The sequence below is a fragment of the Benincasa hispida genome, chromosome 4 (genome assembly GCF_027475165.1).
Source record: "Benincasa hispida cultivar pf3 chromosome 4, pf3_genome.v1.1, whole genome shotgun sequence".
NCBI classification, from domain to species: Eukaryota; Viridiplantae; Streptophyta; class Magnoliopsida; order Cucurbitales; family Cucurbitaceae; genus Benincasa; species Benincasa hispida.
The window spans coordinates 4,800,745-4,872,833 of record NC_143481.1 but is presented as its reverse complement, the minus strand read 5'-3'; the positions used below and the strand labels follow the sequence as shown (position 1 = coordinate 4,872,833).

General features: G+C 33.4%; 2 protein-coding genes, 1 long non-coding RNA gene and 1 pseudogene across 5 annotated transcripts in view; 1 reads left to right on the top strand and 3 right to left on the bottom strand.

The window, feature by feature from the left end:
* Window positions 1-24,420: 24,420 nt before the first annotated feature.
* Window positions 24,421-25,632, bottom strand: LOC120075233 (thioredoxin H-type-like). Its single transcript, XM_039028446.2, has 3 exons — window positions 25,491-25,632; window positions 24,922-25,044; window positions 24,421-24,783 (listed from the first exon to the last, which is right to left on the bottom strand). Exons 1-3 carry the CDS (start codon window positions 25,575-25,577, stop codon window positions 24,622-24,624), a joined length of 372 nt encoding a protein of 123 aa, XP_038884374.1. The 5' UTR covers window positions 25,578-25,632; the 3' UTR covers window positions 24,421-24,621.
* Window positions 25,633-30,084: 4,452 nt separating this feature from the next.
* On the bottom strand, window positions 30,085-34,074 carry XBCP3 (xylem bark cysteine peptidase 3). The gene is made up of 5 exons (XM_039029670.2): window positions 33,300-34,074; window positions 32,215-32,450; window positions 31,856-31,996; window positions 31,336-31,767; window positions 30,085-30,526 (listed from the first exon to the last, which is right to left on the bottom strand). The coding sequence occupies exons 1-5, from the start codon at window positions 33,703-33,705 to the stop codon at window positions 30,446-30,448; spliced, it is 1,296 nt and encodes a 431-aa protein (XP_038885598.1). The 5' UTR covers window positions 33,706-34,074; the 3' UTR covers window positions 30,085-30,445.
* Window positions 34,075-64,575: 30,501 nt separating this feature from the next.
* On the bottom strand, window positions 64,576-67,960 carry LOC120076410 (uncharacterized). 2 transcript variants are annotated; one of them, XR_005481544.2, is made up of 3 exons: window positions 67,546-67,959; window positions 64,880-64,968; window positions 64,576-64,792 (listed from the first exon to the last, which is right to left on the bottom strand). It is a non-coding gene; the product is annotated as an uncharacterized LOC120076410 (long non-coding RNA). The 2 variants fall into 2 exon arrangements; XR_016529300.1 differs by lacking the exon at window positions 64,880-64,968 and having other exon boundaries at window positions 67,546-67,960.
* Window positions 67,961-71,569: 3,609 nt separating this feature from the next.
* LOC120075495 (dehydration-responsive element-binding protein 2D pseudogene) overlaps window positions 71,570-72,089 on the top strand; it is a 1,082-nt pseudogene continuing 562 nt past the window's right edge. The window contains exon 1 of the transcript XR_016529112.1: window positions 71,570-72,089. This exon is cut by the window's right edge and continues 562 nt beyond it. The product of XR_016529112.1 is annotated as a dehydration-responsive element-binding protein 2D pseudogene (transcript).

Below are 72,089 nucleotides of genomic sequence, written 5' to 3'. Positions count from 1 at the left end.
GTAAATGAAGCATCAAATGGTGCAAGTACCTCCCACTAAATGTTCTACCTAGGGGTTTATTAACCTAGACAATCCGGCTACTGATTATAATCTAAGTCAATTATTAAGATTGCTCAAAAACAACTTTTTTCTTTGAAATAAAACAAGTCTAAGTAGTCACATTAAACTCTTTAATAGACTGGCCTTAACTTGCATGCATGTATCAAATATGTCTAAATCACCTTTCTAGGTAAGTTCTCAGGTAGGGGTATTCCGCTGCCGTCACCTTAAATACCCCAGCCTAGACAGAACTCGCCTTAAACAAAAGGTCTATTATAGATAGATTTGCTACATATTAATCTTTTACTAAATATTTTAGTTCTAATTTAATTTTATAACCATTTATAAAATAAACAACTAAAACACACATGCCACATAATAAAGTATTTATAACATTTATAAATATTACGTTGAATAAGTAATGCATACATAAATATAACCCTTATATTATATGATGCATGAGCATGCACTTACGTAAATTAAATCATGCTTCACTAAATCATAACACCTATAATAAAGAGAATACACATGACCAATGCATGACCTAAGGTAAGATTTATCTATATGTGCATACCATATGAAATACAAAAATAAAAATACATCACAAGTATAAAACCATGGATTAATGGACCGGGATGAACAAAAAAAAAACCGGAATGAGAAAACTATCTATTTACATTATTCTGCTGAGCAAACCGTTCACAAGCGAATCGGGTCTTAAACCACCGGGCAAAGCTCCCATCGTTTAGTAAATGCCTCTAGGTAAATGATTGTGTAGCGCACACTAGACGATAGCGCAAAAGCTAAACAGTCGCACAGACAACAATGAGGTCGCAAGGCCTGATCGTCTAGATGTTCGCTTTGCACGCGAAAAGTAAATGATTTACTACGCAATTACTCTGCGATCGTATAGTCAGAAACTAAGCGATGAGGCTTGCTAAGCTATACATTCGTCTAGTGCATGCCCGTGTTAAACGACAGTCGAGCATCTGATACTCAGCGATCGTCTACCTCATCGTCTACATGAAACGACCAACACTTGATCGTCTTCTTCCACGAAGAAAAACAACTCGTGCTTCGAACTTCAACACGAACGACTCAAGACTCAAACTAACTTTGAATTTATAGACTCGATAGCAATTAATTGTGCCAAAAAACGTAGGGGCCTTACAATTAGCTAGATATTTCAACAAACCGAGGTTACATCCCAGAAAACTCCATTAATCCACACATCTACAAACGAATTAACAACTAAAATAGAGAGTAGACATGTTGCATCCACTGTGAATGTAAATGCAATTCTTTTGCAGTAATGAATTGGAATATCAGAAACCTGGTCCTCTGATACCAATTGAAGAAACTTTTATTTAAGAGTACCTACGAGCGGAAGCGGATCTTTCCAATTCATTGTGACAGAATTACCACATATACATTCAAACATACTAAAATGCATTCATAATGCTAAAGAGATCGAGAGATCATGCCAGTTGAAGACTTCTTCACAGCAAATCTAAAACTCAATCGTCTACCTCAAACAGTCTCCACACGAAGAAAAGGAAACGAAGATGATACCACCACTTGGAGCCCTCAGTATTCTTGGAGTGAGAATCCAAAGGGTAGGCTTTGTTCGGATTTTGTAGAGGGAAAGAGGAAGAGAGATCGTATACAACAATCAAACAATTGGAAGATAAACTCATCTACCGTATAGGCAAAATATAAGTATACGATTGTGTAGAAAAAAGGTAAACAATCGTCTAAACGTCGTGTAGGAAAAAAGGTAAGTGATCGTTTAAACGATCGTGTAGAAAAATTAAGCGATCGTATCGTTTATACGATCGTTTAGTAAATATCAGGCGATAAACGATCGCTTAGGAGAATGTATATGATCGTTTAGTATATAGTGCATGTGGGTGTAATCGTTAAGCAATCACTTAGCACTATCGTATAGGTAAGCGATCATGCATGCATTATCGTATAGGCACAGGTTTTCTAAGCGATGAGACACTTTTTAATACAATGTCCACGCATCTCATGCTTGACACATTGTGAGCTACTTATGCGTCTCAAAGTGATCTTTCAACTTACTCATCTATTATTAAAACAGATGAGACGCCGTCCCATTTCCCTTTTAACCGTCCAATGAATGTGATCACATCATATTCATAACTTATGAATTAATATCATATATTAATCATAGTATTTTTTCTCCACTAGTATAAATCATATTTATATCCAATTTCCTCCAAATTAATGTATCTCATACATAAAGTTAATTATATCATATATAATCGAACTCTCTCTTGTCAATTTGAACATTTCAAACTAACCCAAAAACTGACTCTCAACTTGTATCCAAGCTACCAAGGGGACCTTATGGACCTATGGCTCGAAGCTCTAACGGTACGTGAATAGCTGACTAAACTCTTTAGTCACGATATCCACCATCCGTTAATTGCTAGGCATTCCACTAAAGACCGACCGTTGAACTCTTCTTGCCATAGATATATTTCTATGTCCATTGGATGTAACCAATCATCAGTACGATGACCCTTCATAGATGCTCGTAATTATAGCAGGCCAATTTAATGTTTTGCCCTTGTAGTTACATCTTACTCTTTAAGTATCACTGATCCCTCTAATGAACAATACAACATAGTCCTACTATGTGTGAACACTTCTCAGGCCATGTGAAGGTGTGTGGCACCACATCGCTCAAGCCCTGGGATTAGCCCTTAAAAGAGCAATCTATCTATTTACCTCTACTTCAGAGAAGGAGTAAACTCCATCTTGTGAAGTTGAGTTCCCAGCTCCCAAATCAGACGAATCTTCAAAGTGGTAGGTTTGAGTCGTCGCTCTGGCCACTCATACTCATGCAAATCAAGACCACCCTCAAGGGCAGGAGTTCCCAACTCACTCAAGATTAAGGTCATGTTATCTATGGTCATCATAGTGAAGTGAAGTCTCTATCATAAACAGAGTTATATGACGAGACATTAACATTTCAAGATCAGGTCTTATATAAGATGCCCCCATTCGCATGTCCACTACACAAATGACTAGGATCAGACCATCTGTGAAAAGTTGCAACACTAATAATTCCACAAAGCGAGCCGCATCCGTAGTATTATCAGGATATGGTTTCTTTCTTATATCCATATACTACAGACTATTTTGGTTGTCACTTAAAATATGATCCACTTGTATGTCACTACATACATGCTTAAGGTACATAAGACAACCAGGGATATTAAGTTTATTGGTTTGTGGTAAAATAAAAAACATCTAAATGTGCAAAGTCAAGAAGTGAATTAAATATCATATATATTATACATCAGAAGTATTCCTACAAAGTTATTTACAAACTACAGGACACGAGACTTAAGGGCACAAACCCCAACAAAAACATGGGGATCGATCTCAATTTTTCTTTTCACGGAATTTTGAATTACATAACAGAGACAAAAATTATGCATTATCAATCTAAAATTACAGCATGCTTATTTGAGAGAAATAAGGAAGAACATGGCTTACCCTTGAAGAACACCTTCTTCGCGTAATTCCCTCGATCCATGATCACGAACGCTTCAATCTAGATCTTGAATTCAAAATCCTAAAAAAAAAGGAACCACCACTTGAGAACCCTCTGTATTCTCTTGGGATTGAGAATTCAAGCAAGAGTTGTGAGCTTTGCTTGAATTCTAGAGAGGGATGAGAGGAGGAAGAAGAAGAAGCCTCTTTTTTTCTGTGTGATTTTTTAGAATCACGGTACTAGTCCTCTGACACTCAGAGAATCGAGGAACTAAATGAAAAAACCACCACTTCTCACGTTGTGGTTTAGAGAGTTAAGGGGAAGGAGTTGTAACCCCCTCCTTAATTAAATTAAAAATAATTTAATTGATATATATATATATATATGTCACATCAAATATAACACATAATCTATAGTTTTTATATTGTATCAAATACAATATAACCTACAGTTCTATTTTCTCTCAATAAAGCATGACATTTAATATATATCATGTTTATACTAAATTCAATTATATAAATTATTGGGATTAGTGTCCTAATTCTCCTGGAGTCTCATAGTTTGTAAACATACACATTGTTATGAATAAAATAAGAGTTATTTTATTTTGCATTTACTCATATCCAATAAACAAAGATCTGTGGTTATTGTATGTAAACTTAAGCATGTATATGAGATATACAAATGGATCATGCCTTAAGCGATAACCTAAAAAGATCTGTAGTATAAGGATTAAAGGAGAGATACCTTAACCTGGTGACACTACGGATACGGCCCGCTTTGTAGAGGTTTACAAGTGTTGTGAACTACTACAGATGGTCTGATCCTGACCATTCATGTGGAGACATACGAAGGGGGGTGTCCTATACAAAGAGTTTGTATAAGACCGGACTGCGAGATGATTCGTCTTTTTATATAACATCATTGATACTAAAAACTTACATCTCACCTAAAACGACTATAGCTGACATGACCTTAATCTTGAGTGTTCTGGGAACTCCTACCTTTGAGGGCAGTCCTTTGATTAGTATGGGTGAGATTGGCCAGATTGCCAACTCAACAAGCCTACCTTTTTGGGATTTTGTCTGATTAGGGAGTTGGGAACTTAGTTACACAAGATGGAATTCACTCTTTCCCTGAAGCAGGGGTAAGTAGATAGATTGCTCCTTTAAGGGCTGTTTCTGGGTCTTGAACATAGTGGCCACATCCTTTCTTTGGAAGAGAGTACTCAGTCATAGTAGGACTATGGCTTATGTTCATTAGAGGAATTATTGGTACTTAAGGAGCTAGATGTAACTACAGAAGTGAAATGGTAAATTGGTCCAACTGTACTTACGAGCGATCTGTGAAGGGTTATCGCATTGTTGATTGGTTGATATGGACACAAAATATATCTGTAGTGAGGAGAATGCAACTATTGGTCTTTAGTGGAGTGCTCGACAATTAACAGATGGTGGATCCCGTGACTAAAGAGTTTAGTTAGTTATTCACGTACTGTTGGAGCTTCAAGCTATAGGTCCATAAGGTCTCCTTGGTAGCTCAATGGATTCAAGTTGAGAATCAGTTCTTGGAGTTGATTTGAAATGTTCAAACTGACAAGAGAAAATTCAATTATATATGATATAATTGGTGTGATGTATGAGATACATCAAGTGAAGGATTAATGTAAATATGATTTACATTAAATACCGTAAAATAGAAAAAGAACTATGGTTTATATGTTTCATGAGATGAAATATTAAAACTATAGGTTATAAATATAATATGGTAAGTTGGTTATCATATTTATTTATAATAATATTAATTATTTGATACTTATCTCTTTTTCTCTAATAACCAATTGAATGAGAGGTTATTGGTGGTTTTGTGGTAACCATGGGATAAAAGAAAAAATGTTTTCCTAAAATTAGAAGTTACTTCATTCGGAAAGTTGCTCACGGACAAGGCTATCAAGTGAAAATGTTTCACTAAGCAATAGCTTATAGAGAGACTAAATGATTGTGCACATTGACTATACGATAGTTCATTAGCTGATCGTAGTTAAACGATCGCGTGGCATTGTCTATACGATAGGTTTCCATTTACTACACGATCGAGCACATCGTCTATACAATAGACTGTGTCATCTCCTACTTGCTCGATCGTTTACATGATCGTTGTCCTTCTGTTTCTTCCTCAAGCCAAGATCATACAGAGCCCACAACTTCTGGATTCTCACACTGAGAATACCAAGGTAACTATTGTGGTAGTGTCCTCACTCAACTCGATTAATTTCGAGGATCTAGAGGCCATTAGTTGGGTTCGTGATTGTTGTGTTTGTGTTGTGCACTGATCGTTGCGTTCAAAGGTTGTGTTGTTGTGGACACTTGTAGATTGATCGAGGAAGTTTGAAGAATGAGTCTTCAAAGGTAAGCATACTCTATCCCTTGACATTCTTTGTAAGCATGTTGTAATTTCGTGTTATGCATTACCTGTTAGTTTCTGTTCTTGTACTGTAATTGTGTATGTTCAATTTTGAATGGAATTTGGAACGATCCTTCCACTGCTCATGGAAATACTCATATCTGATTTCTTTCATGAATCTCATCCATATAACTAATATTTGAATTATATTCAAATATTTAATTCCTCTCAAAATAAATTTTATATTAAAATGAATCAAATATATTATATTAATTATATCATATATAATTAATTTAATTAATTATATCACATATAATTAATTCTCTCAATTAATTTAAACAATTCAAATTAATCCAAAACTTAATTCTCAATAAGTTCTTTTGAGCTATGGAGGAGACCACATGGCCCCGTAGATTGAAACTCCAATGGTACTTAGATAATTCATTAAACTCTTTAATTAAATTACCCAACATCCATTAACTGTCGATCACTCCACTAAAGACTGATAACTGCACTCTTTGCACTACAGATATATTTCTGTGTCTATTGAATATCCCAGTCAACAGTGCGATGGCCCTTCACAAATTTTTCGTAAGTACAACTAGACCAAAATAACCGTTTCGCCCCTATAGTTACATATAATTCCTTAAGTATCATTGATCCTTCTAATAAATAATAAGTCAGTCTAACTATAATCAAGTCCCTCTTGGGCTAGAAAAAGGTGTGGCCACATTGTTCAAGCCCCGGAATCATTCTTTAAGGGAGCAATTTATTTACTTACCCCGACATCAGGGAATGAGTGAATTCTGTCTTGTATAGCTGTGTTCCCAGCTCCCCAATCAAAAGAATCTGCAAAATGGTAGGCATATTGAGTTGGCAATCTGGCCACTCTCACTCATACAAATCAAAAGACCGCTTTCATAGGTAGGAGTTCACAACTCACTCAAAATTCAAGTCATGTCACCTATGGTCATCCTAGTGAAATATAAGTTTCTACTATTAACATTGTTATATAATGAGACTAATCATTTCGTGGTCCGATCTTATACAAACTCTTTGTATAGGATACCCCCACTCACATGTCTCCACATGAATGATTAGGGTCAGATCATTTGTAGCACTTTACAATACTTGTAACATCTACAAAGCGGGTCGTATCTGTAGTGTCACCAGGATAAGGTACCCTGCTACTACAGATCGTTTAGGTTATTATTTAAACAATATTTACCTGTATATTTCTACATACTTGTTTAAATTACATAAAATAACCTAGGATCTTAGTTTATTGAATTGAGTGTATGCTCATAAAATAACAATTATTTTATTAATAACAATTTGTTTATATAATGTTTACAAATTACGAGAATACAAGAGATTTAGGACATTAATCCCAACAATCTCCCACTTGTCCTAAAGATTAGGGAGCCTAATGTACGATACAAACAAAGTACAAAATACAATAAACTAAGGCATACACTATACCCAGTAACATCTCTTACTTGTCCTAAACAATGTGTCGCATGTCCTGTAGTCCTAAACTTTCTAGATCATCCTCGAACACTTTAGCCATGAGAGCCTTTGTAAACGAATAAGCAACATTGTGCTCCGAAGAAATCTTCATGACAATCACGCCGCCTTGATGCACAATCTCCCGAATCAAGTGATATTTTCACTCAATGTGTTTGCCTCTACGATGACGCCTAGGTACCTTAGAATTTGCTAGAGCACCACTATTATCACAATAAATTGTGATGGGCAAAGACATATTTGGAACAACTTTCAAATCAGTAAAGAACTTCTTAAATCAAACAGCCTTTAGCAACTTCACAAGCAACTACGTATTCGACTACCATAGTGGATTTTGTTATGCATCCTTGCTTGATGCTTCGCCAAACTATAGCTCATCCATTCAGAGTAAACACTTACTCTGATGTGGATTTTTAGAATCCCGATCAGTCTCAAAGTCATAATTCGTGTATTCTATAAGGATTAAATCCTTATCTCCATACATAAGCATATAGTCTCTCGTTCTCCGAAGATACTTAAGGATTGTTTTAACCACTGTTTAGTGATCTAATCCTGGTTTGAAATGATATCGATCGACAATCCCTACTGCATAGTAAATGTCAGGTCTGGTATATAACATTGCATACATAAGGCTACCAACAACCGATGCATAGAAAATTCGTCTCATTGCCTCAACATCTTGAGGAGTCTTAGGAGACTGTTTCTTATACAATACAATTTCATGCCTGAAAGGTAATAAACCCTTCTTGGAATTGTGTACCGAATATCTGACAAGCATCTTGTCAATGTACGATGCTTGAGACAAGGCCAACCTTTTGTTCTTACGATCCCTGGTGATTTGGATCCTTAGAACAGACTGCGTCTTTTCTAAATCTTTCATTTATAATTGGGCGGCCAACCATTTCTTTACATCAGTCAGAAAACCTACATTATTCCCAATGAGTAGGATATCATTCACATACAATACAAGAAAAGCTAGTGAGTTGTTGATAATTTTCTTGTAAACACAAGACTCATTAACATTCTGATCGAAGGCATAAAATTTGATCGCAACATCAAATCTTATATTTCAAGATCGAGATACTTGTTTCAGTCCATAAATTGACCGATTAAGTTGCAAACCTTTTGCTCTTGATCTTGTTCAATGAATCTTTCTGGTTGATTCACGTAGATGGTCTCCTCAAGATTATCATTCAAAAAGGCAGTCTTGACGTCTGTTTGCCATATTTCATAGTCATAATATGTGGCTATGGACAAAAAATTTTTGATAGACTTTAACATGACAACAGGTGATAAAGTTTGTTCATAGTCCACTCCCTCAATCTGGGTATAACCCTTTACCACAAGTCTAGTTTTAAAGGTCTGTATCTTTCCATCTATACCTCTTTTTCTCTTGTAGATCCATTTACAACTTATAGATTTTATCCCATCAGGTTGATCTACAAGCTCCCAAACATAATTGAAGAACATAGACTTCATTTCTTGATTCATGGCTTTAACACATTTATCCTTGTCAACATCTTCCATTACTTGTTTATAAGACAATGGATCCTCATGTCTTGGACTTCTGTTAAACCCATGTAACGTACAGGTGGGTTCATAACCTCCCCACTACGTCGAAGCAATCTCAAATTTTGAGATGGATGTGAATAACTAGATGAACCAACATCAACAACTCTTGTTTATGTATCAGCCTCTTCAACAATCCTTGTTGAAGTCTTAGTAGATTCATTAGAAATTTCACTTAAAACTATCTTACTTCGCGGTTTATGGTCTCGCATGTGGTCTTCTTCCAAGAAGGTATCGTTTGTTGACACAAACACTGTATTCCCACTTGGATCAAAGAAGTACTCACCTCTTGTTTCCTTGGGGTAGCCTACAAATAGGCATACTTTTGAACGAGGTTCAAACTTTTTGGGATTTGTCATTAGCATATGGGCTGGACATCCCTAAATTTTGAAGTGGCATAAACTATCTTTATGACCTCTCCATAATTTAAAAGGTGTTTCATAAACACTCTTTGAGGAAACGTTGTTCAAAATATAAACATAATCTCTACCGCATATCCCAAAAACGAGTCAGTAAGTGAGCATAGTTTATCATAGACCGAACAATGTCCAACAGGGTTCTGGTTCTCCTTTCCAATACACCATTCTATTGAGGCGTACCTAGGGCTGAGAGTTGGGACATAATTCCATGTTCTATCATATAGTTTTGGAATCTTAAGTCCATATACTCTCCACCACGATCAGATCGTAGTGTTTTTATCTTTTTACCTAACAAGTTTTCAACTTCAGTATTGTACTCCTTGAACTTTTTAAATGATTCAGACTTATGTTGCATTAGGTATAGATATCCATATCTAGAATAATCATCTATGAAAGAGATGAAATATTCATACTGAAATATACAGTAGAAATGGATCGTCCTAATTCCCAAAATTTCACAGCACGTAAAATTTTACAGTAAATATACATTATGCATCTAAAAGTTGCAACATGCATAAACTTAACTAAAGAGAAGAAAATAGAATAGCTCAAAATCATTACCTTTGAAGATCTAATCTTTAAGTAAAATTTCCTTGAACATCACCACGAACGGCTACCTCAATATTCTCTAGATGAGAATTCAGAAGGAGTGGGGCTCTAGCTATTTTGAGTGAGAAGGAATTGATAGAGAGGAGAGGAGAAGAAAAGGGTGACCGAGAAAAACTTAGAGCTCTCTATCTTTTGTGTATATTTTCACACACCCAGAAAAAGAGAAAAAATAACCACACCCTTGAACTGCCCACTATCGTATTATTTGATAGAGAATATGGAAGGGAAGTTATTTCCCTCACATCAAAATTTTAGAAACAAAAAAAATATTTTTTAATTTACAAGTACAAACTAATATATATATATATATATATAACCATATGTTATATCATATATATATGAAACCTATAATTCAATATTGCATCATATACAATATAACCTATAGTCTTAATTCTCTCATCAAAGACATTTAATATAAACCCATTTATATTAAATTTAACTATGTGAATCAAATTCATATAATTAATATTTGAATCATATTCAAATATTTATTTCGTCTCAAATAAACTTTATATTATAATGCATCAAATACATTATAATAATTATATGATATAATTAGAATTAATTATATCAGATATAATTAACTAATTCCCTCAATTAATTTAAACAATTCAAATTAATCCAAAAACTAATTCTCATTAATTCTTGTTGAGCTACCGAGGGGACCTCATGGACCTGTAGCTTGAAGCTTCAACAATATTTGAATAATTAATTAAACTCTTTAATTAAATTCTTCACCATCCGTTAACTATCGGCCACTCCACCAAAGACCGACAACTACACTCTTCGTACTATAGATATATTTCTGTGTCTATTGAATATAACCAATCAATAGTACAATGACCATTCACAAATTTCTTGTAAGTACAGTTGGGTCAAAATTACCGTTTTGCCCATATAGTTACATTTAACTCCTTAAGTACCACCGATCCCTCTAATGAACAATAAATCATAGTCCAACTATGACCAAACCCCTCTTGGGCCAGGAGAGAATGTGGTGCCACATTGTTCAAGCCCTGGAATCAACCCTTAAGGGAGCAATTTATCTACTTTTCCCGACATTGGGAAATGAGTGAATTCTTTCTTGTGTAGTTGTGTTTCCAGCTCCCCAATCAGACAAATCTCCAAAATGGTAGGCTTATTGAGTCGGCGATCTGACCACTCTCACCTATACAAATCAAAGGACCACCTTCATGGACAAGAGTTCACAACTCACTCAGGATTCAAGTCATGTTACCTATGGTCATCCTGGTGAAATGTAAGTCTCTATTATGAACGACGTTATATAATGAGATTAAACATGTTGTGGTCTGATTTTATACAAACTCTTTTGTATATAATATCTCCACTCACATGCCTCCACATGAATGATCGTGATCAGATCATTTGTAGCATTTTACAACAATTGTAACATCTACAAAGCGAGCTATACTCGTAGTGTTACTAAGATAAGGTATCTAGCCTTATCCATCTACTACAAACCATTTAGGTTATCACTTAAACATGATCCACCTGTATGTCTTTACATACATGTTTAAGTTACAAGATAACCTTAGATGTTAGTTTATTGGTTTGTGGTTAATGCAACTAATTTTGAAATAAAACATCATATATTTTATTACATAAATAAAATGTTTGTACAATATAATTACAAACTATAAAAGCCTAGGAGATTTAGGGCATCAACCCAATACATACCCTCTTTGTGCTCTTACATTCATTGGACCACAAAGGTCTGAATGTATAATGTGCTCTTACATTCATTGGACCACAAAGGTCTGAATGTATAAGCTCCAAGGTCTCTTTGGCTCTATAAATTTTTCCAATAAAAGGTTGATTTGTCATTTTACCTTCGACGCATGACTCACATACATGCAAAGAGTTTTCTTCTTAACCATTTAGAAGTTCACTTTTCACCAATCTCTCAATCCTATTGAGATTAATGTGACATAACCTTAGATGCCAAAGATGGGCATTTTCTTTAGGAAAAACTCTCGATCTTTTAACAGTTTTTGCCATTTTGAACATTTCAGTATTTAGCACGACTTTTGTAACTAATGACCTTAGTACATATAATTTATTTTCCACTGAACCAAAGTCTAGTTCCATTCCATTTTTAAAAATAAACACTTTTGTTTAATCAGACAAGAAACTGAAATTAAGTTCCTCTTGATTTGAGGTACTACATATACGTCATCCGATAACATATATCGTTACTTGTCCAAAAATAACTTAAGCCTGTCTATAGTAACTATTAAGACGGCCTTACAAGTACTGACTTTAAGAGCCATCTCTTGTCACACCCCCTCCCAGTTATCCTTTTAATCTGGATGAGGATATGACCGTGGTAGTTACTAACCCTACTGCCAATACCCACAACTATAGCCTTCTATTCTAGATACCAACCTGTTCAACACATTAGTAATATACACATACAACAAGCCTCCCTTAAGGTTCTACAAAGATACATAAACACATGCATACAGCCATGACTTAACATCTACGAAAAAATATTCATAAATGGTCCAAAACATTTCTATCAAAACCCTAGCCCCTCTCAAAACATGTGTACATAAACAAGCCATCAACCTAAGTTCTTCTGAACAAGCCGAACTTTTCAGTGGCAAGCAGCAGCAAGATTAACCTTGAGGAATCTGACCGCTACCTGAAAAAAAAACATTTGAAAACGTGAGCTAGAAGCCCAGTGAGTGACTTAATAAAAACATAAATATCATGCTTAAACTGAAAGCTCGAAAACATAATACTGGAACTAAAATGTACCAAGAAACCGTGTATACAAAACCTTTAAAACCATCATTAAAAATCATTATTCCTTAGTTAAGCACGAGCATACATCGCTCTAGCTCCCAACGTCTGTTACCGGTCAAGAGACCCATACTTTGGCCCTCCCTTTGCTGGTATACAACCTAGGAGACCCATACTTCAACCTCCTTTTATCCTTAGTTGAGAGTGAACTACTAGATCTAACCCTCAACATCAACCTTAATTGGGGAGAACCCTTTTGCTCAATCCCTCAACGTCAACCTTAGTCGGAAAGAACCCTTTTGCTCAATCCCTCAACGTCAACCTTAGTCGGGGAGAACCCTTTTGCTCAATCCCTTGACGTCGTATTACAAACGTGCACGTGGTGTTTTCTATGTACCGTCAACATCTTCAGTACATTTATTCAGATACCTTCCATACCTTCAGTATTCGACTCATTTAAGCTATCAAGTTTTCGAAGAGCATTAAAAGAATAGTTATCAAATATAGCATAGAAACTCTTTAAGATGCCTTCCCTACCTTTAGTATCCCTTTTCATTATGTTTAGAAATACCAACGTCTGTACTTTGACAATCTTAGGTATTTAAAATGTAATACATCAAGTTTCATTCAACCTTAGCTTTAACCCTAACGCATGCTTCATACTTTGTGAAATAAGTAGGCTTAAAATACACTGAACCAACTTGTAAAAACCATTAGCATGCATTAGACATGGAAAACATACTTGGAAAACCCATAGACTAGTAAACATCATGAAAATGGAGTTACTAAAACATGCTGAAAGTATTTGAACAAGATAACATATTTAAATCGTGTCAATTTCCGTGGAAAACATGCTTTACTTAGCATGAGATATAGCTTCAAACATATGTTGCTTGGCACTTCATTTGAACACTTAATATGAGAAATATCTTCTAAGAAATCATAGTTTCTAAATCATTAAAACATTAAAGCATCACATAGTCACTCACACCTCGTTGGCCTCTTAATGGATTATATGCCTCTTCTAGCTCTTCTTGGCCTAAAAGGACATAATTCCCGGTTAACTACTTAGAATTTTTAGCAAAATACCTCAAATAGTTCATTTCTTAATGGAACTTTCATTATCAAAGATAGATTTACTAACGAGATCCTCATGAGCGAGATCAGCGAAATCCTCATGAGCGAGATCAGGCTTTTCCTGACAGACTTTCATCCTAGCGATACTAACCTTACCAACGAGATTCAACCCAATTTCTAGAGAGATTTCTTTCTAGAGCGAGATCCTCAATATAAAATTAGCGAGATTTCCTTTATAAGTGAGATCCTCATTCTCCATATCTCACTATAACTCTCCATGGTGAACTGTTTGCTTGTTCTTCTCAAGCAGCTGTCTGCTTATGCACAGATTCTCTATTACAAATTCAAAAATTCATAACTCAAAATCTAGACCTCTTTTGAAGAAACTTCCTTCTACAAACTTGTTTAGAATTGAGTAAATTTATTACTTTAACATTTCAGCCAAAAATTCCTTATAGTTTGGCCTAGAGCTTCCAGTATTCACCTTCGGGCCCTGATTAATCCATGATTTTGCCTCCTCTACACTTTCTTCACTTCTTGTTCTTCTCCTCTTGAAATCTTTCTCCGACATGACAACCTCGAAAACTAGATTCTTCTAGCTTTTAAATGGCACCGATTTGACTAAATTTGCTCAGGTAGATTGCCGAAAACCAAGCTTTCGAATTTCCTCTTCCTTTTTATCTTCCTGCCGCCTCCCGAATTTAAGGACGAACCGCCACGTACCAAACCAATAAATGAGTTTTCTTATTTTGTGTTTTTCTTTTCCTTTCTCAACAACTCTTATAAATAACATGGTTTTTCACTTATTAGATATTTAATATATCATTCCTTTGGCTAAACATGCTTGTTTAGGAAACTTAGAATTTGGGGTTTACACTTAGCTACACAAGAGCTTATTTCTTCTTGCTTCCATCATCTATCCCTCCTTAAACATGGCTTCATTTAACTCATTAGAAGACATCATATTACTTACTCCTGCTTAAAGTGATTAAGGTCCGGGTTTTACATCTCTCCAGCTACCAATTGTCTCCAGGAATTAAATCCTTGATAAGAAAAACATATGTGATTAGTAGCTCTTGAATTAACTATCCAGGCAGAATCATCATTCTCTACTAAATACGTCTTCATGACGAATAAATCAGATTTATTTTCTTCGAAGTTCTTCCTTTTCTGGAGAGTAGTGGGATCAGCTCCATAACTCATATCATAAACTCCAAGTTTCATCTCAGAGGAAAATCCTCGTTGATTAACTTCACTAGATTTAACAAAAAATTGTTTTCTCTTTTGTCCCTTGACATTCAATATGGACTGGAGTTTATTTAGGGAGCTGACTATAATAGAAAAATTTAATGCTTATGCGCTGATGATTTATGATGTGATGATTCATGTTCTTGTCCCCGGCAACAACGCCAAAAACTTGTAATAATAAATTTATATGTATGTGCTATGCGACAATGATAATATGCGATACTACATTCTAAATGTATGCAATGATGCTTAAATGCTTAGTAGTATGCATTCGTGTAGTGCGCGTGTCACAAGTTTTCTTACGCTAGAACCAAGTATAATTCCAACGCAAGTTTCTCAGAGTGATCTGAGGTCGAACATGGGGATTGTGAGAATTAATGCGATACTAATGTGGTATATGCGACCGGTTAAACATAAAGAATAATGAATTGTGTTGAAAAGTAAATTGCGGTAAAGAATAAAATGCACTGAAAAGTAAAATGTGATAAAGTAAATTGCGGTGATAAAGTAAATGAATAAACAATTAAATATAAAAGTTGAGGACTGGTTGTGAAGATGTGCAAAAGTGTCTGATAAATGCGGTGGCAAGTCTTGTGAAATGAGTCAGAAAGATAATGGGTTGAGGGAAAGGACATCGCAAGTTTGTCAATCTTATTGAGGACGCAACTAAGGTTTCGCTTTCCTTTGGCATACACCTTTCAGTGATCGGTCGTGTTCCCATATGTCTATGGTGAAATAGGGATGAACGTGATGAACACAAGGTTGTTTCCATCTCTGAAAATACTTCTCGTTTTAGTTACCGCATTCTTCCAACCTTCTTTCGAGAGGCGAAATAACATCTTCACTTCTGCTCTCACAGATGAAGATTCCGTTGAGCATGCTTTAGCTAAACTCAGTCGATTTCTTCAACAAATATTAACTCACTCGCTTAATCCTTCCCCTTACCCTGGGGATTAGTTACACATGATGAAGAAGATGGATGATGAATGTATGGAGAAGAACGGAGAAATGTTGATGAATACGATAATGATATTAAAATCTAAGGATAAGCGTTTGTTACAGATAGTGAATGAAAGTTTAGAGATGAATACAGTAGATGAATGGAAAATAAGAACAAATATGGAAAGAGTGTCAATGTCTTGACACGGATCCCGATCGGAGACGATTTTCTTGTCGGCGTGTGGTAGAAATGGAGTGGAAAGCTTCCCTCTCAGGCTTGTTTTCTAGGTAGAAGTGACCTCTTGCACAGAGCTTCTTCTTCGGGAATGAAAATAATTGCTTACTCCAGAAACTTCCATCTCGATCTTATCTCGTCTTTCTCCCCCGATTTCTATAAATTGTCTCTTCAGACCAGCCTTCTTTCTTTGAATTTAAGGTAGCTATTTATAGATCTTGGCTTCTTCTGTATCAGTGGTCCCACTCTGAAAAACTGATAATTCCTGCCATGGCTTGGTAGAAACGTCTGCTCTGCTCCACGTTCAATTGGTCAGAATCGTACAACAGAAAAGTTGTACAATGTCAAAAGTCCTTACGAATACATCACTCTTTTCATCTACGATCGATCGCCGCATGCGGTGAAATTGTTTTGATCTTTTATCGATTGTCGCATGCGGTGGAAATGCGTTGATCGTTTGCGTCCATGATCGATCGTCGCATGCGCTACAATTGCATTGTTCTTTCTTTGTTCTTGAATGATTGTCGCATGCTGTGATAATGCGTTGTTCATTTTTTTCCTCGAGCGATTGTCGCATGCGGTGACTGTTTTCTGCAAAACAAAGACTTGGACATTCCATTTTTCCATCACAATGGGGTTAGCGGGTGTGCTTACGACACTTTACAATTTTCGCGATTCTAAGCCAATTTCTATACTATCAACGCAACTTTTCCTTCTTTTTGCCGCATAATCTAAATAAAACGGTATAAATAACTTGTATTTCTACATGTTATCACTGACATTACTGGTTTCGTTGTAACCAACCCTATTTTGATTGAATTGTGAGAACTTTTGCTCAAACAGTTCTCATTGATTTCATGTTCTGATGTGCAGTGACCATGCTCTCAAATCTTTTGGCTAATGCATCAGGTATGCTTACCAAAATGTGATACCTGATCTTAGAATTAGCCTTTATCCATATTTCGTATGCATCTTGAACATTTCGTGTTGCATCAGGGGTTGGGACTTGAGGACAATCCTCAGTCATGATAATGCTGAGGTTGTTAAACACGAAAAAAGTTTTAATTGAATCTTTTCACACTGTCTAATTAAAAATGGACAAAATATTAGAGGCAACTAACGGAAAATTACAGTTTCACATTTTTGCTGATAAGAATTGATCTACATTAGATTTTAGCATAACTCTGAAACATCCAATCAATTTTAGCAGAAACTAAATGAACCCCACTTAACATCTAGTTTTACAATGATCCTTTAGTGATTTAGAACAAAAGCCACCAAAGGGTAGTTAGTTGTCCTTTCACTCAACCGAGACACTTCCAACCAATTATTACACCAAAATAACTCTTATTCCTATAATAACCGATCATCATTTATTTGGTCAATAAATCATTAACTAGCTTAACAATTTCTTGTAAGTGTGACCCTTCATTTTAGACCTTGGAGTTCCGTCCCAATGAGCCAACCGAAGTGAAAAAACCGATTAGGGTAAAAACTAAAACGATCCTATCCATTTATGGAGTTCACCTTGATATTGACCTAATGCACAAACCATCCGAAGGGAGATGCTCCCAAGGCGCCTCTAGATACAAACCATTGAAGGAGATCGTAGGACATGTTGACACACATTCCTCTCCCACTTACTATAAATACTCTCTCCATTCACCTTGATATTGACCCATGCAAACACCATCCGAAGGGGGACACTCCCAGTGCACCTCAAGGCCAAGCATGAGTCTTACAGTGTGAATATTAAGGGAGAAACGTGAGTAAAAATTGATGTATCGTATACATCTTTTTCTTCCCACTGAATATTTTAATAACCTAGGAGTTTATTTAATTTAGGAAAAATACGGCTAATTACTTTTACTAAGTGATTGTTTAAGTTTGTCCAAAAGTAACATTTACTTTAGATAGTTAAACAATTTTGATTAATGTTCGTTAAATACTTTAACAAACATTAATCAACAATTGCATGCTTGTAGTAAATCTATCTAATTCATTTTTCCAAGTCACTTCCTAGGTAGGGGTGTTCCATTTCTGTCAACTTAAATACCTAACCTAGACAGAACTAGCCTTATACAAAAGGTCCCTTATAAATACGTTTGCCAAAAGTTTAATCTTTTATTAAAACCAATTTAATCCTATTAAACTGATTAAAAAAATTAAACTAATTTATAATCTCATTAGAAATTTGTGATCTTAGGTCTATGTGAATCATATTTTAAAAAATGATTTTACCTAAGTTTGCATGCAATTTTGAATTATTGATTTAATTTCTAATTTCATTTAATTATAAATTTTATAAAATAAATGAAATAAATTAAAACCATTTATTGCATCAAATGACATACTTTATAAAATTATAACAATTTAGTGTCATATATCATGCAATTCTCATTTTATTACTAACCATATATAATATAATAAGGTAATAAAACAATTAATAACATACATCCATACTATATATTATAACTCTTATAATATAAATGATGCATGTATATGTTATTAATGCATGCAACCATATAGTATAACATTTATACTATATGATGCATGAGCATGCTATAAAATTAAATCGTGCAACTATATATAATAACATTTATAATATAAATAATACATGAATAATGCATAACCTATAGTGGAAATTTTTACTATATGACATACATTATGACATACAAAATAATTAAACCATATATCGTATGCATAATTTAAACAACAATTATGGACCAAGATTGGACTCCTAAAACCATTAATTAAATTAATATGACATTTATATTAATTAAATTAATAAAAAAGTCTAACTATTACAAATTAATAGTCAAGCGGTTCGAAACAAATGAACTGGGTTTTGAACCGCACAAATTGGACCCTCTAGCACCCAAACTGGACCCGAATTGCTCAAACCAAGTGAATCGGAGGCGAACCAAGCGAGCCATGAACCAAACCACCCCGTTCCACCTCATCACAGCGTTGCAATGCTGTGGTACAGTGTACAGATGCAGATTGCTTCGTTTCTTCTCCAATTTGGGCTCCATTTCACCAGTACGAAGCTACAAATGACTCAACACTTTAATAATGTAGACTCAATAGCAATTAATGCCAAAAAAAAGGGCCCTTACATACCAAATCATAAAATATATTTGTAGTAAGGAGAATGTAGTTGTCGGTCTTGATCTTAAGTGTTTTGGAAACTCCTGCCTTTGAGGGCGGTCCTTTGATTAGTATGGGTGAGAGTTGCCAAATTGCCAACTCAACATTTCTTACCTTTTTGGAGATTTGTCTGATCTGGGAGCTGGGAACTTAGTTACACAAGATGAAATTTACTCCCTTCCCGAAGCAGGGTAAGTAGATAGATTGCTCCCTTTAGGGCTAATTCCGGGTCTTGAACATAGTGGTCACAACTTCTCTTTGGAAGAGAGGACTCAGTCATAGTAGGACTATGACTTATGTTCATTACAGGGATCAATGGTACTTAAAGAGTTTGATACAATTACAGAGGCATAACAGTTATTGACCAAGCTGTACTTAAAAGCAATCTATGAAGGGTTATCGCACTGTTGATTGGTTGATATAGACACAAAATATATTTGTAGTAAGGAGAGTGTAGCTATCGGTATTGAGTAGAGTGTCTGGTAGTTGACAAATGGTGGATACTGTGACTAAAAAGTTTAGTCAATTATTCACATACTGTTGGAGCTTCAAGCTACAGGTCCATAAGGTCCCCTTGGTAGCTCAATGGATTCAAGTTGAGAATCAGTTCTTGGTGTTGATTTGAAATGTTTAAATTGGCAAGAGGAAAATTCGATTATATATGAGATGATCGGTGTGATGTATGAGATACATCAAATGGAGGATTAATGTAAATGAGATTTACATTAAGTACCATGAAATAGAAAAAGAACAATGGTTTATATGTTTCATGAGATGAAATATTAAAACTATAGGTTATAAATATAATATGGTAAGTTGGTTATCATGTATATTTATAATAATATTAATTATTGGATAATTATTTCTTTTTCTCTAATAACCAATTGAGTGGAAGGTTATTGGTGGTTTCATGGTAACCGTGAGATAAAAGAAAAAATGACTTCCTAATTTTAGTAATGTTGATTTGAGATTTCCACTCTCGGAAATAACTCATGGAAAGCTTGTCAAATAAATACGATTTACTAAACGACAACTTGAAGACACTAGACGATCGTAGAGAGTTTCTATACGATAGACTCTCAACTGGCCGATGAGCTAAACGATCACATAGCTTTTGTTAAACGATTGGGTATCGTCCTATACGATAGGCTTTGATATCTCCCACTTGCTCAATCATTTACATTATTGTTCTCTTCCAGTCTCTACTTCTAACCAAGTCCACACAGAGTCCACACTCTGGATTCTCACATCGATAATACCAAGGTAACCTTTTTGGTGGTGTCATACTCAACTCGATGCAGTCGAGATTCTGTGGAGGTCGTTCGTGGTGTTCGGGGTGTTCGTGACTTGGAGATTGCGGTGTTCGAGTTTGCTGTGATCGTGTAGTGTAGAGTTTGTAGTGTTCAAGCATTCGTGGTTGCCGTCTTGCTGTGAACGAGTGTTCATGATCAAGGGTGTTGAAGATGAGTCTTCAAATGTATGTGAATTCTTCCCTTGATCATTTAGTAAAGCATGTTATAGTTTCGGTTTATACATAGCCTATATGTTTTCGTTTCTTGACTGTAATTGTATTGTTCATATATGAATGAAATTTGGAACGATTCTTCCACTACTCATAGAAATCCTCATGTCCAATTTCCTTCATAGTCATAGTTGGACTATGACTTATTGTTCATTAGAGGGATTCGTGGTACTTAAGGAGTTAGATGTAACTATAGGCGCAAAATGGTAATTTTAGCCTAGATGTACTTACGAGCAATTTGTGAAGGGTCATCGCACTGTTGACTGGTTATATCTAATAGACACAGAAATATATATCTAGTACGAAGAGTGCAGCTGTCAGTTTTTAGTGGAGTGTCCGACAGTTCATGTTGAATAATTAATTAAAGGAGTTTAATTAATTAATTATTCAAGTACCATTGGAGCTCCATGAGGTCCCCTATGTAGCTCAACAATGATTAAATGAAAATCAATTTTAGATTAATTTGAATTGTCCAAATTAATTGAGGGTATTAATTATATGTGATATAATTAATTTAATTTAATTATATATCATATAATTACTATAATGTATTTGATACATTATAAAGTTTATTTGAAAAGAAATAAACATTTGAATATGATTCGAATATGAATTATGTGAATTGGATTTATATAATTAAATTTAATATAAATATAATTTATATTAAATATCTTTGTTGAGAGAATTAAAACTATAATTTATATTGTATGTGATACAATATTAAACTATAGGTTATATATTATATATGATATAACATATAATTACTTACATACATATATATATATACATATAATAAGTTGGTTATATATTAAAAGCAAAATTATTTTATTTTAATTTTGAATTTTATTTAGGGAGGGAAATTCCCCTATTCTCTCAACCAACATGTGAGTGTGGGTGGTTACATTTGAGATTTTCTTTCTTCTTCTTTGTTTGACAAAGGGGGCAATATTCTAAAAAATTCCCAATTTTTCAATCTCTCTTTTACTCCTTGGATTCTCATGGTTTTGTACTTAACCAACCATTCTTGGAGAGGAAAACGTGAAGAAAAGTTCTTTAAAGGTAAGAGTTTCTTGAAACTCTAATTCTATTCTCTTTTTTATTATAGCATGTTGTGTGATTATGTATAAAGTTTGTATTCTGTAATTTATTTTATGTGTAAAATTAAAAATTGGAATCAATCCTCACTTTCGCTCAGGATCTTCATAGATTCCTTCAAATAGCACATTATCAAAGTCCAAATATCAAAGTAGTTTCCTAGAAAAATAAATATTTTAAAAAACTTAAATATAAAGTGAAATATAATTAAATTTTTAAATATTAAAATGACTCTTTTAGTAAAAGAATTACAAAGATGGAAATCAAATCTCTAATCTCAAAAGATGAAGTGCGTCAATTACCATCGACCAGATTTACTTTTAACAAAAACATGTATCATTGCTATATCGAGTGCTATAGGATATATCAATCTGACCATAACTTAACTGATATAAATTTATATTACCAGCCTTGATGTTAGAGGTTTTTGTAATAAAAAAAAGGGTGTCACTATCCTCAACTGAAAAACGAAAGTACTAATAAATAAATAATAAGTAGGACTTGAAGAGGTCAAGGAATTGGATTCTCCGCCATGGCCCACGTCTATGGAAGCTTTCTCTCACATACACATTTGGGCCAATTAAAATCACTGGGGAAATAAGGACAAAAAACCTTGTCCACTTGAAGAAAAAGAGGATGCTGGAATTCGGCCACGATTATTTATTATTACTATTATTATTATTATTATTATTATTATTAATTTTTTTACAATTACATACGATTTTTTAAAACAAAAATGTCTAAGCTGTTAAGTTAAACTCATATGAGTACAAAATTGAAGAGTTTTCTTTGTTCTTAAGTTGGATTAGTTATATAGATTGATAGGGCTATTAATACCTAATATGGTGAATTAAGAATCCTTTATAAACAATAACAATAAAGTTCAATTTCAAATCACTCTTTCTATTCGGAATAAAGGTTTATAAATAGATTGGTACCACTTAAAAAGGAACAACCTTCTAACATTTTAAAAGATATTTCAAAGTGTTTATCTTTATAATACTTTTAGTTGCTTCATATCTTAAATGTTTAACCTATTTGTACCCATAAATACTTTGTAATAAGTTGACAATTTTTATTATAATATTGACAGCTGTCAGCTAATACCCTGTTTGATAAAAAAAAAAAAAAAAAAAAAAAAAAAAAAAAAAAAAAAAATTATTCCATTTTTTGTTTTTATTTTTTTAAAAAAATTAAACATATTTTTTCTCTATTTTTTATAATGATTTTTATATTTATTAATTATAATGGTTGAATTCTTAATCAAATTCCAAAACAAAAACAAGTTTTTAAAAAGCTACATTCGGTAATTGTTTTGTTTTTTATTTTTCATTTTTAAAAATTAAGTCTATTTTCATCCCATTTCTTACATGATTTGCATACAATGGTTGAATTCTTAATTAAATTTCAAAAACAAAAACAATTATTTAAGAACTATTTTTTTAGTTTTCAAATTTTGGCTTGTATTTTAAACCATTGGTAAAAAATAGATAACAACAAAAAGTAGTGTCGCTTAATTTTTAGAAACAAAAACAAAAAATCAAATGGTTATAAAATAAAACCTATTTCTTTAATTCTTAAAATTTGGCTTGATTTTTTAAACCATCTACAAAAAGAATATAACAAATCAAGAAAATTAGAGGTAGAATGAATGCTTGTAGGCATGCATAATACTCGAAAACTAAAAACAAAAATTCAAATAGTTACGAAACGAAGCCTAAACAATTTAGTCAACATTCCTTGAGAAGTCTCTTTTTGAAGCCTAAAAGACCCTAGGACCAAAATACATTAGAAAAATCTTAAATTTAATATGTAATGAAATAAAACTGAAATATTACTGGCTAAAAAGATTGGAACATAAAAATGAAAGGAAAAGAAACCATAATGTATATAGTCTTGGATACAAAATATGCTTAGGAATAAATTATTCCAATACCCCACCTTGAAAGACATCTAACTTTATTCCAAGAGTATGCAGACACCTATTCATTCTTTTCCTCCTTTCATCCCATTTCCTCATATCAAAGGTCCCCTAAATCTTGACCAGAAAGGGACAAGTCTCCAAAATTTCAGATCTTATCTATCCTGATCAAGCACAACACATCATGGACAACCAAGAACAAAATACGAGAATTTCAAGCAACCACAAAACTTATAAGTCTTAAGACCCTTCCCAGCATGAAGACTTTCCTAAAGCTAAGGGGAAAAAAGAGAGAGTAAAGCAAAAGTAAACTACTTTTCTTATGTCCCCACACAAAAGAAGCCATCTCTAAACTTTTAAGCCACCACTGAATTGAATTCAAAAGCTCAAACAGCTAATTTATCATATATGTTAAATCTTATTATACATTTATTGTTCTACAAACATTCATTAAACAAAGTAAACATCTCAGACACAATGTCATGAAATCCACAAGTAGAACAAACCCGAAACCAGAATCATTAATACACCATAATAATAAGAAGAGAGAGAAAGATCTTCCAAGGTGACCATTTATGCACTAGAAGTAGCAGAAGCAGCCGCTGAACGGGCTAACTCAGCTACTTTATTCCCCAGCTGCACTTTGTCAGCACCCACAATCCTGTGAATTTCATTCTCATCTTTCAGGAAAACAAAGGTCGGCATTGCATTAACCCCGTACTTCTCAGCAATTTCCTGCAAAGAGACAGGAGCCATTGTTTGTTAAAACAGGAACAACTCAACAAAACAGTCTCATTCCATTGTATCAACAATTTCCCGAAGCAACAAAGAGGGCATAATACGGTAGGCTGAAAAGGGCTTAAATTTCGTTACTTTAACTTCATCGACGTCCACTTTCAGGAAAATGACATTGACGTTCGCCTTAGCCAACTCTGCGAATATTGGAGCAATGAAACGGCATGGTGGACACCAGGAAGCAGTAAAATCCACCACAATCTAGCAAACAAAATTTTAGAAACATTAGGAATTATAGATCTGAAACTAAATATAATACAGTGAAGTTTTGCTTATGGCATCATCAAGTTCAAAGACTTGTTCTAAAACGTCACAAAACGAATAACAGAGAAAAATTAATTCAAAACATTCCATAAGTCCTTAAGTCCGAAGAAATTAAACTAATAACTAGTCAAATCTGAAGAAATTGAACTAATAACTAGACCCAGTCATATGTAACTATCAGAAACCCTAACGAATCGATGGCGAGTTTTCCCAAATCATTAAACAGAACATTCTCCAACAATAACAATGATAATGCAACAACAATCGTTGAGACATGAAAAATGTTCAGATATACCTACATACCAGATCCAAAATTTCATCGAAATCACATAGAAATGAATCAAGTAGTAGAAATGGAGGATACTAAAAAGCGAAAATCATACCAGTTTACCCGCTTCGTTTCCTAGCTTGACTAACGTATCAAATTCTTCAACCTTATGAATTCCAATCACTTGCCCTTCTTCAGCCATTGGTTCAACCAAGAATCTGTGTTCTTCTGCAAAAGTCTACGCTGTATTTGAAAAAGAAGCGATGAACAGAGACGATAAGGGGGAGGAGGGCTTATATAGAAGGGTGGGAATGCATTTTTACCAAAGTACCCTTACGTTTGACTTTTATTACGGGCTAACCGTGTGGATGAATAATGTGAATGCATTTTCTCCTTAATAATGCGTTTTCCCCAATGGAAATGGGAAAATAAATAAAGACTTTGAATAAATAAATAAATAAAGCAAAAAGAATACAAAATAAAGACTTTGAATTCAATTTTTATTTTTAAATGTCAATTTTCACATTGTCATTGGCCTACGTCGGTTGATTATTTTAATAATCTAGAATAAATCCAAACTTAATTCTAGAATTTGAGATCAACCCTATTTCATAGGGTTTAAACATGATAAAAACCATTTTCAATCTCTAACTTTTTTATAAAAGTAATCGTTTAGTTACTAAATTTTAGTCTATAATCATTTATTTCTTATGTAAGTTCAGTGACTAAATTGTTACAAAATTGAAAATATATGGACTAAATCGTTACAAACCAAAGTTTATGGACTACATTACTTCACAAAAGTTTAGAGACCAAAAATATTTTTAAATCTTTAACTATTTTAAGACGTATTTAAAAAAAAACATTTTAAGAGTGTAAAAAAAAGTTTAATTCAAGACACATATTTTCATTAAAAAAAAAAAAAAGTTAAAAGTTCCAAAGTTTTTACTCCAAATATAGTTGAGGTCAGGAAAAAATGAAATAAATAAAACAAAATAAGATGTTGAATTTAGATGAGATATTTAATATGCCATTTTATCTATTTGATTAAATTAAAACAATGACTAAAATGATTTTTTAAGCAAAATTGAGAGATTGAAATGGGACATTCAAAATTTTAGAGACTACAATGAAACAAGTATTGAAATTGTTTAGTAATAGGTAAATAAAAGGTTTAAATTATATTTTAATTTTTTATTATAAATTCATGTTCATTGTGGTTTCTAAATTACTTTCAAAAGGTTTATTATAGTCTTAATGTTTTCATTTTTTTTTTATCCATTTAAGTCTTTATATTTTCAAATATATATATTCACTGTTTTAAATTCTACAATTTTTGTTAATCTAATTTTGTATACAAAAGTGTCAATATAACACTATAATTATAATTTTTTAAATGTAGCCACAACTTTGTACTAAAACACATTATGCGTAGAATATGTGTAATTTAGATTTGAAAAAAAAGTAACTAAGGCCACAATTGGTAATCATTTTGCTTTTTGTTTTTTATTCTTGAAAATTAAACCTATTTCCTCCTATTTTTTATATTAATTTGTATATTTTTAAAATATAATAGTTGAATATTTAGCCTAATTCCAAAAATAAAACTATTTTTTTAAGTTTTCAAAATTTGGCTTGATTTTTTAAACTATTAGTAAAAACAGATAACAAAGTAATTTAGATTTGAAAAAAAAGTAACTAAGGCCACAATTGGTAATCGTTTTGCTTTTTGTTTTTTATTCTTGAAAATTAAACCTATTTCCTCCTATTTTTTATATTAATTTGTATATTTTTAAAATATAATAGTTGAATATTTAGCCTAATTCCAAAAATAAAACTATTTTTTTAAGTTTTCAAAATTTGGCTTGATTTTTTAAACTATTAGTAAAAACAGATAACAAAGTAAGAAATTTAAAGATAAAATTAGTGTCTGTATGCTTAATTAAAAAAATAATAATATAATAATTATCAAATGGAGCCTAAATTAGTCTTTTTTTTTTAGTACAACAACAAAAAAGACTTGTTCAAAATATATTATGCAAATAATAAAAATTACAAAGGAACTTCCATTAAGCTAGTTTTTAAGTCTAACTAATTCAAATTATTTCAATGTTTAATTATTATTTTTATATATCTCCCGACAATAATTTTTCGTTAAAAGAGAATTTGCTAGCAAAAAAAAGCTTCTAATGTTGTCTGATGCCCTTTGCTCAACAAAAATGGAAAATTAGACATTGTAAAGGATCGGAACAAAAATAAACTACGGCTAAAAGCATAAAATTACACCATTGACCAATTGGTAGTATATAATCTATGTTGACGTCAAATTTTGAATAGGAAAAATGCACATTACCTTCACGTGATACTAACAGTAAATTTATTTCGCACGCGTGTGATGTTTGTCACACATACTCCAATGCTTAAGTCAGAGAATAAAAGAATGTGAAAACTAAAGAGTTTGAGAGTGGAACTCAAGTTACCTAATGTGAAACTATAATTATGGATTTATAGAGGTGATCGACCGATTGATCTAGTTTTTTTTTTGCGAGGGTTCCAAAGTCACTTTAGGATGATTAAGTAACCTATCCCGTAAAAGGGCGAGCATGGTTTCATGTTTCGCTAAGGTTGATTGAGGCCGACCATCTCTCCCTAGGCCCACTTTGGTCCTATGATGAAGCTTTGGGTTTGGGCATATCAAACATGCTTATTAGCTATTTTGCTAAGGTTGATCTCAGTCGAGTACATAAATTTGAGCTTTGGTACGAACTAACCCTCTTCCCTAAGTCTATTTTAGGCTTAGGGTGCTATTTTTGGTCCAAATTTTATTATTTTCCCGACCTTCTCGATTATACTTTTTGATCCAAAATCACTCCTAATAATATATAAACTCAAATGAGTATACGAAGAGACTGGAGATAGGTTGGGAAAAAGCCAAATGCATTGGATTATGTGTTATAGCCTATAAAAAAGTTTATTTCAATACTATGCTAGTAAGTTACATCATGTCATTTAAAAGTGATATGATATATATATATATATATATAAAAAATGACAATTTTTGCTAATATTAATTAATAAAACAAAAGTGAGAGTACTGAAAATTTCTCAATGAGGACAAACGAAAGGTGTGAAAAATAGGCCGATCATTTGGTAGGTTTTGGTGTGGGCTTCTCTCACGTGTGAATTTGGGTCCATTAACGTGTAAATTTTTTAAAAGGGGAAAAATCTACTCTAAATAATTATTTATATATATATATATAAGAGCAAAATCAATTTAACCTTATAATTGACATATATTTTGTCTCCCGGGAGGTTGGATCCTCTTCCTGTGCCAAAAGAAATCGAGAATGTTCTTTTTTTTTTTTTTTTTTTTTTTTTGAGTAAAATAATTTTCGATAAATAATAAATCTAAAAAAAAAAACTAATTTTTATTTGCCACTACAATATATTCTTGGAGATAAGGACTTTATTTGAGAATATTCATTAAATAATAAGCTGAAAAAAAAACTAATTTTTAAATGCCACTAATTATATTCCGTTTGCATTCTTGGATGTGACTTTTAAATTTGTAAGAAATGAAAGATAAATGGAAAAAAAAAATCCAAAAGTCAACCTAATTGAACAACAATTCACATGCAGTACCTCTCCAGAAGCTTGAAGATCAAATCTCCTATCCCATTTATTGTATTACATCAAGAAAAAAAAACCATAAAATAAAGGGTTGTTTTCTGAAAATGAACTAAAATATTTATATATATAGTAAAATTTCAATCGCGATAAATATTATATATGTCTATCTATCATGATAAATATAAATAGTAGTCTATTACGGTCTGTTGTAGATACACGATGATATTTTGAATTATTTGTAAATATTTTCGCCATTTGCTATTTAAAATAATTTTCCTAAAACTAAATGTGGTCAAAGTACCTCAAAATTTCTCTCGTTCTAAAACTAATCTCTTGGTATTAATTTTTTGTTTCTTCTTTTTTTTTTTAAAGTAATTTTCAGCATACATATTAATGTTAAAATTAACAAGCCAATCAATTATAATTTAAAAGAAAAATACTTGAAATATTTTTAGAATAGTAAAAAAAAAAAAAAAAAGTTTTACAAAACACCAAAGACACCAATTAGTTAAATTCATATTCCAGGAGTTTGAAAATTCTGATGGAATGAGAGTGTAATAATTGTTTTGCATTAAAGACTAGTGAAATGCTTATTATACAAGGATTTCTAGAAGAAAATTAGTCAAAAAGTGTCCTTTCAATGAACTTCCAAGTGTTTTCTACCTGTATTTAGATTTTTAAAGTACTTTTCTTTGTTGAAAACTTTAAAAGTCTTTTTCCTGGAGGAAAATAAGACTTTTATCACTCAAATTTTAACTAAAGTACTCTAATGAAAGCAATCAATTAACACTATTAAAAGTACTTTTTGAAAGCATTAAAAGTGTTTTTAAGCATCTTAGAGAATCAATAGAAATGTGCCCTAAAAGCATCTCATAAGGTGTTTTTGACCTTTTCCAATAACACTTTATGTTACTACCAAATTCGAATGAACGACGGTTCACAAAAGTGCTTAAGCAGCAAGCACAAGTTCCTTCAATATTTACAGAATAAAAGAGCATCAAACTATATTGGAGCGTTTGGGACCGCAAATAAATGAACCAAAGTTCTCAAAGAGGTAACAAGCAACAACTAACCCCATAGATCCTAATCAGTCCATAATATTTAAAGATATAATCCAATACAACTTTAAGAACCTGAAAAGGTAGCAATCTGACCAGAAACCTGAAGGAAATGATAAGCCAAAACCCGATAAAACTCCGGCCTCGGCCAAGGTAAGAAGCCTCCAAAGCTAATCCATGGAAGTTCTTGGACCACAGCAGAAAGCTAATGACAAAAGAAACCTGCTCTTAAACTACAATGTGATGATAACAACTCAAGGAACCTCTCAGACTGAACCCCTTTAGACTTCAAATGTAGCTAAAAGCTTGTAGAACACAGTGGTAACAGAAATGGCAGCCTTTATTCGTTCTATAAATGAAGCCATTTCACAGAATCCAAACCTTAGAAAGAGCTCCAACTACGAGATGTTCCCGAAGAACTCCCATTCTCAAGTGCTTCTGTTCTTGTACCATTCATCGTTCGCTGCCCAGATGATATGAACTGTTAGTCTAGAATATGGACAGTATACAGAGAGAACAAAGAAAAGGAAACACTTCTGACATATAGTTACTTCAATGATACATTCATGGAAAATGTTCATTTGCTAGAAGTAACGTTGCTATGGTTTTTTTGATTCACACGTGTAAATGGGTGAGCGTTCGGTAAGTGTAACAACTGTCTATCAGGTAAAAGTGCTCTTGAGTTTGCCTTTTCATGAGAATGTAAAGTTTTGCGATAAGCTAATTCTTTTTTGCTGTTTTTTGGAGTATTTGGATGCACTTCTAGGAAATGGAGAGATCGAGTGAGGATGTACGGGAGGGAGCTAAGTTTAAGTCCTCGTCACAGGCGTTGGTTAGTAAACTCTTTTGTAACTAAGATCTTGCTTTCATTGTGAGATTGGAGCCACTTTTTGTAGTTTTTTAGGTTCTCTTTTTCCCCTTGCCTTTTGTTAGGCTCTTTTTGTCTGCCCTTTTATTCTTTCTAAATGAAAATTTGGCTTTTAAAAAAAAAAGTTCATCAGGAAATAAAGTGTCATTACTGAACTCATTATACAGGCAGCTACATCACACCCTAAGTAGGCAAGTTGTAATGTGTTCTTTCTCCTTTTTCTTCTCTAACATGTACTTATGCAAATGGATCAATTTCCAGATGATGGAACTTGTTTGAAGAGAGAAATCAACATTAAGATAATAAATCCTCGAAACGAGCTAGTTCTAACTTATGAGAGTAGAAGAATATTTTCATCTCAAGTACAGTGTACCATATCGAAAGAAGAAGAAAAAAAAACAAACCTTGAGGCATAGGTTCCTGTCAGTATCACAAATGGGATAATCGAAGGGGCAACAATGACGACCATCCTTGCAACATACAGCAGAGCTCAATCCACAGCATTTCCAAGATAAACAAAGGCCAAGGAATTTCTTTGTACAACAACAGGTCTCCCCAGCAGCACAGCTAGTAAGAATACTACATTTTGTTGGACCAGGAGGAGGGGAGGGAGGAGGGTTAGGACTGGTTTTAGTTGGATATGAAGCAAGCATATTGATTCCACAAACACCTTCCGAACTGCCGCTGTTGCGCTGCATGAGCATATAACCATCCATTCCCCAACTTTTACCCCACGAGTTCTTCACAATCCAATAATCAACTCCATTTTCCGAGCCATATCCTACAATCAACACAGCATGATCCAAAGAAGTAGAACACGGACCCGAGAAAATTCCCTACCAAGCAAGTAAATACAACTGGGGATTTTAGTTATAAATTTATATATGGTTGAATCATCAAATGGAAGTTGAGAATAGGACCAACCTTAGAGTATAATTGAAAGGCTCTTTCACTGCCACATATACCAACACTCACAGGCTGAGCTGCTACAGCTTGCAGTAATTTTCCCTCATTATTTGGAGGAATATCAGTATAGCCATCAATGGTGACAGCATTCCTCTTCAGCTGCAAGCTCAATAGACATAAAATGCAAGTCAGCAAACAACATTTTCCTATCCGCAAGGGTCCCAAGAGAGCACCCTGATAAAGAATTATAATTCACATTTCCATGCTTATTCCATGTTTAAAGTAGCATCTTTACAAATAAAACCCCCTTCCATAACATGGTTTATTAATATTGTGAATCTATTAGGAAGACATGAATGAGAGATGGATTATATTACCTTGTCCTTACGACATGATCCATCATGCCCTTGATAAGGATAATCATTCTCAGTGTCAATCCCATGGTTCTGGATCACAAATTGGTATGCATAATCCATCAATCCTCCTCCACAGCCAGAATTGTAAGATCTGTCACAATCAATTAATTCCTGTTCAGAGAGACTAATAAGAGACCCAGTCATAATCTGGTTGATCCCTTCAATGGCTCCCGTAGCTGAGAAAGACCAACAAGCACCTGAAAAGTGAAAATGAGAGGCATCAGTTTTTTCCCAATCTGATGATGATGAGCAAAGCTTCCAAATAACTAGAGGCTTTTTTTTCTTCTTCTTCTTTTTTTAAATGAAAAATAACTCGAGTCTAACATGAAGAGATGAAAATGAAGAAAGAACTTTGGAATCAACTTGGCTACCTTGGTGATCACCACCATGCTATATGATAAAATCATCGTTAGAACCAAAACTAAACAACACTAGATTAACATTAATAATTTAATACAATTTTAACACTCTAGTTTATATGTTGGCTCAAATATTAAATTTGCAACATTATCTCCTCAAACCATCTAAAAACTATCACTAAACCAAAAAAAAAAAGTTATGGGATTATAGCCAATCATCTAACACATATTCTCAAAACATTCCCACAAGAGTGAGATATGATACATGGCGGAAAAAAGTGAAGAGTGGACGGAAAAAATTCAAAAAGTTAGGCAATGGCATCTAACTAGCAAGATATATGCCAAATTCGGAAAACCCAAATGATCAAAAACGAAAAAAAGAAATCAATGCATAAAAAAAAAAGCAAATGTTTAAACGCATATGTCCAAACAATGATGTTTTGTATTAAGGAACAAAAGCAGTTTTCCCCTTCTATTGACTTCTTCGTTCCTTTTTGTGAGAGACGACCATATATTCAAAAGCTAAATGATGCCATTTCAGGAGAATCCCATTTGTACGCATCGATCGTCAAAATTGACCCTAAAGTTTTAGCCCAGATACCCACATCCGCGGCAGAAAACAGAGTAGTTCAATCGAATTCAAGATAAATCACTAAACAAAAAATAAAAAACAGAACATAAACATACCACAGCTTCCTTGATCCTTAACAGCAGTCACCGCCCCTTTCTTCCTCCAATCTAACGAATCAGGAACATCCCGTGGAAGAGAGGGTTCTTGCGGCGGAACTCGCCGCAAGTTCCGCGAAGCAGAGGAAAAACCCAAGCGAGAGACCTTAAACTCATGGTGGGTAAGATCAGCATAAGAATTGAGAGAAAGGGTATAAGAAGAATTACCCAAACTGTTATGATGAGTAACAAATTCGTAGTTATCGGCAAACACACTTAGCCGGTAAAGCTTTTCTTCGGCGGAGGAATACGATTTCCCATGCTCTGTGCACCAGATTTCGAAAAGCTCCGAAACATTAGAAGTAGCAGAAAGAGGGCGAAGAAGAAGGAGAAAGACAGTCAGAAAATGGAAGCTGAAGTTGCCCATCCCTTCCCTTGTCGAGATATGAGCGCGGCGGTGATGGGTTATCGCCGGCAAGATGGCATCCCAAAGACGGCCGCCGTAGATGGCTGCGATGAAATAGACAGAGGATTGGGTACTCGATCTTCGATGAACAGAGTCCGAACCAATCGGCAATTGACAAGAGCCCAATCTCTAACAGGAACTACATTTACATCGTGCGAATTTATTTTATTTGCAATATTTTCGAGAATGATCTTAAAATGTTTGTACTGAATTCCTAAGTATACACTATTGTCAATTATCTACAAGTTTTGTTTTTGATTAAAAATATATGACTGATTTTGTCAGAAAATTATCTTTTATGTCTTTGTAATTGAAAGAATAGATGTGTTTGATCCTCAATTTTTTAAATCTATCTTTAATCTTTGAATTTTTTAAAATAGTTTCATTTAATTCATAAGTAATTTTTAGTTCCTGAATTTTTTAAAATATCTTTAAAAAGTTTGTGCACCCATTTTTTATTTCTTATTTTTTAAAGATTACCTCCTCTTTCTAAAATTATTTTTTAAATATATTTTGGTAATTCAAAATTTCATATAATTATATAAAGTGAAAATAAAAAGTGGTTCATAAACATTTTAAACCCATTTTTAAAAATTTGGAGACTAAAAAGATACATTTGAAAAACTCATTGACTAAATGGATCTATTCTAAAAAGTCATGAACTAAAAAAATATGTTTTGAAAACTCGAAAATAGAATGCACCTATTCTTTAAAAATCGAGATTAAAAAAGTAGTTTATCTTTGATTTTAGTGTATATATATCAAGTTTTTTGAACTACTATTTATTTGATAAAAAAATTTTAAAGATCATTTTTTTATTGTCCAAAAGACTCGACAAACTATACTATAAACACTTAAAAATTCCAAAATTGTTTATAGAAAAATCAAATTTTCTCTAGTAAGAATTTCCCTCAAAGTTATTCCAACTTCAAACACAGGATCAATAAATCTTTTTATTCAATACTAAACTAGGATGAGAGTATTTAAACAAGTGAGTATAACCTTTTTATTGATAATATTTTTATATATTTAAATCGATTGAATTATGATAAGGTTGACACAATAAATCCAATAATTTTTGTTTTTATCAATGTAGTATATCGCTAGTTTATTTATCTAAAATATAGATTAAGCATTTACGAATAATAATCATGTGTAGGCTAAAACTAAAATGAAATTAATAGTTAGGATGTACTCTTTTTCTATGATCGAATCTTGAAGTTGTCTAGAATAAATTGATTGTAATAAATTTCCACCTACCATGGACGTGGCTCTCTAATCTCCAAACACCATATGTGTATATATGAGTTCACACTTGAATGGACTAATAAAGAAAGTGACATTATTTTCAAAAAAGTGACATTCTTACAAATTTCCTTGTAACAAAAGCATGAAGTGAAGTTTTTCGATTACCTCAGCTCATAAATTTCACTAAATGACATCTAGATTCGATTATTAAATTGTAAATAATTTATCTTCTAAAACAATAGTAAATTAACTACATGAATTTACATGTAGCTAAGAAATATATATGTTCGGGGTAAGAACTATCTTAAGACTATATAACTAACTCTTGCTACAATAAATACTATTTTGTATTCCTCAATTAGCTACCGTCAACACTATTTCAAAACTCTCATTTAATACAGTATTTATTATTTACTATAATTTTTACTATTTTACATTTATTGTTTTATTTATTCTTCACTAGAGTGTTTACTAGTTCATTATAAAACTAAAATAGTTTACACATCAAACACATACTATTATAGCCCAAACTAAAATAATTTACATCTCAAATATAAATTTTTATAACCCAACTATAATAACCTATAAATATAATAACCAACCTTTTGCCCCCCAAATGCCTCTTAAGAGATTAGATGTTTAGATTATCTCTCACACTTTGAAATAACAAAAAAAAAAGTCATAATTAATAATAAGTTTGTAAAAGAGTGTCATTTATTCGGTTATTTCTAATAATATTTGTTATTAGTTTATTTTAGAAAAATTATTTTAAATGACAAAACTACTTAAAATATTTATAATTAGATAGATATAGATAATAGTCTATCGTTATCTATCTTGGTCTATCATAGATAGGATGTGATCTTTTATTAGTAGTTATAAATACTTCGGTTCATTTTATTATATTTAAAAACAACTTTTTTATTATTGGGTTTAATGGGCTTCGGCCTCTAAGTCTTTGGTGAAGAAAAGAGAAATGGACTTTTGAATCTCAATGGGCCCAATAAGTCTAGGGCCTCGGCCCATCAAACAAATCCATGTTGTCTCCGAGTGAGATAAAATTACGAGGATACCATGTTCCTGATGATTTTCACCTTTTTCTTAAAAAAAAAAAAAAAAAAAAATCGACTTTAGATTGTGTTTAGTTTACCGAATTTTAAATTATTATACTTCTACTTCTTTTAAGTTTTGAGTTTAGTTTCGATTTAGTCCGTAGATTTTAAAATATTATATTTTTAATTTTTTGACTTTTATTTTTTTTTCAATTTGATTCCCTATTTCAAGATTGATACTCTTAACCTCAATTTTTTTTAACTAAACATTTTGGAGACGTTTATTAACTAATTTTTAAATATTTATGAGGTTAAATTTTAAAATTAAATTTAATAGTGATGAAAAAAAAATAGTGAAACTTAATTAATCTTAATTATTTTAAGGAGTCTTTTTCAAGTTTAGAAAACTGAGTAAACTATTTACAAATATAACAAAATATCACTATTTAGCAGAGAAATCTATCAGCGTTTGATAGATGTCTATCGCGGTCTATCACTATCAATCACTGATAGACAATGACATTTTGTTATATTTGAAAATACTTTTAGCGGTTTAAGCAATTACCCTTATTTTAATGCTTAAATTAATTAATTAATATTAAGGAAAATTCTTATAAATAGAAAAATCCCAAAAATATTTACACTTTATGGCAAAAAATTCTAATAGTGTTTTGTACTTTTAGAACTTTTTGCTACAAAGTGTAAATATTTTTAAATATTTTTTTTATATTTAAAAAGACCCCTAATATTAATACTAAAAACTAAAAGTAAGTATTTAGTGAAAATTATTAGTTAAAAGTGTAAATTTTGAATTCGACAAAATTAAAACAAAACTCAAATTTCAAGGATAAAATTGTAATATTTTAAAATTTATCGACTAATTAAAAACAAACTTAAAATTTAAAGACTAAAATTGTAACATTTTTATTAAATAAAATGATATTAAATTTATTTTCACCCATCAGCTTAAACTTTCGGGTCAGTGATTTAACACGGTATTAAAGTGAGTGATCTAGAGAAGTCCATATTTAAACCTACCCACAAGTGAGGAAGAGTGTTAGATAATATAATATTAAATTTGTCTTCATCCATCCTCCTTTAATATTTTTGAAATCTAAAGATGCAATAAAAACTAAATTCAAAATTAAAGGAGAACAAGATATTTTTCTTGATTTTATAGATTTTTTTTTGTTACTTTTATTGTTTTTTCTTTTGAAAAAAGAAAATGACCTCATATTAGACAAGTGCAGCCACACCACATCCTTTATCGATAGTGGATTGCAACTATGAGGAGAACTCTACATTATTTAAGAAAGGGGTGGATAAAATCTATTTTGAAGACTCAAAATCAAAATTTGATAAGTATTAGCCATAACTTGTTTCTTACATCTCCACAACCAAGTGGTCAGGTTCTGTGTGAATTATCTTTCAAAACATTCCTTAATGCACAATTTTTCTATATGCAATTTTGGACCTTATTATATGATGATTGCAACTTAATCTTACAAAAATTTTAGTTGTTTTTAATATAAGATTAGCTTAGTTTGACGAATATATTAACTTTTTTTGTTTACATAAGGTATTTGCGTGTTGGGTGAATTTGAGCTATTATAAAGTATTTGAATAACTCAATCTAATAAAGATTTAAATCGTTTTTACAATCAAGATATCTGTCGAGCTCAATCTAAAGATATTTTTTATCTATTTTGAGTACAAGGTTTTCTTATGAGGTAATTCCTCCTCTAACAAGAGAAAAAAGCATTGGAAAAAAACTCAAAACATAGAAACGAGAAAGTAATTGGTACTTTGTATAGTATTCGAGATGAGGGACGGAGAAAGTGCAAACTCGTTCAATCATTTGTATGAATTCAATGGGTTAAGGTGTGTTTGGGAGAGTGTATAGCTCTCTATTGACGAAAGTAGAGTTAATGCATACGATGAGATTATTGCAAAAGAATTGTGCTTGCATGTAGTGATGGATCCAAAATTTTGTTGACGATGGGCTTTATATACTTTAGTTAAAATAAATGCAATAAGTGAGTCTTGAACTTGAGTCCCAAAGAGGTTAAAAGGTAAATTTAACACTAGGCTAATTTATGATTTTGATATTAAGCCAGTTATATATATATATATAAGAGCATAAAGCTGAGAGAGACTCGATCTCCTCTAGTCCCATACTAAATTTACCTCTGCTTGTATGGTATAGGTTAAGAATTCAATGAGGATTCAATAACATCTGATTGAGCGAGATGTCATTTGATAGTTATTTAAGATACATGATATTTGTCAATCTTAATTTCCAATTTTTGATTTATTATTACAATTAAATATTATGTATGACTTTTGTAATTTCAAGAAATTACTTTTTAGTTATATTTTAGAGATACTATATTTTTGGGAAAAAGCCCGAAATTGCATGTTGAAGTTTTCATCTTACAAAACTAGTACCTTTCTTAAAAACTCGTTCAAATAGTTGTTGTTGGTACATCTCAGACAAGATCAACAATTGAGACTTAATTAAAAAGTTAACTTTTTCTAACTTATCGATTGGTTTGGGCCTTCTCGATATATCTAGGGCACATTACACATAATTTTTTTCAAATATTATGTAATCTACCCAAATCTTATATATTCTCAATTTTTCTCCAAAATTGGTTATTTTTATCAAATTATATCAAATTCTTATGTAATTTTTCAAAACTTTAGATCAATTTCTGTTTGCACAATTATATGAATTTCTAAATTTTCAAATGAATTTACCAATTAGATTTTTTTAGATGGATAATTACACTTTGATTTAAAAAAAATTTAAAGAATATTTTTTTTGAAAAAAAAAATAGATCTCATATGGAAAATATATAAAATCTTGATATTTATCTGTCCGAGAATTCATTGATCTCATTGCTAAGATTAAATCGAGATTTCATATATTTTCAATATCTATCTTCTTCTTCTTCTTCTTTTTCTTTTTCTTTTTTTTTTTTTGAGAAAAAATTTATACTTTCCCAAAATTTAATAATCAAAATGCAATAGATCCATCTAAAAAGATTCATTTGGATAATTGGTATATTCATTTGGAAATTAGAATTTGGGTTAAACATTTGCAAAATTACTTGACGTTTCAATATAATATTTAGTAAGATAACCGAATTTAGAGAAAAATTTTCCCAACGTATATCGAGATATACTAAAAAGGCCCAAAATAATCTATAAGTTAGAAAAAGTTAACTTTTTAACTAAATCTCAGTGCTCCATCTCGTCTAAGATGAACTTAGGAAAACTATTTGAACGAAAAGGTACTAGTTTTGTAAGATGAAAACTTCAATGTGCTATTTCTAACAATTTTTCTGTATTTTTACAATTAAACGAGTTAGATTGATGGGTTACTAAGGGATCGTTTGGGCTCCAGGTTGGAGTTAGAGGGACTAGGCTATAATAGCCACTCCATGTTTGGGGCTTCAACTATTTTTAGTTAGAGCTCCAAATATTATAACCTTAATTAGCAAACAATATTTACTGTTTCCCACCTCAAATTTGCTCTAGTGACTTCTTCTCCCCACTCCTCGATTTCTCTCATTCAACCCTTTTGTCACTCTCTTCCAGCTCTCTCATTCATCGATACCACTTCTCAGAGCTTTCTTGTCTCCTTCATCTCTGTCGATTCCACATCTTAAATTAGGTTTGTTGTGAAACCAAAACTCTACTTTCCCTATTTAATTATTGAGATTAGTAAAATGAGAGATTTAATATTTAAGTAAAGCGCAATATAGGGAAATGAGTAAAGGATAAGGAAATGAAGAAGGAAAATGCTTAGGTATTGAAAGCTTGACACTCGAGTGTTTATAAGTTAGCCTAGCAAGAAGAAATTTTGGCTAAATGTTGGCCGTGAAAAGGGTGGTCTAGCATCGATTAAACACTAGGCAAGTATCGAGTAAACACTAGATTAGCATCGTCGTGCATCGAGTAAAGATCATCGTGCATCGAGTAAAGGTCATCGTGCATCAAGTAAAGGCCATCGGGTATCGAGTAAAGGCCACTAGGCATCGAGTAAAGGCCATCGTGCATCAATTAAAGGCCATCATGCATCGAGTAAGGGTCAAGCACAAACAAGGAAGCACTTGGTTATTTTTAAAATTTTTGAGAAATTGAGGGATTTGAACAAAATTAGGGGGAAAAGGGGAAATTCAAGAAGGATAAAATAAAACATAGTTTTTGATAAAGCTAGAGAAATCTAAGGAATTGGGCTATTAATTTGTGATTTGAGGGACAAAAGTTGGGAGATGCATTAGTTAGGTATTGGGACTGATCAAAATTAGGAGCTATCAGCTGGAAATTAAAGGTGGAATGGTAAGAGTTAAGGTTCTCGGCCTATAAAAGGAGAAGAGGGGAAATGAGTTGAAACACACTCAATTGGAGCAATTCCTTGAGGGAAAAGTAAGTTAAACTTCTGGGGAATTAGTAGGAAAGAAAATGGAGAGTTTTGTTAAGAAATTGTGACGGAACGAGCAAGAAAACAGAGGAAAATGTTGCTAATCGGAGGTCACGTGGAATTTAAGGTGTTGTGCAACTTTTGGGTAAATTTGTGGACTTAAAGAATTATTTGAGACTCCAAATTCAAAGGTACCCGTGGAAAGTTTGGTCGATTTCAGGCGTTTTGGAGTAAATCAGATGTTCAAACTTTAAGGTAAGATAGTTTAGATGATGAGTAAGGGAATTGTATTGATTAATTAGAGTGGGTATGGCTGAATTAAGAAAATTTGGTCGCCGGAGCTCGCCGGAAAATCTGGCTGAAATCTGGAAAATTTTGGGTTGTAGGTTGAAGAAAGAGTTGACCTATTAGGCTTGACTTCTGTTTGTCATTTTTTGTCCGTCATTAAAAGCTGGAAAATTTAAATTAAGCTAATTAAGGTACTTCTAATCATAATTAAAATTCCAATTGGTATTAATAAAATGCTTTAAGTATGCAATTAGGAGAAAATGGGATCCTAAGTCAATTTTAAAGCTGATTAAGGGGTTAATTTAAAGTAAACCCCAATTAGAGTTAATAGGAAAATTTTGCAAAATTGGATAAAATTAATATTAACTAAGATGTTTCCAACCTTAATTTACGTTCTAATGGATATAAATAAAATGTTTTAATCTTGGGATTGAATTAGTTTTGAATCTTAAGTTGGTTTAAGATAATTTGAGTATGAAAGTGTAAAGTAAAACCCTAAAATTGAATAGTATTAGGGTTTGGGAAAAATTAAGTCCATTTAAGCAAAATTTATTGGTTTGTGTCTATGTGGAGAGTAATTAGGAGAATATTAACTAAATTTCAAGAATTATAAAAAACCTGTGGGAAGAGAGTTCGAAAGGAAAACAAATTGACAGTGAGTGGTTTATATTTTTGAATGGTTGGATGTATTATATATTTGTACCAGTTTGGTAAATTTGACATGATCTAAAAATATATGCTTTTTTGGATTATAATTATAGTTCTTTTGTTTGAATGATTGTTTTCTCTGTGAGTCTTGGTTTGGATGTTTGTTCCTATTGGTTTGATTGAAAATTGAAAAATTGTACCCGAATATTATTAGCATGCTTCGTGGACGTTAGACTGGAATTGTCAGTATATTTGGCTGGGGTTATCCACATGCCCGAGTATGTCTAACAGGAATTTTCGACACGTGCACATTCAACAGGTTGTTTGGGGTACTGGAAATTGTTTCTTCAAACCGATTTATGGTGATTTGCTACATAATTGGAGGATTATGTGATCATGCCAACTTCATCTCATTTATTAAACTGAATTATATTTAATGGTCATATATGCTGTGATATTTCTTTCCCAAAAATGTTTTGAAAGAAAATAATATTTTTAATATGAACTTACCGCTCACTGAGCACTCTCGCTCACGTATTCCAAATGTTTTTCTAAATTCTCCCCGAGTATCAGAAAGAGGGCGATGGATTTAGCTTAGAACCAGTCGACAGAGTGATTGCAGAAATCATCCCGTCTTGACAGCTGTATTAGGAGGATTCAGACACATGTTAGCAATGTAACTTCATAATTGATAAACAATAATGTTTTGTAATAAAAAAAAAAAATCCTAGACAGTAGAAGTTCCTAATATCTGTAGTCCTCACTCTTCCTTTTGGGTCAGAGTGGTGAGCTCGGGAGGGGGTATGACATTTGTCGTTCCCTTCGTCTCTCTCGTCTCTATCGATTCTTGGTTTTTTTTTTCGTCTCTCTCGTCTCTGTTTATAGATCTATGTTTGTTTGGTACTCCAAATGCATATTTTTCTGTAGATTTGTGAACTCCTTTCGTCCGACTTTCTCTTTCTCTTTAACGGTCTAAATGCTTCCCTTCCTTCTTCCTCTTACCACTAAACAAGGGAATTAGGGTGCTAAAATAATAACTAAAAACCAGCTTGCTTAGAGAATCAAACGACTTTTGTCTACTTTTTTTTTCTTTTATGTTTTTATCAAAATGAAATGGAAACACTTTTATTATATGCCCTATACCCCAACAATTTCTTTGGTAGATCCTAACACGAATTATGCATAAAATGAGGCAGTCGCAGCATCTCTGGTTCTTGGTCATGCCATCTGTCCTTTTTCGTAGTTGCACCTTTTGCTGCTTCATTCAATTTTGCATGGTGGGGGTTGAAGGTTCTCGTTTGGAGTTTGGTAGGGGTTGAAGGATGTAGATTGGAGTTTGGTAGGGGGAGGAGGTAAAAGGTTTGCTTCTTTTCCTTTCTCAACCGATGATGTGGTTAATTATTATTATTTTTTTTGTAAGCATTAGTTTGAACTTTCTTGCATGTTTTGGTTTTGATTGCAATATACTTGTTCTTGTATGTTCACTCTCGGCCTCTGCTTTTCATTTTACATTCTTTGTTTCACATTATCATGAAGTTCTGTGCATTTTTTGATTTTTGATTCCACATTATTGGTCTCTGATTTTTAGGAAATACGCTTGACTTCACATTACCATGAAGTTTTGTGCATCTTTTGATTTCTAATGCATATTAATGGTCTATGTATGTCCATTATAGATCTCTTATTTTCAATTCACATGCTTCATTTCACATTGCCATGAACTTTTTTGCATCTTTTGGTTTCTAATGCTCATTGTTGGTCTTCATATCTCCATTACTGGTATCTAATTTTCAATTCATTTACTTCATTACAAATTGTTCGTGTAGAGTCATCCTAGTTATAATATCCACTTTATTGTTCATGTAGAGTCATCTTGCAACAAATGGGCTTTTACACAATGTCCTTTCCATATTATGATGATTTGGTGTACTTCTTCGACAAGGATAGAGCTACGAGAGCAAGGTTAGAGACTTATCCAGACATCGAGTCTAATGTGTCAAACCATATAAATGATGGTGTCCCCATTGGTGAATCACAATATCAGAACATCCCCATGATGTCTAGTCAGGGAATGGACATGTCACTAGATGAGATGCATGGAACACGTACTGGTCGAAGCACTCAAGGAGGAAATGCTTCGAGAGGAAGTAAGAGAAAGCAAAGTGAATATCAATATGAAACGACAGAGATTGTTAGGAATGTGATGGACTTTGCAAATGACTAGTTGAAGGTGATTGCAGAATGATCGAAAGAGAAGCATGCAACAGAGCTTGAGCTGCGTACTGAAGTCATGAGCCAACTTCAAGATATTCCTGAATTGCATAGTCAATAGAGAGTGAAGCTTATGCAAATCATATTCCGCAGTTTGCAAGATACATAAAGCTCTTATCTGTTGCCACAGCCCTGAAGTTGGACTATTGCAACCTCCTCATTCAAGAGAATGTTTGATCAACCCGTGTTTTAGACTGCTTTTCGATAATAAACAATGATTACTTTGTTCCAATTGTGCATTTAAGTTGTAATAAATTTTGTATGTAATCTTGCTGGATAGTATTTTAATCATGCAATTATGAGTTAGTTATTTTGTTTTAGATTTGTTTGTACCTCCAAAAAAGAGAGCTTCGTATATGAATTGCATCCTAATATAATATACTTTTCTTTTGTCCATGTTAACTAGGGTACCTCCCAAAATAATTAAAAAAAAAAAAAAAGGTTAGCTTTTAACATAAATTCAAATCCAATTAATTTTGTATACATTGGTGGAACATATTTTTTAAAAAAAATTATTTTCAAAATATGATATTTCATATGCATAATTATATGTATTATAAAAAAATAATAGTAGAAAAAAATTACAGGTAATATAAAATAACCTACATTAAAAAAATTACAAATTGTTATAATTCAGACTATAATAACTTGCATCCCAAATATAAACTATTATAATATAGACTAAAATAATATGTATCTTAAACATAAACTAATAACATACAATTTATTATAACCTATAAATTATAATAATCACGTACTATAATAACTTAGTATGTGCCCCAAACGTCCCTAATTATTCGATTTAAATAGTAGTTTTGGATATCAATTTTCTCTTTTGGTTTACAATTCTTTCTTTTTTATATTAATTAAAAAAGTTAAAAATTTGGAAAGATGAAGAGCAGCCGAAAAGTGAGGCAAGTGGGGACAGTAAAACGTACGTCTTATCATTTCGAGAAAACCGAGGAAATAGGACCCACTAGATTCATGTGGGCCCATGTTTATCTAATTCCCAATTTTCTTGTTCTTTTCCCAGGCTTTATCCTCCCAAGTCCCAAAGGAGTTTTATGTTCTTTCCCATTCTCAAAAGCTCATTCCAATTTTAATTTATTATTATTTTTTCCAAGTTCCCATTCTTCATTTTAAATAATTACCGAAAAAAAAATATATTTTTAGTTCTAAATTTTAGATCATTTCATATGGTTGTCTATTTAGTTCTCAAATTTTAAGTTAGTCTTTAAATTTTAAAATATTACAATTTTACTTTTAACGGTTGAGATTTACTTCAATTTGATCAATATGTTTCAAAATTTACATTTTAAACTTCGATAGTTTACTAAATAATCGTTTTACATATTTAATATTAATTTACGTTGAAAAAAATTTAAAACTATTAACACTATTTTTCTTTTATCATTTTTAAAAATAAATTCAAAATTTCATCACCAATGTATTTTAAATTATTCATTTATTCTCAAATTTTAGTTTACTGTCCGCCCTTTAAATTAGGGGTCTATTCTATTCTATTAGATTATGACATTTCAAGTTTCATGATATTTTATAGAACACAGAAGATAAAAATAAGCGATAATATTTCAATAAGTCTTATGAAATTTTAAACGTCATTCTATATACAAGGTTTCTTTGATGTTTTTAGAAAATTGTTTATAATAATAGATAAAAATGATTAGATATAATAATATAAACATGATTCACTTGTTTAAGATATATATTATTATAAATATTATAGAAAATATATGTCAGTTAGATGCTTAGGCTTAGTGTCGATTGATCATGTATCATTTCCTCATTTTTTCAAAGTGTTGTCTATGTATCTTGTAAATATTCATTATTAGTGTCCATGTAATCTAGCTCTTACTTGCCAAATTGCCTATAAATAGTGATATTTGGTGGATTTTGAAAGACACACATTAGACAAATTCCAAAAAGTTTGGAGAACGTGGAGAAATCCATAATTTGTAATTTTATTTACTTTTGTTATTTATTTTTATTTATATATATTATATTTAATTTATTTTAATATTTATTTATTCCATATATTTATATTATATTTGTTTATTTTAATATTATATTATATTGGCATCCATGTTTCCATTGTGCTCCTCAAATTCACAACACGTTATCAGCATGAGCTCCTATCGTTTTTCCCTCTAAAAGTAGGTCCTAAAGGTAAGTCAGTTTTTTCCTCTTCGTTATAATTAACAAATTTAATGTTATTGTTGGGGTTGATGCCCTAAATCTCGTAGGGTCTCATAGTTTATAATTGTAATGTACAAACTTTTTATTTATGTAATAAAATATGTGATGTTTTATTTCAAAATTAGTTACTTAAGCACAAACCAATAAACTAACATCCAAGGTTATCTTGTAGTTTAAACATGTATGTAGAGACATACGGATGGATCATGTTTAAGTGATAACCTAAATGGTCTGTAGTAGATGGATAAAGCTGGATACGCGACACTATAAGTATGGCTCGCTTTATAGATGTTACAAATGTTGTAAAGTGCTACAAATGATCTGATTTTGATCATTCATGTGGAGACATATGAGCAAGGATATTCTATACAAAGGAGCACGAAATGTTTAGTCTCATTATATAACATCGTTCATAATAGAGACTTACATTTCACCAAAATGACCATAGGTAACATAACCTAAATCAAGCATCGTCTATAAGATAGACACTTAATATCTTACACTTGCTTGGTCGTGGTAAACGATCGTCTCTTCCTCATTCCCTCTACCAAATCCAACAGAGCCCACACCTTCTGGATTCTCACTTCGAGAATATCTAGAGTTCTGAGTGGTGGTGTCTTCCCTGCTGCCTTGTTTGTGAGGAGTCTGTTTGTGATTTTATGGACGGGAGCTTGGACAATCTCAACGAGAGCAAGAGGTGCAGTCCGTAGATGAGAACGAGATTTGAGGCGAATAAGGGTTCTTCAACTGGTACGTATCTTATTCTCTTTGTTGTTTAAGTTTCAAAACATGCCTGTAATTTGTTGTAAATGTATAACTAGTCTGTTTGATTGTGAATGCGGTAATTCAGTCACAATGAGTTTGGAACGATCTTGCTTCCGCTCAGGGGTACTTTTTTATAAGAGTTCCTTCAACTGGTATTAGAGTCAGGTTATGATATTCCAAATTCATTGATGCAAAGAATAACATTTACTTTCTCGGTAGGTAAAGCATGTCTACATTCTATTTAAGCATTAAACATGTGTTTGTGGATGTGGATTAATGGAGTTTTCTGGGATGAAGCCTCTGGTTATTTAAGTTCTTTTACATTTGAAGTTAATTGTAAGGGCCCTTGCGTTTTGGGCGTATTAACTTGCTATCGAGTCTGTAAATTCAAAGTGTTTGAGTCTCTGTGAGTCGTTCGTGATGAAGCTTCAAGGCAAGGAGTTTCTGTCCTATGAGGATGAAGACGACCAAGCATTGGTCGGGTCGTGTAAATGATAGGGTAAATGATCGTACAGTATCGGATACTTGGGAGCAGGTTGACGCGCGCGTACTATATGATTGTGTAGCTCAGCAAGCTTCATCGCTTAGTTCCTGACTACATGATCGTGGAGTAAAAAGTTTACTAAGCGCTTGTTATGTGATCGTCTAGACGACCGTGCTTCAAAGCAACGTCATCGTTTAAACGATCATTTAGACTCGTGTGTTTTGTCTTGTGCGCTAAACGATTGAGTACCTCATGCTTCATTGCATAGTTATTGGTACTCGATCGTAACTAAACGATCGTGTATACCCGGCCACATTTACTAAATGATGGAAGCTTCGCTTGGGCAGTTCAAGACCCAGTTCTTCTGTGAACCAATTTGCTCGATGGAAAATGTAATAAATAAAATTTTTAATTTTCTATTTTGAGGCGGTTCATCCCGGTCCATTAATCTTTGTGAATATACATAGGATGTATGTTTATTTATATGTCATATGGTATGCCATATAGAAGAAATCCCACCTTAGGTTATGCATTGGTCTTGCATCATCTCTTTATTTTAAGTGTTATGATTTAGAGAAGCATGATTTAAATTACATAAGAGCATGCTCATGCATCGTATAATATAAGAGTTATATTTATGCATGCATAAAGCATAGACATGCATCATCTTTATATTATAAGTGATAGTATAAGGGTGTATGGAAGCATGTTTGCTTGGTTCATTACTTGTATATAAAAGTTATGTATAGTAATGAATGGACATTTCATGAAGCATGACACATAGATTAAATTTATAAGTGTTATAAATACCTAGTTGTGTGGCAATGTGTATGGTTTTAGTTGTTTCTTTTATAAAGGTTATAAGGAAATTAGAACTAAAATCTATAAGAAAGACATGCATGTGGACTTAAATTTGAATCGTGGTTTTAAAAGTGTTTTAAAACTTGGTGGAGATAGACCTAAGATCACGGTTCTAATAAGATTAGCAACCTAGGCTTTAATCTTTTAGTTGGTTTAATAGGATTAAATTGACTAATAAAAGGTTAAAGTGTAGCAAATCTATATATAAGGAACCTTTTGTCTAAGGCGGGTTTTATCTAGGCTGGGGTATTTAAGGTGACGAAAAGGGAACACCCCTACCTGGGAACCTACCTGGAAAGGTGAATTAGATAGATTTGATGCATGTATGCAAATATAAAGATAGTCCATTAAAGAGTTTAATGTGACTACTTGAACTTGTTTAATTTCAAAGACAAGTGTTATTTTTTAGCAAATTAAACTGACTTAGATTAAAATTAGTAGTGGGATGGTCTAAGTTAATGAAACCTAGGTAGAACATTCAGTGGGAGGTACTTGGGGTATCTGATGCTTCATTTAAACCTCTCGCGTTTCTCCCTTTATTGTCCACACCGTGAGATTTATCATCGGCCTCGTGGCACCTTGGGAGTGTCCCCTTAAAGGATGGTGTTTGGGTAGAGAGAATTTTCATAGTAAGTGGGAGCGGGATGTGCGGCAACATGTCCCACGATCTCTCTCGTTAGGTTGGATAAAGTTTATGTGCATCGCCTTGAGGAACCTTGGGAGTGCCCCAAATAGGATGGTAGTTTTGCACGTTTCTTTATTTGATCTCTTATATAGGATAGGTCGTTTAGTCTCTTGTCTTAATCTGATTTTTTCCTACGGTGGGCGCATTAGGGCGGGACTCTAGGGCCGAAAACGAGGGGTTACACTTACGCGGAATTGTTAAGGGTTAACAGTTTTAGATCGAACGAATGGTAACTATTAGGTGTAGTTACAAGAGTTGTTTCTGCCTAATGGTTGAAAGTGTCTCATCCCAGTGAAGGGGCATCTGATCACCCCACTGGTGACATTTGTCCTGCCTCGCTAGGGCATCATTTCGAAATAGAAGTCTTTTTCACATAGGATACTTGAAAACTATTTTGCTAAAACTAAAATTGGTATTAAAATGTAGTTTTGCATAGACTTATTAAGTTTGTTCTATTTTCATCATCGTTTTAAATGGCTACTACCACATTAGCTCTACTTAGCGCCGACAAACTGACTGGCGAGAATTACGCTAGTTGGAAACACACGATCACAACAATACTGATCATCGATGATCTCAGATTCGTCCTTACGGAGAAGGTCCTCCTATTCCACCTCCTAATGTCGCTCGAAACGTTTGGGAGGCTTATGAGCGTTGGACACGGTTGAATGAGAAGGTCCGAGCTTATATCTTAGCCAGTCTTAACGATGTTTTAGCCAAGAAGTATGAGCCCATAGTTTTAGCACGTGAGATCATGGAGTCCCTGCGGGGGATGTTTAGACAACTGTCTGGATAGCTCAAACATGAGGCTCTCAAATGCATCTTCAACTCCAAAATAGGGGAAGACACCTCCGTTTGAGAACATGTGTTTAATATGATGGTCCACTTCAATATGGCGGAGATGAATGGGTCTCGGATCGATGAGAGCAGCCAGGTTAGCATAATCCTGCATTCGTTGCTGGATAGTTCCTGCACTTTGTTAGCAATGCGATTCTTAAACCCTTACAACTCTCCTCAACGAGTTGCAGACATTCCAATCCTTACTAAAAAGTAAGGAGAAGAGGGGAGGTGGAGCAAATGTTTCCTCCTCTTCAAAGACGTTCCATCGAGGTTCGACCTTAGAAACGAAGTCTGAACCTTCTACTTCTTACATTGGAAAATGGAAGAAGAAGAAGGGTGGTAAGGGGAAGGGGAAGATACCTGCTAACCCACAGCCTGTTGCCCAGCGGGGTAGGCGTCCAACGCCGGTTGACAAGGAAAAGTGTTTTCCTACAACCAGGACGGGCACCGGAAGAGGAATTGTCCTTGCTGGCTTAAGGAGAAGAAGGCGGCCAAGGTTAAGGCCAAGGCTAAAGAAAAACAAGGTAGATATGATTTACTAGTTTTGGAAACTTGTTTAGTGGAGAATGATGATTCTGCCTGGATTATTGATTCCGATGCCACTAATCATATTTGTTCTTCTCTTTAGGGGATTAGATCCTGGCAGCATCTGGAGGCTGGTGAGATGACCATGCGAGTAGGCACCGGGCACGTCGTCTCAGTTGTGGCACTGGGAGGAGTCCAGTTGACTTTACAGAAGAAATTTCTTGTTTTACATGATGTGTTTGTAGTTCCTGAGTTGAAAAGGAACTTAATTTCTGTAAAGTGCTTGTTAGAGTGTAAATATACTCTTGAATTTAAATTAATAAAGTGTTTATTCATAAAGATGGAGTTCAAATCTGTACAGCATATCAGGAAAATAACTTGTATGTGCTAAGACCGTTAGCAACCAGTTCCTTCCATAACATAGAGATGTTTAAGACTATCGTAACTCAAAATAAACTTCAATGAGTTTCTCCAAAAGAAAATGCCCAACTTTGGCACCTTCGATTAGGGCACATCAATCTCAATAGGATTGGGAGGTTTGTGAAGAATGGTCTTCTAAGTGAGTTAGAGGAAAATTCTTTACGAATGCGAATCTTGCCTTGAGGGTAAGATGACTAAAAGACCTTTTACTGAAAAAGGTTATCGAGTCAAGGAGCCTCTAGAGTTAGTACATTTTGACCTTTGTCATCTGATGAATTTGCGAGCCAGGAGAGGCTATGAGTATTTCATCACATTTACTGATGATTACTCTAGGTATGGGTATGTTTATTTGATGCAACAGAAGTCTGTTTCTTTTGAAAATTTCAGAAACTTCAAGGATGAAGTTGACGGAAGTCTGAATCTTTTGAAAAGTTCAGAGAATTCAAGGATGAAGTTGAAAATGCATTGGATAGACAGATTAAAACTCTTCGATCGGATCAAGGTGGAAAGTTTTTGGATTCGGGGTTCCAGGACTATTTGATAGAAAATGTAATCGTTTTCCCTCTTAGCACCTGGTACACCTCAGCAAAATGGTGCAGCAGAGAGTGGAAACAGAAACTTGTTGGACATGGTTCAGTTGATGATGAGTTACGCTTCCTTACCGGACTCATTTTAGGTTTTTGCAATGAAGACTGCAGTGAATGTACTCAACCGTGTTCCTTCTAAAAGTGTTGCGAGAACACCTCAGGAGTTGTGGAACGGGCGTAAAACTAGTTTACGTCACTTCTACATATGGGGTTGCCCAACACATGTGCTTGAGGCTAATCCAAAGAAATTGGAGCCATAGTCGAGGTTGTGCCTTTTTGTAGGCTACCCTAAAGGTACACGAGGAAGTTACTTTTATGATCCAATGGAAACAGTGTTTGTGTCTAGAACGCTACCTTCCTAGAGGAGGATCATATTAGGGAGCACAGTCCACGTAGTAAGATCGTGTTATGTGAGCTTTCCAATGAAACTACCGAAACTTCAACAAAAGTTTTCGAAGGGTCTACTTCATCAGCAAGAGTTGTTGATGATAGTTCATCTGGTAGGTCAGTTCCACCTCAAGAGTTAAGGGAACCTCCGTATAGTGGGAGGGTTCCAAACCCACCTGTTTGCTATCTGGGTTTCATGGAAATCCTGGCTATGGTAGCTGATCCTGACGTTAAGGATTCGTTGTCTTATCAGAAGGCAATCGAGGATGCTGACCGGGATGAATGGGTCAAAGTCATGGATCTCGAGATGGAGTCGATGTACTTCAACTCATTGTGGGATCTTGTAGATCAGCCTGATGGGGTCAGACCTATAGGTTACAAATGGATCTACAAGAGGAAACGGGGTGCTAATGGGAAGGTGAAAACCTTCAAGGCTTGACTTGTGGCAAAAGGGTTATACCAGGTGGAGGGAGTCGACTATGAGGAGACTTTCTCGCCTGTTGCCATGTTGAAGTCAATCTGCATCGTCTTGTCCATTGCCGCTTATTATGATTATGAGATTTGGAAAATGGACGTCAAGACTGTCTTTTTGAATGGTAATCTTGAGGGGACCATTTATATGGTGCAGCCTGAGGGATTCATTGCCCAAGGTCAAGAGAAAAAAGTTTGCAAACTGAACCAGTCCATTTATGGGCTAAAACAGACGTCTCGATCTTGGAATATTTGGTTTGATACTGCGATCAAATCGTACGACTTTGACCAAAATGTTGATGAGTCTTGTGTCTATAAGAAAATCATCAACAATTCAGTAGTTTTCTTAGTGTTATATGTAGACGATATCCTACTCATTGGGAATGATGTAGGACTACTGACTGCAGTTAAGAATTGGCTAGCAGCCCAATTCCAAATGAAAGATTTGGGAGAGGCTCAATTTTTTCTTAGTATATAGATCTTTCAGGATCGTAAGAACAAAGTGCTAGCACTGTCTCAGACATCGTACATTGACAAGATGTTACTCAAGTACTCGATGTAGAACTCCAAAAGGGGCCTATTGTTGTTCAATCATGGAGTTACTTTGTCTAAGGAAATGTGTCCTAAGACGCCTCAAGAAGTTGAGGAGATGAGACGGGTCTCATATGCATTTTTTGTTGGCAGTTTGATGTATGAGATGCTCTGTACTAGACCAAACATCTGCTATGTTGTGGGAATAGTCAGTAGGTATCAGTCTAACCCAGGACAGGGTCACTGGACCGCAGTCAAGAATATCCTTAAGTATCTTTGGAGAACGAGGGACTACATGCTCATGTATGGAACTAAGGATTTGATCCTTACTAAATACATGGATTCTGACTTTCAGACTAATAATGACTCTAGGAAGTCCACTTTAGGGTCAGTTTTTACTCTTAACGAATGAGCAGTAGTGTGGCGAAGCGCTAATCAGGGGTGCATCGCTGACTCTACAATGTAGGCAAAGAACGCAGCGGTTTGTGAAGCTGCTAAGAAGGCCATTTGGCTTAGAAAGTTCCTGACAGATTTGGAAGTTGTTCCAGACATGTCTAGGCCCATCACCCTCAATTGTGACAATAGTGGTGTTGTGACGAACTCCAGGGAGCCCATGAGTCATAAGCGTGGTAAACATATAGAAAGGAAGTATCATCTCATCCGCGAGATAGTGCATCGAAGGGACGTGATAGTCACGAAGATCCCTTTGGAGCACAACATTGTTAACCCGTTTACAAAGAATCTCACGACACTAGTTTTTAGGGTCACCTTCAAAGCATGGGTCTATGCGACCATCTGCGACTGGACTAGGGCAAGTGGGAGATATTTTTGTTCTGGGCCATAGTGCCCTAGTTTATTGTTTTGTACTAGTATTTTGTACACCCCACTTGCTTTAGGACAAGTGAGATATTGTTGGGGTTGATGCCCTAAACTCTCGTTGGGTCCTGTAGTTTATAAACACAGTTTTGAACAAATGCTTGTGATGTAATAATATATGATATTTTCTCCATTATTGTTATGTAACATTGGATGTTTTAATTGCTTTACCACAAACCAATAAACTAAGATCCCTGGTTGTCGTTTGTAACTTAAGTATGTATGTTGAGACATACAGGTGGATCATGTCTTAAGTGAGAACCAAAATAGTCTGTAGTATATGGATATAGGAAGGAAACCTTATCCTGGTAACGCCATGGATGCGACCTGCTTTGTATTATAGTTACAATTGTTGTGACTTGCTACAAATGGTCTGATCCTGATCATTCATGTCGAGGCATGAGAGCAGGAGCATCCTATACAAAGAAGTTTGTATAAGACCGGACCACGAAGTGTTATAGTCTTGTGACGGAGACTTCACTTCACTAGGATGACTATAGGTAACATGACCTCAATCCTGAGTGAGTTGGGAACTCCTGCCTTTGAGGGCGGTCCTTTGATTTTCATGAGTGCGAGTGGCCAAATCGTCGACTCAAACCTACCACTTTGGGGATTTGTCTGATTTTTGAGTTGGGAACTCAGATACACAAGATGGAATTCACTCATTCCCCGAAGCAAGTGTAAATAGATAGATTGCTCCCTTAAGAGCTTATTCCGAGGCTTGAACGATGTGGCGCCACACACCTTCTCATGCCTCGAGAGGTGTCCACACATAGTCAGACTATATTGTATTGTTCATTAGAGGGATGAGTGGTACTTAAGGAGTTAGATGTAACTATAGGGGCAAAACGGTAATTGGCCCAATTGTACTTACGAGCATCTATGAAGGGTTATAATACTATTGATTGGTTATATCTGTTGGACATAGAAATATATATGTGGTGAGAAGAGTGCAGCTGTCGGTCTTTAGTGGAATGCCTAACAGTTAAGGGATGATAGATCTAGTGGCTAAAGAGTTTAGTCAGCTATTCACGTACCATTGGAGCTTCGAGCCATAGGTCCACAAGGTCCCATTGGTAGCTCAATGGATTCAAGTTGAGAATTAGTTTTTGGGTCAGTTTGAAGTGTTCAAATTGACAAGAGGGAGTTCGATTATATATGATATGATTGAACAGGTCAATTATATATGATATAGTTGACATGATGTATGAGATATATTAATTAGAGGAAAATGATATAAATATGATTTATATCTAGTGAAGGAGAAAAGAACTACAGTTAATGTATTGCATATGATCTGATATTAAACAATAGGTTACTTATTATATTTATTTTTAATTTAACAATTATGGGATAATTGTGCCGGCTTTTTCTCCGTAACCGAATGAGTTAGTGGGAGGTTGCATTAAGTTTTCGTAACTGAAGGATAAAATGAAAATTGTTTTCATTTTGCAAAGGATCAGACATTTGCTCACTGAATTGTGTATACTACCTATCTCCTAGCAAATCGAGAGCATACATAACAGCTCAGTGTTTACTAAACGATTGTATACACGTATGCGGTTTACTAAACGATCGCATAAGTTTTACTAAACGACCGTCTAGCTCTTTCCTATGCGATTGCACGTCTGAGTGTTTACTAAACGATCGTCTATACGATCTCACCCCTTTTACTAAATGATCGATTACCTCTACCTAAACAATCAAGCGTCTTCTATACGATAGACACCCAATATCTTCCATTTGCTTGGCCGTGGTAAACAATCATCTCTTCCTCCTTCCCTCTACCAAATCTAACAGAGCCCACACCTCCTGGATTCTCACTTTGAGAATAGCGAGGGTTTCGAGTGGTGGTGTCTTCCCTACTGCCTTGTTCGTGAGAAGTCTGTTCATGGGTAGACGACGTCGTGATTTGGTGGACGAGAGTTTGGACAATCTCAGCGAGAGCGAGAGATGCAGTCCTTGGACGAGAACGAGATTTAAGGCAAAGAAGGGTTCTTCAACTGGTACGTATTTTGTTCTCTTAGTTGTTTAAGTTTCAAAGCATATATGTAATTTGTTGTAAATGCATAACTTGTCTGTTTTATTGTGAATGCAATAATTCGATCACAATGAGTTTGGAATGATCTTGCTTTCGCTCAGAGGTACTGTTTGATAAGAGTTCCTTCATTATGCAATAGAGACTGTAGCGTATATTTTGAACTGTGTTCCATCTAAGAGTATTACCAGTACACCTTTGCAGTTATGAAATGGTCGTAAAGTTAGTTTACATCATTTTAGAATCTGGGGTTATCTAGCACATGTGCTTGAGGCAAATCCTAAGAAACTGGAATCTCGTTCAAAATTTTGCCTATTTGTAGGCTACCCTAAAGGAACGTAAGGTGGTTTGTTCTTCAACACTAAAGAAAACAATGTGTTTGTATCAACAAATGCTACTTTTCTTGAAGAATACCACATAAGGGAGCACAAGCCCCGCAGTAAAGTTGTGTTGAATGAACTTTCCAAAGAAACTCCTGAACCTTCAACAAGAATTGTTAAAGAACCCAACACTTCAACAAGAGTTGTTGAAGTTGGATTATCTAGTAGACCAAATCCACCTAAAGTGTTAAGGAAACCTCGACGCAGTGGGAGGGTTGCGAACCCACCTGTTCGTTACATGGGTTTAATGAAAATCCTAGCTATGGTAGCTGATGAAGATGTTGAGGATCCATTGTCTTGTAAGAAGACAATGAAGGATGTTGACAAAGATGAGTGGATCAAAGCTATGGATCTCAAAATGGAGTCGATGTACTTCAATTCGGTTTGGGATCTTGTAGATCTACCTGATAGGGTTAAACCTATAGGTTGAAAATGGATCTACAAGAGAAAATTGAGTGCTGATGGAAAGGTGAAAACTTTTCAAGGCTAGACTAGTGGTAAAGGGTTATACCCAGGTTGAGAGAGTCAACTATGAGGAGACTTTCTCACCCGTTACCATGTTAAAGTCTATCCGGATCCTCTCATTCATTACCTCATATTATGACTATGAGATTTGGCAAATGGACGACAAGACTGCCTGTCTGAATGACAATCATAAGAAGACCATCTACATGGAACAGCTTGAAGGATTTATAACCCAAGGGCAAAAGTAACAGGTTTGCAGGCTTAACCAATCAATTTATAGACTGAAGTAGCCTTCTTGATCTTGGAATATAAGGTTTGATACTATGATCAAATCTTATGACTTTGATCAAAATGTTGATGAACCTTGTGTATATAAGAGGATCAGCAACAATTCAGCAGCCTTCTTAGTGTTACATGTAGACGTTATCCTACTCATTGGGAATGATGTAGGTTTACTGATTAAGTTAAGAACTGGCTAGCGACCCAATTTCAAATGAAATATTTAGAAGAGGCTCAGTTTCTTTTGGGAATTTAGATATTTAGAGATCGGAAGAACAAAATGCTAGCTCTGTCTCAAGCATCGTATATTGACAAGATGTTTGTCAAGTATTCGATGCAAAACTCCAAGAGAGGTTTACTACCTTTTAGGCATGGAGTTATCTTGTCTAAGGAATAATGTCCTAAAACATCTCAAGAGGTTGAGGAAATGAGACGAATCCCCTATGCATCGGCTGTTGGAAGTCTGATGTATGCAATGTTGTGTACGAAACCTGACATCTGCTATACAGTGGAGATAGTCAGTAGATATCAATGTAATCCAGGATATGATCACTGGACGACCATTAAGAACATCCTCAAGTATCTACGGAGAACAAGGGACTACATGCTCGTGTATTGTTTTAAGGATCTGATCTGTACTGGATACACAGATTTTAATTTCCAGACTGATAAGGATTCTAGGAAATCTACATCAGAATCAGTATTCACTCTTAACTGTGGGGCAACAGTCTAGAGGAGCAGCAAGTAAGGGTGCATTAATGACTCCACTATGGAGACCGAGTATGTATTGGCTTGTGAAGCTGCTAAGAAAGCTGTTTGGCTCAAAAAATTCTTGACGGATCTGGAAGTCGTTTCGAATATGTCAAAGACCGTGTTGTGGCTAATTCCCGAGAGCTTAGGAGTCATAAGCACGAAAAACACATATAGCGAAAATATCATCTCATTCGAGAGATTGTGCATCGAGGAGATATGATCGTCACGCAGATAGCTTCAGAACTCAATGTTGCTGATCCATTTACAAAGATCCTCATGGCTAAAGTGTTTGAGGGTCACCTGTAGAGTATGGGTCTATGGGACAGGCCACGTTTAGACTAAGACAAGTGAGAGATTTGTACTGGGCGGTTTGTGCCCTAATTTATTGCTTTGTGTAGTTTGCATTTAGTATTAATTTTACATTGTACACCCCATTAGCTTTAGGTCAAGTGGGAGATTGTTAGGGTTGATGCTTTAAATCTCGTAGGATCCTATAGTTTGTAATTGTAATGTACAAACTTTTTATTTATGTAATAAAATATGTGATTTTTATTTTCAAAATTAGTTGCATTAACCACAAACCAATAAACTAACATCCAAGGTTATCTTTTAGCTTAAACATGCATGTAGAGACATATGGATGAATCATATTTAAGTGATAACCTAAATGGTTTGTAGTAGATAGATAAGGCTGGATACCTTATCCTGGTGACACTACGAGTATGACCCGCTTTATAGATGTTACAAATGTTGTAAAGTGCTACAAATAATCTGATCCCAATCATTCATGTGGAGACATGTGGGCGAGGATATTCTATACAAAAGAGTTTGTATAAGACCAGACCACAAAATGTTTAGTCTCATTATATAACGACATTCATAATAGAGACTTACATTTCACCAGGATGACCATAGATAACATGACCTGAATCCTGAGTGAGTTGTGAACTCCTACCTATAATGACGGTCTTTTGATTTGTATGGGTGAGAGTGGTCAGTCCGCCAACTCAACAAGCCTACCTTTTTGGGGATTCGTCTGATTGGGGAGCTGGGAACACAGCTACACAAGAAGGAATTCACTCTTTTCCCATTGTCGGGGCAAGTAGATAAATTGCTCCCTGAATGGCTGATTTCAAGGCTTGAACAAACGTGGTGCCACACCCTTTCCTGGCCCTAAAGGGATTTAATCATAGTTGAACTATGATTTATTATTTATTAGAGGTATCAATGGTACTTAAGGAGTTAGATGTAACTATAGGGGCAAAACGGTAATTTTGGTCCAGTTGTATTTACGAGCAATTTGTGAAGGGTCCCCGTAATATTGATTGGTTACATCCAATGGACATAGAAATATATCTGTAGTGTGAATAGTGCAATTGTTGGTCTTTAGTGGAGTACTCGATAGTTAACGATGATGAATAATTAATTAATGATGAATAATTTAATTAAAGAGTTTAATTAATTATACAATTACTATTGGAGTTTCAAGCTACAGGTCCATAAGGTCCCCTTGGTTGCTTAACAAGATTTAATGAGAATCAGTTTTTGGATTAATTTGATTTGTTCAAATTAATTGAGGGAATTAATTATATATGATATAATTACTATAATGTATTTGATATATTTTATTAAGTATTTATGAGAGGAAATAAATATTTGAATATGATTAAAATATTAATTATATATAAGCTATATTGTATTTGATACAATATAAAACTATAGGTTATATGTTATATGTGATATAACATATAGTTATGTATATATGTATAACAAATTAGTTAATAGATTTATATATATAGATTAATTTAAATTAATTTTTTAAAATTGATTATTTTTATATTTGAATTATTAGGAGGGAATTAACTACACTCGTCCTCAATTTTCTCTCCACCCATGTATTATGTGGGTGGTTGATAGAGGGATATCGAATTCTCTTCTTCTTTCTTTTGATCAGTGGTTTGAATATACAAAATTGTTCTGTATTTCTCCTCATAAAAAATTGCTTCCTCTCCTCTCTTAATCATTGTACACTCCCTCTCAATCCAAAATCACCAAAGTACCACACACTCCTGGATTCTCACCAGAGAATACCGAGGTCATATCGCAGTAGTGCTCTTCTGGAGTAGTTCATGATTTTCACAGAGAATCAAATTTGTGAAGATTTGGTTCTTCAAAGGTAAAACTTTCCTGTAATCCTTCTTAATTCTCTGTTCTTGTTTTATTTGCATGCTATATTATTTTGGTTGTTAAATGCATAATTGCAAACTTGATTGAAGGCTTTGGAAAAACAAATATTTTTTTGCCTAGAGGAAAAAAATTTACAATTGACAATGCATTGTTCTCTAGTCAATTAAAGAGAAATTTACTTGATTTTAAAGATATATGTTGCAATGGTTATCATATTGAGATTGATAGTAAGAATGATGTGAAATATCTATATATCATATCTACTATTTCAAATGAAAAACGTATATTGGAAAATATGTCAGCTTTATCTTCTGGATTGTATTATACTCATATACGAGTAATTGAAACATATGCAACAATGAACCTAAAGTTCATGAATCCGGACAGATTTACAATTTGGCATGACATATTTGGTCATCCAGGGTCTATAATGATGAGGAGAATTATCGAGAATTAAAATGGACATCCATTAAAGAGTTAGAAGATCCTTTAATCTAATGAATTATCATGTGATAATGCTTGCTCTCAAGGAAAATTGATAATTAAACCATCACCAGCTAAAGCGAGGACTGAATCACCTACATTTTTAGAACGAATTCATGGTGATATATGTGGACCTATTAACCCACCAAGTGGACCATTTAGATATTTTATGATATTAATAGACGCATCCAGCAGATGGTCACATGTGTGCTTATTATCAAGTTGAAATCTTGCATTTGCAAGATTAGTTGCTCAAATAATTAAATTAAGAGCATAATTTTCTGATTATACAATTAAGAGAATTCGTCTTGATAATGTTAGTGAATTTTGTCTCAAGCTTTTGATAATTATTGTATGTTAATTGGGATAAGTGTTGAACATCCTATAGCTCATGTTCATACACAAAATGGTTTAGCATAATCATTCATAAAACGTTTGCAACTAATTGCTAGACCATTGATAATGAGAGCTAAGCTTCCTACATCTGTATGAGGTCATGCAATTTTGCATGCAATGTCACTTGTATGCATTAGGCCAATAGCTTATCATAAGTACTCGCCATTACAATTAGCTTATGGCTATGAGCCAAATATTTTCCATCTGAGAATTTTTTTATGTACAGTATATGTTCCAATTGCTCCACCACAATGTACTAAGATGGGTCCTCAAAAAAGGTTAGGAATATATGTTATATTTGATTCCCCATCAATTACCAAACATCTTGAACCCCTGACAAATGATGTATTTATTGCACGATTTGTTGATTGTCCTTTTAATGAGACAAATTTCCCAACATTATAAGGAGGAATTAAGAAGTTGGAAAAAGAAATTACATGGAATGCATTGTTATTATCTCATTTAAATCTTCGTACAGATCGATGTGAACTTGAAATTCGAAAGATAATTCATTTGCAAAATATAGCAAATCAGTTACCGGATGCATTATAGATGCAAAGAAAGTAACTTAATCACATATACCAGTTGCAAATATTTCATCAAAATTTAATATCCCAACACAGAAAGTTCTCACTAATGAGTATGGAATATGCCAGAAGCGTGGTAGATCAGTGGGTTCCAAAGATAAAAATCCTCGAAAGATAAAAATAAATCAAAATCTCGGGAATTGTATCCAATAAAGTTACGAAAATTGTATTCAATAAAGTTAATAGTCAAGAAGACTTGGTTGAGGATGTAAATACCCATAGAAAAATCCTCAACGTAACTAGTGAGGAAGATGAAATACCTAAAAATAATAATGAGATTTTAATAAACTATGTCAGACAGGAAAAAGATAGAACCGAACTCATGTAGTTATTGACAACATTTTTGCGTATAATATTGCTATTGATATTATATATGAAAATAAGTATTCTGAACCAGAATCTGTTGAAGAATATCAACATAAAAAGTTTGGCTTCAGTGGAAAGAAGCAATCGTGGCAGAATTAAACTCACTTTCAAAACATTGGGTTTTAGATCAGTAGTCCGAACACCAGAAAGTGGGATACAAATGGGTATTTGTGAGAAAAAGAAATGAAAAAATGTGGTCACAAGATATAAAGCAAGACCCGTTGCACAAGGTTTTTTACAAAGACCTGGTATTGATTATAGGGAGACGTATACTCCAGTGGCGGATGCAATTACGTTAAGATATTTAATTGGTCTAAGTGTGTATAAAAGTCTAAACATGTATCTTGTGGATGTAGTCACAACATATTTATATGGATCTTTTGATAATAATATTTATATGAGAATTCTAGAAGGATTAAGGTGTCTGAAACATATAAATCAAAATCCCAGGAATTGTATTCAATAAAGTTACAGAGATCGCTATATGAATTGAAACAATCAGGACGAATGTGGTACAATCGTCTAAGGGGATATTTGTTGAAAGAATGATATAAAAACAATCTAATATGCCCATGTGTTTTTATAAAGAAATCAGAGTCAAAATTTACTATTATAATTATATATGTTGGCAACTTAATTATAATTGGAACACTTGAAGAGCTTTCAAAGGCAATAGAATATCTTAAGGAAGAATTTGAGATGAAAGATCTCAAAAAAACAAAATGTTGCCTTGGCTCTTGCAAATTAAGTATTTAGCAAATGTGGTATTTGTTCATCAATCAACTTATACAAGAAATTTTTTTAAAATATTTTATATGGACAAAGCGCATCCATCGAACATTCTAATGAAAGTTCGTTGATTAGATGTGAGAAAAGTTATATTTCAACCTCAAGTTGATAATGAAGAGCTTCTTGGTCCTGAAGTACCATATCTTAGTGCAATTGATGCACTTATGTATCTTGCTAATAATACAAGACTATGTAATGCATTTTTAGTAAATTTATTAACAAGATATAATTCTTCTCCAACTAAAAGACAGTGGAACGAAATTAAGTATATTCTCCATTATCTCCGATGAACGATTGATATGAGTTTGTTTTATTCAAATAAATCGAATTTTGATCTAGTTAATTATGCACATTTTGGATATTTATCTGATCTACATAAAGCTAGATCTCAAACAGGTTATCTATGCATATGTGAAGGAACTGCTATATCATGGCGATCAGTAAAACAGACCATAACAGCTAGTTCCTCAAATCATGCTGAAATTCTTGTAATTCACGAGGCTAGTCGAGAATGATGGAGTTAGCATGCGATTAGCAGAAGAAATCAAGATCATTAAGCAATTTAATTAATCAATTTTAGCATCTAAGTAAGCATTTTCATAAGATAAAAATGAGGGTTTCTAAAAACATATCTTTGAAAACTTCAAAATCTTCATGTTCCAGCTTGATTCTTCACTCCAAATGGATGTAGACCACCACTTGATCTTCCCTACTATTCTCTTAGACCTTAGATTGGATTGTGGTATCCAAAATGAACTTGAATTCAAGGGAGATTTTAGGAGAATTCTACTAGTTTTTCAGCAAGGAGATGAAGAACATTTCTTTTTCACAACCAGAAAAACAGACTTGCATGGCTATTGAATCTTAGCAACTTGAACTAATCTGATTGCATCAAAAGGTGACAACACCTCTTTAAGAGATTAAGTGGAATTGTGACTTCAATGTGGGAAAAACTCACTCAAGTTTATTTAAAACCAATTTTATCAAAATCAAAGTTTTATTTAAAACCAATCCTTAAGTTTTTAATTTAAATTTATCAAACTTAAATTAAAATAAAATTAATTTTATTATTTGATTTTTCATAAAACTCAAAATTTCCATTTTAAATAAAATTAATTCAAACAATTAATTTTAATTAAAAATTAATTAATTAATTAAAATAATTCAATATCTAATATTAACTTGTTAAAACACCAATTCCATAAATCTTTGTTCATGTAATTAATATTTAAATCAAATTCAAATAATACTCAATTCTCCAATTTCGTTTAATTAAACAAGTAATTATATTATCGTATATAATTACTAATTTCTTTAATTCGAATTTGAACGCTTCAAATTTACTCATCACTTTATTCTAAGGTTTAATCCGTTTGTGAGCTAGTAGGGGGACCTAATGGACCTACAGATCATGGGCTCCAACGATCCGAGATTAATTGGCTAAACTCTTTAAATCAAATTAATCAACATTCATTCACTATCGGGCCACTCTACTAAAGATCAGTAGTTGCACTCCCCTCACTGTGGATATGTTTTTATCCACTTAATTTTAATCAGTAAGTTAACCCTTCACAGGTTGTTCGTAATAACGATCGAGTTAAACGCTGTTTTATCTCCTATATTACGTCTTGCTCCTTAAGTCCCACTGATCCTCTAATGAACAATTAATTCGTGATCCAATCACTAAACTGAGTCCCTTTCGGGCCAGTGAGAGGGTGGGACCCCTTGTTCAAGACCTGGAATAAGTACTTAAGAGAACGACCTCTTTACTATCCCTAAAAGCGTGTAGAAGTGAATTCCGTTTTGCACCCTATGTCCCCAGCTATCTACCCAGTCTTACCCCTGAAATGGGAGGTTTCTTGAGCCGGTGTTGTTGAACCAATCATTACCCATGAAAATCTAAGGATAATCTCGAACAAATAGGAGTTCATAGTTAGCTTAAGATTAAGGTCGAGTTACCTAGGTCATTGCTTTGAAATAGCCAATCTTAAATAGTAAACAGTGTTATAAAGTAAGAGTGACTTATTTCTCGGTCTGGTCTTACACAAACTCTTTGAATAGAATGTCTCCACTCGCATGTCTCCACATCAACGATTCAGGATCACATCGTTTGCACTAAAAACAGAGGGGACTGCATCCAATAGTATACCAGAATAAGATACCCAACCTTATTAGTATACTATACATCATTTTGGCTATTTACTCGAACTTGATCCATTCTTATGTCTCCACATAAAGTCCAAATACTCCTGTAACAGTCATGAATATGGTTGGCAACAGGGCCGGGGGGCGTCCCCCGTCCCCGACCCCGTCGGGGAAACGGGGTCCCCACGGGGCCCCATTCCCCATTTTCCCGCAGGGATTCCTTATTTTTTTTTGTTAATTAACATTAGATTTAAAATTTGATTAGCTCACAAAAAATCCATTAAATAAGTTTATCGAATTCCTCATTTTTTAATTCAAGTGATTTTATTTGAAATTTGACTAGTGCACAACATCTTATACATTCAAATAAACACAATGTAAAAAACTAACAAATCCATTAAATAAGTTTACAACTTAAAATTCAATAAAGTTTGATTAAAGAAGTCAATTAAAGGTAAACGTCTTATACATCCAAATAAGTTTACAACTTAAAATTTAATAAAACTCATCTTTCTCTCTTCAATGATGACTTCACAATCAAATCTTTCTCCTTTCTTGGTATCATCCCATCTTTAGTTATGAGTATTATTCATTCCTACATTTAAAATATAATAAACAAATAATGTCACAAAAAAAAAAAAAAAAAGCTAGACCACAAAAAAATGTTAATCTTTGAGTATACCTTAGTCACCATGCCATCCTCATCAGAATCGTATGTATCTTTTAAAACAATTGTTAAATGTTTAACCATTTCTTTTCCAATGCTAGTACCTTATATTGTCAAATATTTGTAATAAAAGAAAATATTTATTAATATATTAAATACTAAAAAGAGGTAAAACAAAATAAACAAACTAGCATGTCAAAACTTCCGTTGAAATCTAATTTTGAGCAAACATCAAAGCCTTTATCGTCTTCGGATGAAGTTTGTTACGATGTGGGTTTACAATCCTACCACAGGTACTAAAACAAACTCTGATGCAACACTAGATAATGGGATGGCTAATATGTCTCTTGCAATTTCTTGTAAAATTGGATACTTGACACCATTCAATTTCCACCAAATCAAAATGCAAAATTGGATGTTTGAATAAGACAGGTTCATCCAAATATTGATCAAACTGTTGCTTCTGATTCATATTATTGGAATTTGATACAAACAAGTCATAATCATTAAAATCATCAAATTCTATATTCTGCGAGGTTCCATCTAAATTTCTAGTGTGATAATCATCATCTTCACCTTCATGCTTCAGTTGATATTCTGTTTCCAGATCTGAACAAATTTTTTTAATCCTTTCCACTTCAAGAAAAAAACTATCTCCATAAATTCTAGGGAAGTAAAACTCAATCAGCTTCAATTTGTGACGTGGATCTAAAACTGCAGCTATGGCCTTACCCTATGAATTTTATTCCAATACTTATCAAACTTTGATATCATATTTGAAGCCATGTCTCTTATCTCTTGAATGCCAGAATTAGTTCACTTAGAAATAGCCAATTTCAATTTACAAATTTTTGGGAAAAAAAGATTAGCAATGGGATACTTGTACTTTGGTTCTCGTTGTTTTAATCGATAAAAAACAGCCTTGTACTTTAATACAGTGGCTAACATAAAATATGTAGAATTCCACCTAGTACAACAATCAAGACTCAGCATCTGACCATCATAAACATTCAACTGTCGAGCAGTTTCCTCAAGTTTCTCCTTCTTTTTTTGTGTATGCACCTAAAAAGATACACTACTACTACTCTTTCGATCCCATCTCCTATCACTGCCAACCCATCTTTCACAATCAAGTTCAGAATATGAGCACAACACCGCATATGAAATAAACTCTCATCCAATATTAAGTTTTCACACAAACTATCAATAAGCATATTAACCATGGATTCATTTGTACTACAATTATCTACTATTACAGATCAAATTTTTTTTTTTTTTATCAATATTCCAATCTAACAAACATTCCATTATTTCTTCATGAAGCATCTTAGAAGTGTGTGGAGAGGGGATATATATAAACCTGATTAGTTTTTTGTTTTGCAAAATCCAACTATCATCAACAAAATGAACAGTGACAGTCATATAACCTTTTGTTTGGTGGTTGGAAGTCCACATGTCCGTTGTAAGGGAATTTTTTCCTTTAATCTCATTCAACAATGTCATGGTTTTCAACTTTTTAGTCTCATAAATTTTCAAAATCTCCTTCTTTATTATGTTTCTTGACACCATCTTAAATAATGGTTGGATAACATTACAAAATTCCCTAAAACCTTCATGTTTAACTATTGAGAGAGGATATTCATGTCTTATTATCATCCTAGCTAATGCTTTTTTTGCAGCTTCCTGTTCAAAGTTATATAAACTCAATGTATTGTTTTTTTCCCTATTAGGATTCAATAGGGATTTTCGTATGTCCTTTTGTCCTTTATATGGACATATCTTAATATGATCATGCAAATGTTTGGTTCCATTTTTACTTTCGCCTCCTAATTTTCGTTTGCAATAATTACAAACCGCCTTGTCTACTCCATCTATTTTTGTTTCTTAAAATGGTTTCAAACAACTGATGTCAATCTCCTTTTTAAAGATCCCTTCTCAATATCCTCTCAAATAATAACACAATTATCAACATTCAAATTATCATCGTTCGAAGAGCATGGAGTTAAATTTGCGATTGAATCTGGGGTTGGATCTGCGATTGGACTTGGAATTGGACTTGGAGAATCTTTATTTGTAGAAAGTGATGAAGACATTGTTTTCAACCCACCAAAGACTTAATTTAAAAACCCCTCTTTTTTAGTCTTTAGGTCACATCTTGAACTAGAGAATTGAGAAACTTATGTTAAATGGAATCCTTATAAGAGAAAATGTCTACTTATACGTACACCACTCAATTTGTTATTGATTTTGACATGAAAGATTTTACAAAATATTAGTATTACAAAAAGTTTCAAAGTTGAGTGAAAAGGTTCTCTACTACATGGAAAAATAAAAATTGAATAAGCAATATATCCGTTTATCTTATTGTGAGAAATATTTCTCATTTCAACTTAGCCATCATCTCTCCTTCAAGAGTCTTTTACCATTATGGACTTTGAAACCAAACACACAAACAAAACAAACACAAACAAATCTTAATTAACACACGAACAAACCAAACACACAAACAAATCTTAATTAACATATTTATAATTTTACCATTGTGGACTTTGAACATATTTATACTTAATTAACAAACAAATGTATCTTAATTAGCAAACAAAAAAAAAATATGAACAAGAAAACTAAGAAATTCATGGGAAAAAACGAAACTCGAAAGGAAAACGAAAGGAAATTTTTACCAAATTCACGACTAGGGCGTTTTCGGCAGTGGACTAGACTCAAGTTTTTGTAATAGGACAGGAGTCGGGCTCGGCTGGCAGATGGCGGTGGCTTCACGACTGGGCGGCGTTTTCGGTAGTGGCTTCACGGCTGGGCGGTCGCGACTGGGCAGTTTTCGACAGTGCCTTCACGATTGGGCGTTTTTGATAGTGGACTCACTTCACTTCATGACTGGGTGGTCACTTCACTTCACGAGGGAACTACCGAACTAGGGCATTTTTGGCGACGGTGGCTTCACTTCACGGCTGGCGGACTCAAGTTTTCGAAAGGGAAGGGAGGGGCGGGCGGCTGGGGAGTCAAGAAAGAATCAGAACAGAAGAAAGAAGAGAAGGGAATTAGGGAAAGAGAAGGAAGAGGAAGGAGAGGAGAAATGGGCTTTTCTCTTTGGGCTTTTAAGTTTTTAATTTGGGGCTTTTTTTTAGATCTTCTTGGCTCCAAACTTTACCTATTAATATTATAGAAATATATATAAATTAATTATTTTATATTATTCTAAATATATATAAATAAAAATATATAAAATCGGGTTTGGGGATTAATCGAGATCGGGGTCAAGGTCGGGGTCGGGGCGGGGATACTGTCCCCGTCCCCGGACAGGACCCTGATTAATTTTTTCGATTTAATCCCATTCCTGGTCAAACCGGGGAATCCCCGACCCGAACGGGTTGAGTCCTAGCGGGGTTTTTTGCCAACCCTAGTCATGGATCTTAGTTTATTGGATTTAGTGCAATTTACATATTCAATAACAGTTTTATTGAACAAAAACTTAATAACATTTTTATTACAAATAGAATATGTTTAAATTTATAAATTGTGAGTTTTAAGATATACAACCCGACAGAGAATGTGTATGGATAAGATCAATGACTTAGCACATTCGTGGAACATGTGGTTTGTCTTCTAGTAAAAATCTTCGAACAATATTATACGAAAACAACGCAACATGCATATCCCAAATCAAAGGAGGATATATTAAAGAAGATAGAACAAAACATAGTTCACCCAAGCTACACTCATGATCTTCAAGAAAATCGTGACATCACTATACAACGAATTTGTTCAAAGGATAACCTGGCGAACTTATTTACAAAGTCATTACCTATAGCAACCTTCGAAAAATTGGTGCACAATATTGGAATGCGGCGACTAAGAGATCTCAAGTGATGTTTCCGGAGTAAATATATTGTATTTTCTTTTAAGAGTATTAGATTATATGAAATATGTACTCTTTTTCCTTCATTATGATTTTTTTTTTCTAGCAATGTTTTAATGAGACATATTTAATATATATAATGGGCATCTAAGGGGGAGTATTACAAATATTATAGAAAATAGATGCTCATGCTTAGTGTCCATTGACCATGTGTCATGTCTCCATTTTTCCAAAGTGTTGTCTATGTGTCTTGTAAATGCTCATTATTAGTGTCCATATAATCTCCCTTCTACTTGCCAAATTGCCTATAAATAATGGCATTTGGTAGATTTTGAAAAACACGCATTGGACAAATTCCAAAAAGTTTGGAGAAAGTGGAGAAATCCGTAATTTGTTATTTTATTTACTTTTGTTATTTATTTTGTTTTATATATTTATATTATTATATTTAATTTATTTTAATATTCACTTATTCCATATATTTATATTTTATTTATTTATTTTAATATTATATTTTATTGACATCCGTGCTCCCGTTGTGCTCATTAAATTCACAACAATACTCAATCAAAAGATTTAAAGTTCAAATATTTCCACTTCAAAGATTATATATTGGACTTGAAAAAAAAAAAAAGAAAGAAAGAAAAACAAAGTCCAAAATATTTTAACATATTGCATTTTTATTTACTTTTCTACTTATTAACTTATAATCTAAACCACTTAGTTAAAAGTATAAATAACAAGTAAATTTATAATTATGTATAAAAATTCTTTTCTTTTCTTTTCTTTTCTTTTCTTTTCTGCCTTATTTTTCTTAAAACAAATGTGTTTGTTTTTGTCTTATCTACATTCATGCGTGTATGTGTATATTCAAAGGAAATGGATAATAGAAACAAAAGTGATCTAATGGAATGTCGAAAATTAAAGTTAAATCAAAACGAATAATAATAATAATACCTTTGAAAACTTTAAATTTTGTTTCCCTTCTTTTTGGAGTTCTCTTCGATTCATCTTGCGGTGGTCGAAAATTTTGCCCTTTATATTCATGAAGGGTGGTAATATCCTCGTGATATAATTATTTATCAATGTCACGTTTATCGAAATGTATTGAAAATTGGTATAATCAAAAGAAGATTTTATTGATAGATGAATCATCATAGACTTAAATTGTAAATATAATTAGATTGCTTTCGATTGTGTTTACCTAAAATTATGAATATGTCACATTTTACTATTACTATTATCCTTATCGTTACTAGTTGACCCTAATGGTAATCGTAATAGTAATGGTAAAGGTAACAACAAATGTGGTAGATTCATATTTTTCATTAACAATATCGGTAACGATAACACTAAAAGTAGTGGATCTCACGTAATTTTCAATCACAATTAGATTAAGTACCCTTAATTCCTCCATTAAATTATAGGTTTTGATTACAAATTTCGAAGTAGACCCCACAACTCATTATAATTAGACAACAAAAGTAATCAACTGGACCAATTTTTTATATTACCATTGATGAATTACATTTTATATACGTCAAACGTGGCCTAATTGCTATCCAAATACAATCACTTCACACCTTGAAACTAATATTTAGATGGTATTTAAAAAAAAAATTGACATTCAAATAGAACTCAAAAAAATTAAATGATACTCCATTATACATACAAATACTATCATTAATAGACACATGCTAATACAATCGTCTATAAGTTATTCGTTAGGAACATGGTGTATTAGTGATATACTAAAGAATAAAAATATCAAAATAAGTCGTGTGATCTAACACTGTTCTTCACTTGTGTTTTTAAAATATAAAATACTCGATAAGTGAAAATCAATATCAATTGAAAAGAAAATATCATTATAGGAGTTTGAACACAAGATTATCTATCCTAATACCATCTTAAATCATTAATTGACCAAAAACTTAAGTTGATAGGTGAATACAAATTTAACATCATCATCTAACAAAAATGTCTATCAAGTCTTTAAAATTTTAATTTAGTATTTATTAAAAACCCATTAGTTATAAAATTAAAACTTGAGGGCTAAACTCATCAATTAACCTACAATTACAAATTTAGTCTCTAAATTCTGAAGTTTGAGTCCATCTTATCCTTAAAAGTTAAGAAAATATCTAAAAAGTCTATAAATTTTCAATTTTATATTTAACAAATCCCTAAAAAATTCAATATTGTTTAAAATTAATTGATCCATACAAAATTTTGAAATTTATATCTAGTAGAATCCTAAATCCTTAATTTTATATGTAGTAGATCTTTGATTTTTAAAATATATCAAGATCCAGATATTAAATTCAAATCTTTAAAATTTGAAGGTCCAAAATAGATACAAATTCCAAAGTCATCAATTATTACTGATTTATAGTGTTTGAGTTTGTTTGTGGCATGAACTATCATAAGATTATAATAACACATTCTTGTTACAGTAAATATTATTTTGTATTCCTCTATTAGCTATAGTTAACATTATTTTAAAACTTAATTTGCTATCGTATTTACTATTTGCTACAGTTTTTACTATTTTACCTCCATCATTTTTTTATTCTATGTTATAATATTTACTATTTCCTTCTCAAACTAAAATAATTTACACCTTAAATACATATTATTATAACCTAAACTAAAATGATCTACATCACAAACATAAATTATTATAACCTAACTATAATAATCTAAGATTATAATAACCAATTTTTTATCCCAAATGTCCGATTCCTGTTTGGGGTCAAAGAGTCCTATCTGAAAAATCGTGCTTCTTTCTATTATTACCAATCCGATGTTTTTGGATAGAAAGTCTACATACAGTGGCAGAACAAAATAAAAATTGAAGAAAGCAATCTGGAATTTTGCTCGTGGAGAGACCAAAATATGGCCATGTGTGTGCAAGACATAATCCCAGAAGAGCTGCTCATCCTATGGACACGATTTCTTGTGTTCTTCTTGCCATGTATCATCTTTTCTTCTCTTGAAGCCACGTTTCATTCTTCCTTCTTCCGTTTTTAATACCCCATTTCCCATTCCAAGTTTCCCACTCCCAAAAATCTCTTCTTTGTTCTTTTTTTCCCTTCTTTCCTTCCTTAGAATATGTTGAAATCTTCTTCATCCAACAACAACAAAAGACCCTCTTCAAGAAAGGGTTGTATGAGAGGCAAAGGAGGCCCTGAAAATGCTTCTTGTACTTATAAAGGCGTTCGTCAAAGGACATGGGGTAAATGGGTTGCTGAAATTCGAGAACCAAATCGTGGAGCTCGTCTTTGGCTTGGTACTTTTGATACTTCTCATGATGCTGCTTTGGCTTATGATAATGCTGCTCGTCGTCTT

Excerpts from the sequence above, each read along its gene's own strand:
- XBCP3 (XM_039029670.2), bottom strand. The coding sequence starts at position 33,705 with ATGGGCAACTTCAGCTTCCATTTTCTGACTGTCTTTCTCCTTCTTCTT. Across the intron at positions 31,997-32,214 it reads GATCATGTCGTAAGGACAAG|CTGAAGAGGAATGCTGTCAC; the intron begins GTAATATAATCC and ends TTGAGCTTGCAG. Across the intron at positions 31,768-31,855 it reads CCTTTCAATTATACTCTAAG|GGAATTTTCTCGGGTCCGTG; the intron begins GTTGGTCCTATT and ends CTTGCTTGGTAG.
- LOC120075233 (XM_039028446.2), bottom strand. The coding sequence starts at position 25,577 with ATGGCTGAAGAAGGGCAAGTGATTGGAATTCATAAGGTTGAAGAATTT. Across the intron at positions 25,045-25,490 it reads GAAACGAAGCGGGTAAACTG|ATTGTGGTGGATTTTACTGC; the intron begins GTATGATTTTCG and ends TTTGTTTGCTAG. Across the intron at positions 24,784-24,921 it reads TGGACGTCGATGAAGTTAAA|GAAATTGCTGAGAAGTACGG; the intron begins GTAACGAAATTT and ends GTCTCTTTGCAG.